This window comes from Bufo bufo, chromosome 2, assembly GCF_905171765.1.
Source record: "Bufo bufo chromosome 2, aBufBuf1.1, whole genome shotgun sequence".
Taxonomy (NCBI): Eukaryota; Metazoa; Chordata; class Amphibia; order Anura; family Bufonidae; genus Bufo; species Bufo bufo.
This window is the reverse complement of record NC_053390.1, coordinates 101,155,794-101,227,882: the sequence shown is the minus strand read 5'-3', so window position 1 is coordinate 101,227,882 and position 72,089 is coordinate 101,155,794.

Genomic DNA, 72,089 nt, shown 5'->3' with positions numbered 1-72,089 from the left:
TGATGTGGCTGAAGATGCTGGACCAGGAGGAGGATGGTGGCTTTGAGTTTGTGTGCTGATGGAATCATGTGTTGATCCCATAAGCGTTTGTGATGTGAGATCATGTGCCTTCGCAAAGCAGTTGTACCTAGGTGGGTGTTGGACTTCCCATGACTCAGTTTCTTTTGGCACAGGTTGCAAATGGCATCGCTGTTATCAGAGGCAGACACACAAAAAAAAGGCCACACTGCTGAGCTTTGCAATGACGGCATTCTGGTGGTGGCAACAGCATGTGTTGATTGGTGTGATGTCTGGCTGACCCCGGGTGCCGATACATGCTGTCTGACTGTGCCACTAGCTCCTTGCGACGACCTCCCCCTGCTTCCATCTCATCTCCTCCTCCTCTCTGTCTCCCCATCTGAACTTTCCCTCTGTTCTTCTTCTCTTCGAGCGGGCACCCACATCACATCCACGGACACATCGTCATCATCAACCGCTTCACTTGTTTCTGACAACTCAGCAAAGGAAACAGCAGCGGGTACAACATCATCATCATCACACCGTACGTCCATGTGTGTAATGCTGCCTGACTGAGACATATCCCTGTTATCTACATCCTCTGGCAATAATGGTTGCGCATCACTCATTTCTTCCAACTGATGTGTAAATAACTCCTTTGACAGATCAAGTGAAGCGGCTGTGGTGCTAGTGTTGGTGGTGGTGGCGGGCGGGCGAGTGGTAACTTGAGAGGTGCCCGAAGCTGAGCTGGAGGAGGATGGTGCGTCAAGGTTCCGAGCGGAAGCTGTAGAAGATTGGGTGTCCTGTGTAAGCCAGTCAACTATGTCCTCAGAATCTTTCGAGTTCAGGGTACGTGGCCTCTGAACACTGGGCATTATTCTAGGACCAAAGGAAATCACAGCACCACGACCATGACGGCCCTGCGGGGTGGCCTGCCTCTGCCTGTCATTTTTTTTTAGACTAGTGGTACTATGCGTGCAAGGTACTGTGCCACCCTATATGAGTGGTGGGCAGTGGGCACATTACAGTCAGTGGGCCTGATACTCACTGGCAGGAAACTTCAATTATATTACAGAGAAAAAATTAAATGACTTTTTTATCTGCAAGGTACTGTGCCACCCTATATGAGTGGTGGGCAGTGGGCACAGTACAGTCTGTGGGCCTGACACTCACTGGCAAGCAACTGCAATTATATTACAGAGGAAAAATTAAATTACTTTTTTATCCGCAAGGTACTGTGCCACCCTATATGAGGGGTGGGCAGTGGGCACAGTACAGTCTGTGGGCCTGACACACACTGGCAGGCAACTGCAATTATATTACAGAGAAAAAATTCAATGACTTTTTTATCTGCAAGGTACTGTGCCACCCTATATGAGTGGTGGGCAGTGGGCACAGTACAGTCTGTGGGCCTGACACTCACTGGCAGGCAACTGCAATTATATTACAGAGGAAAAATTCAATGACTTTTTTTTATCTGCAAGGTACTATGCCACCCTATATGAGTGGTGGGCAGTGGGCACAGTACAGTCTGTGGGCCTGACCCTCACTGGCAGGCAACTTCAATTATATTACAGAGGAAACAATTAAATGACTTTTTTTATCTGCAAGGTACTGTGCCACCCGATATGAGTGGTGGGCAGTGGGCACAGTACAGTCTGTGGGCCTGACACACACTGGCAGGCAACTGCAATTATATTACAGAGAAAAAATTAAATGACTTTTTTATCTGCAAGGTACTGTGCCACCCTATATGAGTGGTGGGCAGTGAGCACAGTACAGTCAGTGGGCCTGACACTCACTGGCAGGCAACTGCAATTATATTACAGAGAAAAAATTCAATGACTTTTTTATCTGCAAGGTACTGTGCCACCCTATATGAGTGGTGGGCAGTGGGCACAGTACAGTCTGTGGGCATGACACTCACTGGCAGGCAACTGCAATTATATTACAGAGAAAAAATTAAATGACTTTTTTATCTGCAAGGTACCCGATATGAGTGGTGTGCACACAGTACAGTCTGTGGGCCTGTGGCCTCTCACACACGGGCAGGCAACTGCAATTATATATATAAAAATTAAAAACAAGCAGACTGATGTACCAGCCCTAAAAAGGGCTTTTTGGGGTGCTGTCCCGACGCTGTCCTTACACCAGATGAGTCTTTGAGGACTGGAGTGGACACAGAACACTGGCCTAGCTAACGCTTTCCCTATTAATTCAGCAGCAGCTGCACTCTCCCTGCTCTAACTAACACTGCAGCTTCAGAATGAATCTAAGAGGGCTGCCGTCCGTGCTTTTTTATAGGAGGTGGGAGGTTCTGGGAGGGAGGGTATGCTGATTGGCTGGAATGTGTCTGCTGACTGTGAGGTACAGGGTCAAAGTTTGCTCAATGATGACGTATAGGGGGGGGACCGAACATCGCATATGTTCGCCCGCCGCGGCGAACACGAACAAGCGATGTTCGCCGGGAACTGTTCGCCGGCGAATAGTTCAGGACATCTCTACTAAGCACACTGCTTTCTGATGGCGTACTGTTAATCTCACTGATATCAAATCTTTCTGTCTTTTAAAAGCTTTTGGGTACTTAAAAAAGCGATTTTCCAGCCCTGCACTATCTGTCCCTTCCTGAAGACTCCTGTCCCTGATACTGCTGAATTTAACCCCTGGTAAAAAAAATAAAAATAAAATGGTGCTGCACTGCTGTCAAACACACACTGTAGTCCTTAAGAGGATTGTTTGGTCTTTCAATAGTTTTTTGAGAGTTAAATCTGTGAATAGCAAAACGATATCTGTCCCTGCCTACAGTCTGCTCTCCCTGACGCTGAATGATCCGAGCGCGGGACATCGGCTCCTATATAAACTGATATCACGTGTTCCGGCCAGCCAATCAGTGTAAGGCTAATAGCTAACATGGCTATGGCATTACACTGAAGGGAATTACTAACCTGAACGTTGATTGGCTGCTTAGGAGGCGCCAAATGTGCGGGGAGGAGACTCGAGCAATGCGACGAGCACACGTGGTATTCGGCCGAGTACCGCCACGTGCCGAGCATAGCGATACTCGCGTTGAACCGGTACTCGGCCGAGCATGCTCGCTCATCACTAACTATTATGTCTTATGAGCCAGTGTTCTGGGTGTGGCTCGTCGGTGTTGTATGTCCAAGCTGGAATAAAGAAGCATTCTCAAATCTAACCTGTAACCTGTGTCCATATGCTACACTACCCCCACATGTATGCATACCACAAGCTGAGGATATCATGTTCTGAAGTAGTCATAATATAAGAAAAAATAACCGTATAGCAATCAAATAAAACTCTAAAGCTTTGCACAACATGCCTCGGCCTTGATATATATGTACTTCTATTATAAAAATCCTCGTTATTACAGAACATACTGCTAATGGTTTGTGTCTAGTGCATTGGCAATGACCTTCATGTGAACAAATTAAATAAAATCTCTCTGTTTTGTTTGACCCATTTAAAATCAGACTTCTGTATGTACTGCAAAACAATAAGGCTAGGGCTACACGACGACATTCTGTCGCAACAATGTCACGCAATAATTTTTATAATGATGATCTATGGTGTCTCACTGCGACATGCGACAAGATGGATGTCGCGTCGCAGGTGCAGCATATCGCATGTTGCAGTGCGACACCATAGACTATCACTATAAAAATTGTCATTGTACATACGGTCGTGTGCATGAGCCTTTAGGGTTACGATTAATAATAGTGTCAGTATTACGGTTACCGTTATTGATAGGGTCGGTATTACAGTTAGGTGTCCGTAACGCCTGTGCTGAGTCTATATATTCCAGTACAATAAATGAAAACCTCACATATTTATTCAAATGTTCTTAACCCGTTAAAGATGCAGCTTTTAGTTTGGTACTTGGGACTGAGAAATTTGTTGCTTTTTTTTTTTTTTAAAGCATTGCATTTAAAAAGCACTAACTGTTTTGCTTTTCCATCAACATGGCTGTATGAGGGCTTGCTTTTTTGTGGGATTAGTTTTTTTATAAATCATTTTGAGGTACATCTAATATATTGTATAACTTTTAAATTGAGGGGGGGTAAATAAATGAAAAAAGCGATAACGCCATAGGTTATATTTTTATGGCGTTCATCGAGTGACATAGTAATAATATTCCATGGGTCAGAACAATTATGCAAATACCAAACTTATATTTTTTTAATGTGTTTCTAATTTTGCATATTCAAACCTTTTCCTTGAATTTTTTTGTTTTGCTTTGCCGTGTTCAAAAAGCCATAACATTTTATTTTTCTGTTGATGGAGCTGTGTGAGGGCTTGCTTTTTTTGCGGAAGTTTTCACTAGTGCCATTTAGGGATACAACTTTTTAATTGCTTTATACTGCATTTTATGAGAGGTGGGATAAACAAAAACAGCATTTTTGGACTTTTTTTAAACTGTTCATTTTACAGCATAAAAACTTTATCATTTTATTGTATGGGTTATTTGTGATTTTTTTTATTATTTTTTTCCAATACCTTTTTTTATTTTTTATGTCCCACAAGGAGACTTGAAATGTGCCTGTATTCCAGTGTATTATGTCAGTTACTGTAATAACTGACATGATGCTTATTTGTCCCTGCCAAAGAAGGGCCCTAATAAGAGTCTGTACACGGCAAACTAGGCAGTCTTTGTTAGTAGTGTTGAGCGAACCCAAACTGTAAAGTTCGGGTTTGTACCGAACTTTGCGAGTTCGGGTACCTGGACCCGAACCTGAACTTTGCTGGAAAAGTTTGGGTTTGAGTTCGGTGTTCGGGCCTTTAATAAAGCTTTTGAAAGGCTGCAGGGCAGCCAATCAACAAGCTTTTAAGCTGTGGGCACTTCATGGCAGTCTAGACAACTCACACATTTCTTGTCTACACTTCCTCCTGCGACTACGTATGTTCGAGACAAGACGGACTTTGAGTTTCTCTGTGAGCAGTCTGGAGTGACTAAATGTACCCTTTCCCGTACATATAGCTTGCTAATATCTCCCCCAGACCAACCTCCTCCCAACTTTGTCTCTCAATGGGAAACTGACTTGGATATCACACTTTCCTCGGACCAACGACTAAGACTATACACGTGCATTCACAAAACATCTATGGCCAGCAATATTCAAGAATCGGGTTTCAAACTCATGTCCCGTTGGTATAGGGTCCCAACTAGACTTAACTCCATATTCCCATCTACCTCGCCCTTATGCTGGAGATGTGGCTCTGAGAGGGGTACATTACTACATATATTCTGGTCCTGTCCCCTTCTATCGGCATTTTGGAACTCTGTATGGGGGATTTCATCTAAGTTCACTACATATACCCTCCCTAAGACACCTGCTTTTTTCCTGCTCCATCAGTGCGAGATTCCTCTGTCATCCTACAACAAGTCTGTGGTAAGGCACTTGGTAAATGCGGCAAGAGCCTGCATCCCATGCCTAGGGAGGCAATCATCTGCTCCCTCCATATCGATGTGGATCAATAGAGTTCAGGAGATTATGAGAATGGAAGATCTCACTTCATCAATGAGACATACTGAAAAAGGTTTCACCAAAACCTGGAGTCATTGGTTGACCTTCTTTGACTCGGCTGAAGGTAAAGCGCTCCTAGCATCTGAGTGAGAGTGTAGGTTCGTGTCTGATATCCCCCTTCCCTTTTCCCTTCCCTCCCCCCTTTTTTCTTCCCTTCTCTGTCCCCTCCTTTCCTTGTCTACCTTACTTCACAACATTGTATTTGGATTCAGTTTGCTTTTTATTGATCCACATATTATTGTGGTTTACCCGAGTAGGGCTTTATAATTATATGACTTGTAGTTTGCCATTTATTGTACTCATGCTTTATTACTGAGTTGTATTTAATATCAGTCCCATTGTCTATCATGCTTTGGGTTGTTGAAAAATTGAAAAATCTTAAATAAAGAATTTACAAAAAAAATAAAAAGAAGCCATCACAGCCATGCCTAGTAATGCCATGGCTGTGATTGGCTGGTGCATCATGTGCTGGATCACGTGTAGCACCGCCCATCAGCTCTGAGTAGTGCAGGGACAGGAAGAAAGCAGCTGAAGTGAGGGAGAGTGTTAGGAATCTGGCTCTTTGTTTTGTGGGTGACCTATAATGATTTTTTTGTGGGTGCAATACACCAGCTTTGCACCCCTGACACATAAATATAATAATACATCTGGCTGTTAACTCTGTGGGTGACCTATAGTGATTTTTGTGGGTGCAATGCAACATCTTTGTACCCCTGACACAAAAATATAATAGTTAATCCGTCTGTTAGCTTGATGGGTGATATATACCCATTTTTGGTGTGAGATACATGGGTACTTTATACGTGACAGGGAAATTAATATAGTTAATCTAACTGTTAGTTCAGTGGACGACATATACCCATTTTTGGTGTGAGATACACGTGCACTTTATACATGACAAGGAAATTAATATAGTTAATCCGTCTGTTTGTTCGGTGGGTGACATATACCCATTTTTAGTGTGAGGTATACCTGCACTGCATACGTGACAGGGAAATTAATATAGTTAATCTGTCTGTTAGTTCGATGGATGACCTCAAAGAATGAGGAGAGCATGAAATAAGGGACATGGCCCTGGTCGTGGTGCTGCTGGTGCTAATGGAGCTCCGGTTGCAGGAAGAGGACGTGGTCGATCTGTGCTAGCTACACGCCCAAATGAAACACCTTGGTCAGGTGCACGTAGGCGGCAGGACGTTCAGCGTAATTTTGTAGGCTCAAATACCGGTGTACGAATGGTGAGGCCAGAACAAGTAGAGGCAGTAGTAAATTGGATGGCTGGCAGTGCCTCCAGTTCCTTCACATTGTCTTCCACCCGGTCCCCTGCTGAAACTGCAGAGTTGGCACCTGCAGCCCATGGGCATCTGTCTTTCACCTCACCCCCTTGCAAACCAGCCAAGCAGTCTGAGCCCCAAGTCATGCAGCAGTCTGTTATGCTTTTTGATGACTCTGCTGGCGGGGTTTCTGTGGGCCATCTACCTAGCCCTGGCCCCAGAAGTGGAAGAGATTGAGTGCACTGATGCCCAACCACTTATGTTTCAGGATGTGGACATGGGAGGACCACCGCATCATGTCTCTGATGATGATGACGAAACACAGGTGCTTTCTGCTGTGTGCAGATCAGCAAGGAGTGCAGGGGTGAAGAGTGGGTGGAAGATGATGTGGAGGATGATGAGGTCCTGGACCCCACATGGAATCAAGGTCATGCAAATGATGTGTGCAGTTCGGAGGAAGAGGTGGTGGTCACACAGTGCCAGCCTCACAACAAAAGAGGGAGCAGGGTGCTAAAGCATAGTGGCTGTCCCCTAGACAGTATGCCTGCTACTGCCCACCGCACCCAGGGACTGAGCACGCCAAAGCCAGCTCCCTGGCGGGGCAGTTTTTCAGAAAAAGTGCTGACGACAAGATGCAAGTGGTTTGCACGCTGTGCAATCAAAGCCTGAAGCGAGGCATAAATGTTGTAAACCTGAGCACCACCTGCATGACCAGGCATCTAAATGCAAAGCACGAGCTGCAGTGGAGTACACTCCTCAAAAGCCTCGAAAGATCTCAGGCTCCTACTGCTCCCTCTTCTGCTGCAGTCCCAGCCTCTTCCTCCCCCTCTGGAGTGACAGTGGCACCTGCCACCCGCAAACAGAGGATGTGGCAGCAACACCACCACCTCCACCACCTTTACCCAGCATGTCCACACTGTCCCTTGGAAGTGTTCAGCTGTCCATCCCCCAAACACTGGAGAGAAAGAGGAAGTACCCCCTTACCTACCATGATCCCTGGCCCTGAATGCCAGCAGGGGCGTCGTTAGGTCAAAACATTCGGGGCTGGAGCCCCGAATGTTTTGTCCAGTGCCCCGAATGTTTATGCTGGTGGTGGGCATAGGTTCTGGCAGGGCCGTGAAGCGCTATACTCCCCCTTTCCTTCCTGGTCCTCGGCGCTCCACTGTGAAGGCTGTGCACAGTGTGAGGCCACGCTGTGACCTCACACTGTGCGCGCCCACACAGCAGACTATACCAGAGGATTACCGAGTGGTGAAGAGCGGCAGCATCTCGAGCAGGAACGGTAAGTGTTTTTTTTTTTGGGGGGGGGGCTGATGGAGCCACTGGGGGCTGAAGAGGGGCATTGAGGGCTGAAGAGGGGGTGCTGGGGGGCTGAAAAGAGGCTGCTGGGGGGCTGATATGAGGCAAGGGGGGCTGAAGAGAGGCACTGGGGGGCTGATATGAGGCACCGGGAGCTGATATGAGGAACTGGGGGCTGATATGAGGCATTGGGGGGCTGATATGAGGCACTGGGGGCTGCTATGAGGCACTGGGGGCTGAAGAGGGACACTGGGGGGCTGAAGAGAGGCACTAGGGGGCTTAAGAGAGGCACTGGAGGGCTGAAGAGAGGCACTGGGGGCTGATATCAGGCACTGGGGGGCTGATATCAGGCACTGGGGGGCTGATATGAGGCACTGGGGGCTGGAGAGAGGCTGCTGGGGGCCTGAAGAGGGGTACTAGGGGGATGATATGAGGCACTTGGGGCTGATATGAGGCACTGGGGGGGTGATGTGAGGCACTGGGGCTTTTATCTGAGGTCTGATTGGGGTCTTATTAACATTGGGGGTCTTATTGGGGCTGTCAGCTGAGGTCTGATTAACATTGGGGTTCTGATTGGTGGTCTGACCTCGGGTGTAATGAAAATTAATTTTTTCTTATTTTTTCTTATTGTCCCCCTCTAAAACCTAGGTGCCTCTTATGGGCCGGGGCGTCTTATAGGGCGAAAAATACGGGTAAGTTTAAAAATGATTTCTTCTCCCTTCATTACATTGATAGTGCGGGGTCTGTATGTATGTATGCAGAGTGTATTTGTGTATATATATATATATGTGTGTATGTGTATATAATATATACATACTGTGGCAATGTGAACATTGAGGTGTTGTTTGCACCAGGAACGTGTCGCCAAGGGGCCCGGCGTTGGTGGAGTAAAAGGTGTCAACTAAAGTAGTTGGGGGGACACCATATAGATAGTGTAGCTGGTTCAGCTATTTCAGGGCGGGCTTTTACTGGGAACAGGCAATGTGTTGGGTGGGTGCCTATTCCCCATGCTCCAGGCCAGGACTTAGGGCATGCTCACGTCCATGGTTTCCATTTAATCTGGTTTCTGCTTTTGGGTGTGTCTCACTCTGGAGAGTGTGCAGACAGAGACCTGGTGAGGTTCCGTCAGTGTGGTCTCAGCTAGGCAAGGCTGAGGGGCCACGAGGCTATGCAATAGCCTGAAGTTTGGGGGACCTAGCGACGTCTAGAGAACGAGGGTTGCACGGCCAACGTCTAGAGGACTACTGGGCCACACTCCCCCAAAAGGTACTGTAGTTGCCACAGCCTGGAGGCTGCTGTATTGATGTTGGCTGAAGAAAGCCGCATATAATGTCCATGTGTGACATTATAGGGACGTATTTTGTTTAGGTAGCGCCTAGAAGGGCAGGAGTTTATTTATGTTTTAAGTGTTGGCGGCGCGGGAACCTCACCCCACCCAGTGATGTATAACTGGACTATCCTTTATGAGAAGACTGTCAAAATAAATGCACAGTTTGGTCATGAAAATCCGTTTGATGCACATCCCTTGCCTGGCGCATGTGCAGAATTTGGTGGTGCAGAGGTTACCCCGATATGTCAGAGCTGCTACAGAAAGGGTGGGCCGTCTGTGCGCATGTCTGTGCGCATGTCTGTGCTGCAGCGTAATTTCGGCCTTCCCGCTCACTGCCTCATATGCGACGTACCCACAAGGTGGAACTCCACCTTGCACATGCTGGAGAGACTGTGTGATCAGCAGGTGATAGTGCGGCCACACTCCCCCAAAAGGTACTGGAGTTGCCACAGCCTGGAGGCTGCTGTATTGATGCTGGCTGAGGAAAGCCGCATATAATGTCCATGTGTGAATTGTGCTCTACGAGTGAGGTAGGGACGTATTTTGTTTAGGTAGCGCCTAGAAGGGCAGGAGTTTATTTATGTTTTAAGTGTTGGCGGCCCGGGAACCTCACCCCACCCAGTGATGTATAACTGGACTATCCTTTATGAGAAGACTGTCAAAATAAATGCACAGTTTGGTCATGAAAATCCGTTGTCTGGTGAGATATCTGTAAGTGTGACCCCCTGAAAAGAGACGATCCCTTACAATACATACATACACGCACGCGTGTGGCGTGTGTGTGTTTGTGCTTTAGGGTGCACACCCTAATGCAATAGGCTGCGCACGCCTATGCTGGTGGGATTTTTTTTTATTTGGCTATTCCTAGCCGTCTGGGCAATCCCACAGATCATCCCCCAACCCCTCTTGTACTTGTTCCGCTACTTGCAGGTTGCATGGGCATGAGTTCAGAACTTCAGTCACTTCGGTCTGAAGTTCTGAACTCATGCCCGCGCAGCCTGCAAGTAGCGGAACAAGTACAAGGGGGGGGGGGTTGATGGGTTCCAACTTCTGTGATTAGTTTATAGTTGGGGGGTTTTCTTCATTTTAAATTTGGCTGACCATAGGTTAAGATGATCTGTGGGGTTGCCCAGACGGCTAGGCCCTTCACTGTAGTTATTAAGCCCTTTCAGCAGTCCCCCATTCACTTAAGGGGTGACTGTTGAAAGGGGTTAATAACTAATATGAAGGCCCCCGATGCTGACGAGGGAGTGGCTTCCTGGGGTGGGGGTGTGGCTTCATGTGGGCTCGTGCCCCGGATGTCTTAGACCCTAGCAACGCCCCTGAATGCCAGTATTTCAAAATGTCTGGCATTTGAAATGCTGTCATTCCCTCTGGTGGAGACAGAGACTTTTAAAAACCTTGTGGTGGCTGTTCCCAGCCGCCACTACTTTTCCAGGCGAGCCATCCATGCCCTGCACAACCAAGTGGAAGACAACATTTATTTCTCCATCCCCTTCATCAACAACCCCCCTTTTCATTGCTTCGGAGCCAACGTCTAGGGTCCAGAGTATCCAGGTAGGAGGACTGTGACACGTGCACCAACATTAAGGGACATTTAGGCCACCCTACACCACTCTGGCATTCCTACACCTGGGTACCATCCACAGTATCACTAAAAGGGGCCTGTGCCCTTGTTGCTTCACTGCAACTGGTGTCACGAAAACAAGTACTTTTTCCCCTTAAAGGGCCCTGGGGGGAGGCGCCCACTGCACCTCCTCATCCGGTCAGCGTAACACCTTCACCAACAACTTCAGCACAGCCAAGGGGAAATGACAGCAGGCTGTTTTGAAACACATCTGTTTGGGGGGAAAACCCCACACCGCGCAGGAAACAGACCGATGAGTGGTTGGTGCCGCTGAGCCTCAAGCCCGGCCTGGTGGTGTGTGATAATGGGCAAAATCTCGTAGCAGCTCTGGGGATAGCCGGTTTGATGCACATCCCTTGCCTGGCGCATGTGCAGAATTTGGTGGTGCAGAGGTTCCTGAAAAATTACCCCGATATGTCAGAGCTGCTACAGAAATGGCGGGCCGTCTGTGCGCATGTCTGTGCTGCAGCGTAATTTCGGTCTTCCCGCTCACTGCCTCATATGCGACGTACCCACAAGGTGGAACTCCACCTTGCACATGCTGGAGAGACTGTGTGATCAGCAGGTGATAGTGCGGTACGCAGCCCTGCAGGGTATTGCAATGTAAGGTCACGGTTACTTAGGCAAACGAGGGTTGCTATGGGTTACTCACAGTTTCTGGGATGACCCTGGGCAGGCGTACAGCAGTGATGGAGAGGCTGGCACAGAAGTCCTCTGGGGCACTCTCTGTATATAGGGACCAGGCCTGATGGTGGATGAAGTGCCCTGGATGTTGCAGATGTTTAATGTGCCTAGGGAAAGGTCCCTTTAAGGTTCGTGACGCCAGTGCCTGTAACGGTGGCACACCGATTGGTAGCACCAATAAGTGAGGAACACGTTGTTGCGGTGAACCAAACTTTTCTTTACTGGGAACAGTTCAAACTTTGTACAATCTTTTCTAAGTTCAGTTCCACATAGCAGTATCACATCAATAGCAGGCTTTTACATCAATGGCAGGCAACAATGTTCTTTGCAAGGTACTCAGAGGGTAAAAACATCACTCACAGACCTGGCTGCACTATTCCTCAGATATCCTGGCTGTCTGTATCCCAAGGCCCCTATGCCCTAATGCTGGCTTTTATCCTTGGTAGCAATCCTCCTCAGGTATATATCCTTGCTTTAAAGTATAAATCCTTCTGCCCTTCAGCTTACTTGACTAGCTGGAACACTGGCTCTGCTCTGCTCTGGTTAGGGAACTGCAGGTTTCTCCCAGGAGGCAAACTCTTCTCTTGGGGTGAATCTTCTGAGCTAACAGAGGCTCAGGAACTTCAGGCAGGCTATACTCCTTCACTAGCCTCCTGGTGGCAACTAGAAGTCTGGACTGTCTAGCTGCATGTCAGGAGGAGGCCCTCAGCTTGTCTCTCCACAGACTCCTGACTACACAGACTGACCACTCCCTGTCTGGGTCTGAATATATATACTAGGGGCTCCCTAGCTCCCTCTAGTGCCTAGGATGCTGAACTACACCCTAACAGGCCTGCTGCACATATCACAGGAAAAATACATATCATATACACATTAAAATGCATTAAAATGTACTGTGAAATACACTGCCACTGTCCCTCAGGAGTAAGAGTACCACGTGGCCCAATTGACCCTTGTGTAGTGCCCACCTTTACCTAGTGGGACACTACAATAGTACAGTTTCAGCTTCAACACGCACGGGTGATTCGCTCAGCGGAATAGCACTACTTCACCACCAATGAGTGGGCCTCCATGCAGGACGTGTGTGCCGTGTTGCGCTGTTTCGAGTACTCCACCAACATGGCTACTGCCAATGATGCAGTCCTCAGCGTTACTATCCCACTTCTATGTCTCCTTGAAAAAACACTTTGGGCGATGATGGAAGAGGATGTGGCACAGGAGGAAGAGGAGGAGGAAGAGGGATAATTTCCACGGTTATCAGGCCAGTCATTCACAAGTGGTTCGGAGGGTGGGTTCCTGCACCAATAGAGGCCAGGTACACAACTGTCCAGGCAGGGCACAGTTCTGCAGGATGAGGAGGAGGAGGATGAGGAGAAGGAGGATGATGAGGAGGAGGATGATGAGGAGGAGGAACCGTGTTCACAGCAGGGTGGCACCCAAAGCAGCTTATGAACATCAATGGAGCATGGCTGGTGGGATACAGAGGACACAGGCAATACACCTCCCACAGAGGACAGCTTGTCGTTGCCTCTGGGCAGCCTGGCACACATGAGCGACTACATGCTGCAGTGCCTGCGCAATGACTGCCGAGTTTCCCACATTCTAACCAGTGCTGATTACTCTGTGGCCACCCTGCTGGATCCCCGCTACAAGTGTAAGGGTCAGCCCCTAGAAACACCAATTTACATTGCGCTGTATTGCTAATGATAAGGTTTCACACAGACTGTGATGTTTACCTCCAGCCAGAAGAGGCGGCTGTGTTGTTGAGTAAGAGAGAAATTAAGTTGTTTGTTCCAGAGGAAGTAGGAGGAGTTTCAAGTTCCCGTGCTCAGTCTGGTGTGTCTTCCTGGCTGGAGTGAACAGAGACTGTAAAGTGATTCTTCCAGGGTGCTGTGGAACAGAACAGAGACTGTAAAGTGATTCTTCGAGTCTGCTGTGGGACAGAACAACAGAGACTTTAAAGTGTGTCCGAGAGGAGTGATATTATTTAATTCAGAGACCAGTGATATGACAGGTACTCCTGTGGATGCCTGTACCTGCAAACTAGACACAGAGAGGAAAAGACCATGCTGGGACAAGCAAGCGACCAGATCAGGATCCAGACTACACCTGCCTCCACGTACTAGACCAAGACAAGCAGCTCCCCACAGAATTGTGAGTGTGCACCGGTGCTAATCTGTGATAGGTCATAGAGCAGGATACTGTAGTCAGTGAGTTGTAGCAACATGCCCTGAGTAGCAGGGTTCAGACAGGAAAATAGTAGAGGAGAGTAGCCTGTTTTTTAATGTATTTGCTGGTTGGGGTGCGATTTTTGGATGCAAAGTTCAGTTATCCTTTTTGTAAATTTATGTAAACTTGTTATTACTATTCCTGTCATTTGTCGTTTGCGCCTCTGGTGCATCGGCACAATACTGTTAATCCGATTTTCTGGCCCTTATATTTTGTTTTTTAATAAAGCCGGTATCTGCTTCAGCCTCCTTGTCTGCTGTACTGTGTTTGAACCCTGCCCTGCGGTCTCTTCCTCCTCTGACCGCTACACAGGGACAAAGTGCTGTCCTTAATTCCGTCAGTGGAGCCTGATCGGAAGATGCGCGAGTACAAGCGCATGCTGGTAGACGCGCTGCTGATAGCATTCACACCTGACAGCGGGGCTCAGTGGAAGCACAAGGCGAAGGCAGAGGAGGAGGAAGTCGCCAACGCAGCAGAGGCACCATCAGCACCTCAGAAGGGAGGGTTAGCATGGCCGAAATGTGGAATAGATTTGTCAGCACACCACAACAACCAGCATGTTGATACGGAATGTCTTGGCAGGAGGCAGCATTTCAGCAACACGGTGGAACAGTACGTGTGCACATGCCTACACAAACTGACTGATGGGTCTGCCCCATTCAACTTCTGGGTCTCCAAATTAGGCACATGGCCTGAGCTTTCCATTAACGCCTTGGAGGTGCTGTCCTGCCCTGCAGAAAGTGTATTGTCCGAATGTGTATTTAGCACGGCAGGGGGGTAATCACAGACAAGTGCAGCCGCCTGTCCACAGCCAATGTGGATAAGATGACGTTCATTAAAGTGAGCCAGCCATGGATCCCACAGGACTTGTCCGTACCTTGTGCTGAGTAGACAATTATACCGGCCGTACCCAGCCATTGTTACACTCCTACAAAATTTCTCTTTGCATTCTCTTTTCTATTTCCCAATGTTTTGGGGTCTTCCCAAATTTATAAAAAAATAAAATAAATAAATAAAGGAAAAAAAAACAAAAAAACTGTGTTGGCTACCTCCTCCTCCACTGCCGCTTCCACCTACACCGCCATGTCCACCGCCTCCTCAACCCCCTACTCTACTTTGACCTCCGCCTCCTAGTTCAAGATTATAATTTTTTATTTTTTTCTATTCTATGTTATTTTAAGTCATTTCCCTATGCACATTTGTTTGCAGGGCAACTGTTCTGCTCTTACCCCCGTTGTGCTTCCCTTTTCAGCCCTCTAGCCCTTACTACAATTATTTTACAGCCATTTTAGTGCATTAAAGTTCAGGTCCCCTTTGACTTCAACGGGGTTCGAGTTTGAGTTCAGGTCAAGTTCAGGTCCCGAACCCGAACTTTGACCCGAACCCGAACTTTGACCCGAAGTTCGGCCGAACCCTGCGAACCCGAACATCCACGGGTCCGCTCATCCCTATTTGTTAGGCCCCTGGCTGTCAAAGCAACCCCTCAGCACCCTGCAATCACATTATCGACACCCAGCAATTCCCCTCGCTCTCTCTAACGGCTTAGATGGTGTGGTCAACATTGAGCAAGCCTGCTAGTTCAAAGTACCCTTGTCACTGCCCCTCCAAATTAGTAGAATCACTAATGCTATAATCACAGGATCATATGAACTAAGGCTACTTTCACACTAGCGTTTTGACTTTCCGTTTGTGAGATCCGTTCAGGGCTCTCACAAGCGGTCCAAAACGGATCAGTTTTGCCCTAATGCATTCCGAATGGAAAAGGATCTGCTCGGAATGCATCAGTTTGCCTCAGTTCAGTCACCATTCCGCTCTGGAGGCGGACAACAAAACGCTGTCCACCTGACGATGCGGAGCCAAACGGATCCGTTTTCTCTGATACAATCTGGCACAATGGAAAACGGATCCGTCCCCCATTGACTTTTAATCATGTTCAAGACGGATCCGTCATGGCTATAGAAGACATAAACGTAATGCAACCGGATCCGTTCATGACGGATGCATGCGGTTGTATTATTGTAACGGAAGCGTTTTTGCAGATCCATGACGGATCCGCAAAAAACGCTAGTGTGAAAGTAGCCTAATAATGCGTTTCCTCTACCATCTCACAGTCAGTTTTTAATTTCCTGCAAATTCTTTTAGCAATATAACTCTCTCTATCTGCGTCTGCAGCTTAATTCAGCTCTAAGGAAGAAATTGACTTTCTCTTGCTTTACCTCATAATGAGATTAATGAAGTGTGCAAAAGTGACAGAAGCTACCAAACAGGATAGAGCGCTCAGTATTTAATCCTTGTATAAAAACATGAATTTACATGATGTGGAACATCAGTTTTTTTTTTTCTTCAGTGGATCAGTTGAATATAAAATATAAGATATTAAATCATCTTCATTATATCACTAATTGAAAATTCATTGGGAACAGAGGTTGTGCACTACTTTTTTCGGGAAGAATAAAAATACTCCTTTTATCATTTTTAAAGAATATTTTCAATTATGGAGTATGAAATAAGACACTGTGTATTTTTAGTGGCACCATCCTGGGATACTGTGAATATACAGTACAGACCAAAAGTTTGGACACACCTTCTCATTCAAAGAGTTTTCTTTATTTTCATGACTATGAAAATTGTAGATTCACACTGAAGGCATCAAAACTATGAATTAACACATGTGGAATTATATACATAACAAACAAGTGTGAAACAACTGAAAATATGTAATATTCTAGGCTCTTCAAAGTAGCCACCTTTTGCTTTGATTACTGCTTTGCACACTCTTGGCATTCTCTTGATGAGCTTCAAGAGGTAGTCCCCTGAAATGGTTTTCACTTCACAGGTGTGCCCTGTCAGGTTTAATAAGTGGGATTTCTTGCCTTATAAATGGAGTTGGGACCATCAGTTGCTTTGAGGAGAAGTCAGGTGGATACACAGCTGATAGTCCTACTGAATAGACTGTTAGAATTTGTATTATGGCAAGAAAAAAGCAGCTAAGTAAAGAAAAACGAGTGGCCATCATTACTTTAAGAAATGAAGGTCAGTCAGTCAGCCGAAAAATTGGGAAAACTTTGAAAGTAAGGGCTATTTGACCATGAAGGAGAGTGATGGGGGGCTGCGCCAGATGACCTGGCCTCCACAGTCACCGGACCTGAACCCAATCGAGATGGTTTGGGGTGAGCTAGACCGCAGAGTGAAGGCAAAAGGGCCAACAAGTGCTAAGCATCTCTGGGAACTCCTTCAAGACTGTTGGAAGACCATTTCAGGGGACTACCTCTTGAAGCTCATCAAGAGAATGCCAAGAGTGTGCAAAGCAGTAATCAAAGCAAAAGGTGGCTACTTTGAAGAACCTAGAATATGACATATTTTCAGTTGTTTCACACTTGTTTGTTATGTATATAATTCCACATGTGTTAATTCATAGTTTTGATGCCTTCATAGTCATGAAAATAAAGAAAACTCTTTGAATGAGAAGGTGTGTCCAAACTTTTGGTCTGTACTGTATATATATATATGTTGGTAAGGCTGATTAGTCAGCCTGCATTTGTGGGAGAGGCGGAGGCTCTTCATATACGAGCCACACCTTCACTTCCAGGCCTGTGTTTTCAGGTGCACATCTGCTGCTGCTGGGTGTCATTAGCAAACCAGCTTCTCTGGTGGTAGGATTCTTTCTTTGCAGCATGGAGCTTGTTATTTTGCTCTCTGCTACCGCTGTATGCACACGCCATACTATGTAAGTAGTTTGGACCGGGGCCGTCTCTCCTGGCCGGTCGGAACCGTCTTTGCCTCAGAATCTGCTACCTCAGGTTTGCTCGTTGGGCCTAAATACTTCTATTCCTATTTCTTTTCAACTTTGTTTGTTGGTAATAGGAGTTAGTTCCTATAAATCTTACAAGTTTCACTTTGCTTTGTATGTCTCGTATGAAAAGTTACTTCAGCCGGTTTGCTGTAAAGGATGAGTTACCCGGGCTGCACATGACGTCACGTTTGGAGATCGGACGCAGCTGTTGTTGTTTAGGCCTCTTGCTGTAGCTGTTCCTTGCCATGTGTCTCCCCCCCTCCCCCGCTACCACCATCTTTAGACTTCATGTATTTCACTGCTCCATGTACTTAAAAACCCTGCTGCACTATCTAAAAACCCTGCCGCACCACATTATCCTGAGCGGCATTTACACTTGGCTTTTATTTCATGTCTTATGCTGCATCCGCACGTCCTTACTGTCCTGCACTTTTCTACTCTTGGTTCGTATTCACTCAGATTGGTCTCACATTCAAGCTGCATTCACCTGTTGGCTGTTACATCTCATTCCGTCCCCAGCCGACAGCCGGATCCATATTACACGCCTGTTATTACATGTTGTATACTCGGCTTACAGCCATAGCTGCTACTGTTACTCCGTTTTCATGCTCTGGACGCACCACCCTGGTGTTCCCACCTTGCTCCACTCACAACCAGAGCTGCATTTATACCAAATTTCATGCTCTGCTTATACCCAAAGTTGTGTTCACACTTCTACTGCTACACCAGGTCGTATACCCCACTCACCAAAGCCGCTTTCCATGTCTGCTGTCACATCAAGTTAATATTCTGTTCACATCCAAAGCTGCGTCCGCATGTCTGCTTTCACATCTTGTCCTATACTCCTTTCACTACTAGAGCTGCGTCCACGTGTCTGCTTTCGCATCACGTCAATACTCTGCTCACTTTCAGGTTGCATTTATACGTCTGCTTTATACCATGCTTTTCATGCGCTACCCATACTCAGAGCTGCGCCCATACAATGTTTTTTTAGGTACCACTCACATCCAAAGCTGCATTCACCCATTTGTTGTTACATCATGTGTTGTACTCTGCTTACACTCAAAGCTGCATTCTCCTGTTCATTGCTACGTCATGGTTTTGCTCAATCTCATCGGGGCAGTCTGCACCCACCGCTCTGGTACCTCTCTCCCGACAAACATAACTGTGTTCTTTTCAGGCTTACGTTCCCTTCCTCGGTGGTCTGTTACATTCCATAGGCCTACTTTCTGTTTTAATCCTGGTTCATATTCACTCAGACTGGTCTCCTTTTACTTCTGGTTCGTATTCACTCAGATTGGTCTCCTGCCCCAGTTCATGAAACAGCTCCTCAGCAGAGGTCAGTGGGCCAGTAAGTTTCCTGCTATGTTTTCACAAGCTGTTTATTTGTTTGTCACGATAAGAGACTTCTCTTAGCAAACTTGCAATGCCTCAGGCTCTTGTTTTTTCTCCCATCTCTGTTTCAATTTCATGTTTACGTTTATGGTTCGCGGTGGTTAGTGTTTTATGTATGCACGTGCTTCGGATTACTAATGTCTATATTTTTAACGCCTGTTGGCAGTCATCTTCCTTAGGCCACCTTCTAGCCAATCCAATCATTCAAGTCGCTTCATATGCCATCAGGTCCGGCTTACGTTTTAATTACTTATCGTCACTGCAACGTCATCCCTCTGTCTTTGGGGGCCCTTTGACTGATCCGGCCTCATGGCTTCGGGGGCCCCATGACCGTTTTTTCATGTTTGGTTTGTTAGGGGTACGACATGGTTGTAGGCTGGTTAGTGTTCCAGGTTTGCTGTTGGAGGGGGTCATGGTTATGCGAGTCCCCAGGCATTCTGTGCTGCATAAGTGGTTTATTAAAAAAAATGTAAAAAAAATTCATAAGAGGCTCGCACGAGTGGCTCTTCGCTTATAGGACCTCACGACTGGCATCGTCATTCGTAGTTCGCACGGTCATCTGATACTTGTTCCGCCATAAGAGGCTCTCACGCATGGCTCCTGCCATAAGAGGCTCTCACGCATGGCTCCCGCCATAAGAGGCTCTCACGCATGGCTCCCGCCATGGGGGGCTCTCACGCATGGCTCCCGCCATGGGGGGCTCTCACGCATGGCTCCCGCCATGGGGGGCTCTCACGCATGGCTCCCGCCATGGGGGGCTCTCACGCATGGCTCCCGCCATGGGGGGCTCTCACGCATGGCTCCCGCCATGGGGGGCTCTCACGCATGGCTCTCTCCATGGGGGGCTCTCACGCATGGCTCCCGCCATGGGGGGCTCTCACGCATGGCTCCCGCCATGGGGGGGGCTCTCACGCATGGCTCCCGCCATGGGGGGGGGGGCTCTCACGCATGGCTCCCGCCATGGGGGACTCTCACGCATGGCTCCCGCCATGGGGGACTCTCACGCATGGCTCCCGCCATGGGGGACTCTCACGCATGGCTCCCGCCATGGGGGACTCTCACGCATGGCTCCCGCCATGGGGGACTCTCACGCATGGCTCTTGGCTTAGAGGATTTTACAATTGTCATTGACATTGGTAGGTCATACGGCCATCTGATACTATTTTCCATGGCACTCCTTTCAGAAGTTTTCTTTTGTTCATTTGTATTTTACAGATTAGTACTTGCGGTTCATTTCAGCCTCATTTCATTAAGAAGCTTTACCCCATGTCTTTGTCTTTCTAGGTTATCGAGTCCCGGTTGATTACTAAACCCGTTGGGTTAAACCCCAATCTTTTCCCCAGCCGTCCTTAATTCTAAGGTTCGCATCCCGGCCCCATGGGCCCCTGGTGGTTGCTTCCGCTCCATGGCTTCAGGGGTCCGACCAATGGTTGTCAGTCCTCCTGTGCAGCTATGCTTTTGAATGACATATCTTTACCTGCTTGCCAGCTTATTTTATTCAGGTTTAATTTTAGTTTATGTCTGTTATTATCTCAATTTTCTGTCACGTTTCCCTTCGTCTTTTCAGGTCATGCAGTTGAACTCATATTGGGGTCACCTTCCACGTCGGTCAGGTCTCGTTTCTAACGATAGTTCGCCTTGCATGTTATTCAGGCCACGTAGTTTATCTTAGGTGTCGCCTGCCACATCGGTCAGGCTCATGGTTTAATTTCACCTGCATCTTATTCAGGTCACTTTTTATAGTTATAATTATAAAAAAAAAAAAAAAAAAAAACTCGGCCCCATGGCTTCGGGGGCCCGATGACAGCTTCGGCCCCATGGCTTCGGGGGCCCGATGACCGCTTCGGCCCCATGGCTTCGGGGGCCCGATGACAGCTTCGGCCCCATGGCTTTGGGGGCCCGATGACAGCTTCGGCCCCATGGCTTCGGGGGCCCGATGACAGCTTCGGCCCCATGGCTTCGGGGGCCCGATGACAGCTTCGGCCCCATGGCTTCGGGGGCCCGATGACAGCTTCGGCCCCATGGCTTCGGGGGCCCGATGACAGCTTCGGCCCCATGGCTTTGGGGGCCCGATGACAGCTTCGGCCCCATGGCTTCGGGGGCCCGATGACAGCTTCGGCCCCATGGCTTCGGGGGCCCGATGACAGCTTCGGCCCCATGGCTTCGGGGGCCCGATGACTGTTTTCAGTACTGCTGGGCTGATTGTTGATTGCTCACTTATGTTTTGACCGCAAACTTGTCCGGTTCGCCCTACAGCATAATTGTCATGTCTTACGCAGATATTTCGTCTTTCTTTAATTGTTCATGCTTTCGTTCAGGTCCTGCCAGAGGAAGAACAAGTAGGGCAATCCCCTCTAACATTTCAGTCTCTGATCGTAGTCGATCATATCTTGTCAACCAGGTCCCCGCGCAAAGTCTTTGCCTTTTTACCACGACCAGGAATTCATTTTCAGATAGTAGGCCGGTCTTCACGTCTCAAGCGTAAAAACAATTCTCAGGGGCACACAGTAGAACAACGCGCGGACCACGGCTAGCAGATAGCTGTTGTCTGGGGAACTATTCAAGGATTCTCTTCCTATCTACATGGTTTTTTTTGGCCCTCATTCCTGCATAGTCTAGGCAGTTAGGTTTCGGTCCCACAATCTCCTGGGGCTAGGGTATTGCCAGTACTCGCACTAGAACCAAACTTTACAAGTTTCAGTTGGTTTTTATGATCCATTTCACAACGTATTCCCGGTCCTCCATTCCGCTTTGGGGCAGTAATCGCAATATTGAGCATCATGTCTCTTGCCTTGTCATCCACAAGATGGGTTGTAGGTCTCCTACTGGTCTTGTCTCGTATACCCCGAATTTTCGCTCTAGATCCCTGACGCCTTGCAGTTAGCTTGGGGATTAGTTTGCACATGTCATTCGAATTCCTTGTCTACCCTACTTGGCTTGTTTTTTGCCCACTTATAGGCCTACCCACGATCATGGCTTAGGGCACACAACAAGCCATTTAGTCACGTCTGCTAAGACACGCCTAGCTGGGTTAGGTTGTTCCCGCTGTTTCTCTCCCTAGGGTTCTTTGGATACCTCTTGGCCGTAGCCATGACCACAAGTTGGTAAGGCTGATTTGTCAGCCTGCATTTGTGGGAGGGGCGGAGGCTCTTCATATACGAGCCACACCTTCACTTCCAGGCGTGTGTTTTCAGGTGCCCCACCCTCCCTCCCTTATCTTCTCATTTCCACAGGGTATGCCCACTTATAGGCCTACCCACGATCATGGCTTAGGGCACACAACAAGCCATTTAGTCACGTCAGCTAAGACACGCCTAGCTGGGTTAGGTTGTTCCCGCTGTTTCTCTCCCTAGGGTTCTTCGGATACCTCTTGGCCGTAGCCATGACCACAAATATATATACATATTAACATATACATTTCTTGGCTTTTAATGGGAAAATAGCAGTTCTGCCATTGTTTTTGCATTTTAAATTTACAACTTTCATCATGCCACCTAACTAACATGTTACTTTTATTCTATGGGCCAGTATGATTATGGCTAGAGATTTTAAAAATTTGATTTGCAGAAGTCAACCAAGATATTCGATTTGTTACGAAATCAGGTATACCCAGGCCACACGGGCGGCCATGTTTCTGTGAAGAACCGTGCAGCCAATTAGCCCACAGCTGCCTTTCATTTAATAAAGAAGACCGCGCTGTATAATCCTTCTTCAATGTTAAAGGCCGTGCAGCACCTTTAAATAGAAGCAGTTGCTGGTATGGGGTTTTGCTGGTTAGGGGGGACAATATGCATATTATTGCTGTTCTGAAGACAAAAAAATGATGGCTTACCTAAATAAAAAATAGGGAAAAAAAATCTTGTGGTTGTCAATACCGCGCCCAAAGCCTTTTTGTCCTCCGCATTTTGGAGTTCACTTTGACCAGAAATGTCTTCTCGTTAATAAATAACTATACCACCAGCTCAGGGGCACTGGGATGGGGAGTCTGTGTGCCCCCGTCATATGCTAATTTGTTGCTGGGCTGGTGGGAGGAGACTATGGTCTTTGCGGAGGACAGGATGAAAATCACTGATTCTATAGGGCTGTGGGCGCGTTATATAGATGACATTTTTGGATTTGAGTGAGAATTGCATAGGCCTATGTTTTACCTGTGAACTGAATGAGGTGTCCTTACCCTTTCTTGATGTATTGATAACTAGGAATGAGGGAGGTGAGTTAGACACCTTAGTCTATAGGAAACCGAGCTCCACTAATTCCCTTCTGAGATGGGAGAGCAGTCACCCACTCCCACTCAGAAGAGGAATTCCCAAGGGACAGTACCTTTGTCTCCGAAGGAATTGTTCCACTAAACGGGAGTTAAGAATCTGTCAAGCCGCCGATCTACATGAGAGATTCTTACAGCACAGATATCCGGATAAAGTCCTTAGACCAGCGTTTAGGTCATCTTTACAGGAAGAAAGATCTAATCTCCTTTCCCCCAAAGCAGGGGTGAGTCAAGACGCGAAATTGATTCGCCCTATCACTACATAGAATAGGGCGGCGGTGCAAATACAGGAAGTTGTGAATCAACATTGGAAAATTCTTACCATGGACCCTGACCTGAAAGTGGTTGTAGCCAACTATCCACATATTACTTACCGTCGTGGTCAGAGCCTACAAGACAGATTGGTACACAGTGAATTTGCACCACTGATCCCTTCGGGTTGTTTGTGGTGCAAAAGCATGCTAAAGGCTGCTTCAGGTGCAGTGGCTGTGTAGCCTGTAAACACATCCAGACTGGTAAGACTTTCACAAGTAATATCACAGGGAGAGAGCATGCCATTCAGCACTACATCAATTGCAGATCTAGAGGGGTAATTTACCGCTTCTCTTGTGAATGCAGTAAGGAATACATTAGAAAAACCACTCATGAATTTCGCAGAAGAGTATATCAACGATATTACTAATATGCGGGACACACCAATAGCCCAACATGTTCATTGTCACCACAATGGCAGGGCTCGTGTATCGTTCATGGGCATCGACAAAGTTACACCATCTAGAAGGGGTGGCAATTGGGACCGAGCAATTCTCTAGCGAGAGGCTCGCTGGATTTATTATCTCAAAACTACTACCCCAATGGGTTTAAATGAACAACTGAACTTTGGTTCTTTTATTTGATGTCTATCTCCAATGTCCGGCCTCCCCTTGATATTAGTACCCCCGTTTACTCACGCGGGATGCGGCCTTTAAATGAGCTACACCATACGCCATACACGGCGCTTTGACATGCAGCACCTACCCATTGGCAAGACATTTATCCCTCAAGATAGCCCCATTTTCCACTGTAGGGCATTTACCTAGGGGAACCTTCTGATCTCCCTTTTTGGATCCATTGACTCAAGGGAGTGTTGCGGGATAACTTTTCTTATTTCCCTTCATATAATTTATTTATTTTTACCCCCTGTGTTTGGGCCCCTTTTTTGCAATTTGTGTATTCAGTACACCCTATATACCTTGTATTCAGCATACCCTATTACTGTCCATTTCCCCTGATGAGTTATCTAACGAAACGGGGCACGTCGGGAACTTTTATTTAAGTTTTTTTTAGGGATTTTGCCCGGGTTTAGGGTCGGGTATCCGGACGGGGTCGCCCCTTTCGGGGAGAGTGATCTGTATAGATAGGCAGGGCATTTCTAGTCCTTTCCCTTCACATAAGGTGACATAGGGGTAGTTGTTCCTGATGCTTTCTCTACGTAAGAAGACAAGAGTCACCCGCCCCCGTTTGCCTGTTCTGCATTCTAGAGTGCAAGAATCACCCGTTTGTATGCCGACATTGTACCCAAGTGAGCACATCACGGCACCATATCATTCTTCTGGGGTTCGTGAATGATCCACATCCCTCTGAGGACCCTACAGCGTCCAGATTGGTGAGATTATTCAAATTTTATTTTCCTCCATTGTATCTAACGGGCCCTGTGATATCTCATGGTTGTGTTACAATCTAGGTGATTTTCCAGTACATGTTTTACATAATTTTGTGTTTTGCATGTCTTTTTTAGTGCAGTCTTGTGAGTTCACTCCAGCACTAGTAAAAGTTAAGTTTTATCTCCCTATTGCCTCAATCCTGGCGTTTTTGCTGTCATAAATAAAAAAACTGTGTATAAATAAAAATTAGAATAATAATAATGGCCAGGTGCTCAAATCAAACATGTGCAGATGTGTTTTTAATAAAGAAATAAAAAAACTATTAATAAAATATTATTTAAATGGATGCATAGATCAGTGGCGGATCCAGAGCTTGTCTCGGGAGGGGCACTTCCAGATTATTTTCTGTCCGCCACCACAAAACAATGGTGCTTACAGAACAGACTACACAGTGTAGAGGTATACTGTATATTGTGTGGCACAGTGTAGAGGTATACTGTATTTTGTGGGGCACAGTGTATGCTATATGTGTATAACAAACATATATATCACATAAAAACTTAAAATTACTTGGCCCTTGGGGATCTCGGACACCGCTTCAACACTTTTGCCGGGGGGCTCGGCGGAGCTGATGTTGTGTTTTATCCTAATGAGAGAGATTTCATAATAAGGCTTTGGAGAAAGGGCAGTGGGGTCGCAGAGCAGGAAGAGGCTGGTGCTGCTACTAGGGGGCTTATAGAGAGGGAGTAATAAAGCCCACCATAATGCCCCCCCTAGTAGAAATAATTCTCCTTATAATGTGACAGTGCAAAAAATACCCCCTTGGGCAAGAAATACCCGTTCTTTGTGGCCTCAGTAGATGCCCCTATAGTGCCCACCAATAATGTGCCAGTAATAAGTGCCCCCAATAATGTGCCAATAAAATGTGCCCCCAATCATGTGCCAGTAAAATGTGCCCCCATAGATGCCCCCCAATCATGTGCCAGTAATAATAGCCTCCCCATCATGTGCCAGTAATAAGCACCCCCCCATCATGTGCCAGTAATAAGAGCCCCCATCATGTGCCAGTAATAAGAGCCCCCATTATGTGCCAGTAATAAGCACCCCCCATTATGTGCCAGTAATAAGCACCCCCCCTCATGTGCCAGTAATAAGCACCCCCCATCATGTGCCAGTAATAAGCACCCCCATCATGTGCCAGTAATAAGCACCCCCCCATCATGTGCCAGTAATAAGCACCCCCCATTCATGTGCCAGTGATAAGCAGCCCCCCATCATGTGCCAGTAATAAGCACCCCCATCATGTGCCAGTGACAAGAGCCCCTTCCAATGTGCCAGTGACAAGAGTGCCCCCCCTCAATGTGCCAGTAACCAGAGCTCCCCCAATGTGCCTGTGACAAGAGCCCCCTCCAATGTGCCAGTAACAAGAGTGCCCCCCCTCAATGTGCCAGTAACAAGAGGCTCCCCCAATTTGCCAGTAAAACTATTGTACACATATATAAAAAAAAAAAAAAAAACTTATACTAACCTCCATGTCAGCGATGCGATGCAGGTCTCTTCAGGCCTGTGTCCCGCGCTGTACGGCTCAGGCAGGGCGATGACGTCATCGCACCGCCTGCACTGGCCTCTGATAGGCTGCAGGCACTAGGCGGGCAGCCTATCAGGGTAAGGGACACGCCTCTCTCTCCCCTACCCCACAGCACAGGCATCTGTATCGCTGTTCTGAGCGATACAGATGACTATGGAGATGAGCTCTTCCACAATGGAAGCGCTCATCTCCCTGTGCCCTGCCCCCGCCGCCCCCCACTTCTAAGCAGCTCGGGGGGGGGGGGGTGGCAATAGCCCCGTTGCCCCCCCCCTGGATCCGCCAGTGGCATAGATACTGTGGGGATTCGCTCTGGTAGTTGGGATAAGCGGGTGCAGTACAGAGGCAAAGTACAAGTTTGTAATTCAAATGTCTGTGTTTATTCACACATAAGGTCAAACAAAAACACTCTTTTCAAGGTTGGTGTTTGTTCACACCGAGTAGAAAGTTTGTGCATAAAAAAAGTCACCTTGTCGGCGGTTCTGGCTCCAGCAGTCCAAATGCAGGTGTCACGGACATTCCCGTGGCAGGTACCAGGAGATCGGAGAGACTGGCAACTCGTGGGTTAAATTGGCAAGTTCCCTGTGGATCTTATTGTGTCTGTGTTTTGGTGAATGACACACCCCTTGCTTCATGTGTTGCTTATTGGTAATTTACCTTTCCCATAAGTAGCCGCTTCTTACTCTTGGAGGTGCGGTTTATAGATTTTCTTCCTGCTTTCTAACTAGCTGGTCAGTTGTACTCTGGTCAGAAGTGGTGCTTCTGGAGTTGCCAGTTTTCTACTTTCAGCTAAGTCTTGTCTTTTCTTATTGTTTTGTGTTTGTTATATTCCCTGTTGTTTGTATTTGGGCCTGAGGCAGAGACTTCCATTCGTCTATCTGGGGAGGAATGGGTTGTCTTCCAACATGACAATGATCCGAAGCACACAGCCAGGATAACCAAGGAGTGGCTCCGTAAGAAGCATATCAAGGTTCTGGAGTGGCCTAGCCAGTCTCCAGACCTAAATCCAATAGAACATCTTTGGAGGAAGCTGAAACTCCATGTTGCTCAGCGACCGCCCCAAAACCTGACAGATCTAGAGGACATCTGTGTGGAGGAGTGGGCCAAAATCCCTGTTGCGGTGTGTGCAAACCTGGTCAAGAACTACAGGAAACGTTTGACCTCTGTAATTGCAAACAAAGGCTTCAGTACCAAATGTTAACATTGATTTTCTCAGGTGTTCAAATACTTATGTACAGCAGTGCAAGACAAATAAATTCTTTAAAAATCATACAATGTGATTTCCTGAATTTTATTTTATTTTATTCTGTCTCTCAGAGTGGGGATGCACCTACAATCTGAATTTCAGACTCCTCCATGATTTCTAAGTGGGAGAACTTACAAAATCACAGGGTGTTCAAATACTTCTCTTCCTCACTGTAAGGGCCTAGGCATCCAGCATATGAATATTCCTACCTTCAAGGTCTATTCATATTGATAGGTAGTTAGGGCCCGGATTAAGGTTGTTTAGGAGGTGATCTGTTCCTTCCCTAGTTTCCGGACCCAGTTACTGTTCCCCTTCCTTCCTGTGTTTAGTGTGGAGTTTCCCTCCCACACTGATAGTGGCAGCAGGCTTTAGGTGGCCTGCACTCACAAGACACAGGTCTCATCTTTCCAGCCCAGCACAGTTTCAGTTCCCACACCAGCGATTGCCAGAGCTCTTCTGTCAGAGAGAGGTAATCACTTCTAGCTGACACTGCCGGCTGGGTTTTTTATAGGCCAGTCAAGACCCGACCTGGAACGTGGGGAGTAGTCATCCACCCAGCTATACAGCTATACTAAAATAGTAAAGTGTCAATCAGCATTAGCTGCCGCTGACACCTGAAAATACCGGCTCTTACTTCACCGAGGCCAGGAACCTCGGTGACACATACCTTTTGTCAATGACGGACCCTTGCGCCTTCCTACAATACATAAAAAACACAATAGGTGTAATTTCATAAAACCATACAAGTTCGTCTTTCAAACTTCAGGCCCTGCAGTTATTTACTCATGTGGATCCACATTTAATAAATAAATATAGCAGTGGCAAAGATACCAATAGAAATAAATATAAAAAGAAAAAGAAATAGAGGTCACAGATCAATTACATTACTATATCCTTTTCTATGGTGCTTATTAGTAAATAAAATAAAAAGTGTATACTGTGGGCCTCTATTACAATGTAAAAATAATCTGCAGCATGGTTACGTTCACACACTGTGATATTTATCTCAGATGTAGCATTTTCAAGATGCAATAACAAGGAACACCAGTATATGTACCAGTACTTAAAATAACAGCATAACCAAAGTTATTATTGTAGTAATATAGAACATAAATAATGGGTGGAGACAAAAATGTCACTTTGTTTCAGCTGGAAGATATCAGCATAGTCGTAGATCTGGGTTAGTTTTAAAATACACTTTCATTTCATTAATGTATCTGCCGATCACTGAGTCAATTGTAATTGTAGCTGTATCGCTCCAGCTTGCCCCTTCCTCACCAATATGTATGGTTATATTAGGGGAAATTTTCAAACTGATGACTTTTTAACACAACTTTTTATTAGCTGTTAAATTTCATGCCTGTGCACAAAACACATTGGGCTTGGTGCGGTGAGTTGTATAATTAACTCAGCAAATCAACTGCATATACAAAAAAACTGCAGTATGCACAGTGTTTAAAATTGTAGCTTACCGCCACCACTTGGTATCAGCTCTTAGGTCCCTTTCACACAAGCGAGTTTTCCGCGCAAGTGCAATGCGTGACGTGAACGTATAGCAGCCACACTGAATCCTGACCCATTCATTTCAATAAGTCTGTGTACATGAGTGTTGTTTTTCACGCATCAGTTCTGCGTTGCGTGAAAATTGCAGCATGTTCTATATTCTGCGCTGGCTCCATAGAAATGAATGGGGCTGCATGAATAACGCATTGCATCCGGATGCAATGCGTTGCGTTCCATTTTTAACGCATGTTAATTAGCAACAGTTGAAGGTAGATTCCACAGGAAATGAGCATTTTCTGTGTCTGGCTCCTACTACCTGTGCGGAGCTGCTTTCTTTGGACATATTGCTGCCCTTGCTGAGCCACAGCCAAGATGCCAAGGAAACCCAGCAAGCCTATGGATGTGGAAAAGCTCATCGTGATGGTCCAGGAGAGGCCCTGCATTTGGGACACCAGGTCAGGGGACTACCATGACCGATACAAAAAGGATGCCATCTGGGTGGAAGTAACACAGGAGGTGTTCTCAAGTGTTTGGTCAAAAACCCCAGAACAAAAGCGCATGACTTTAAATAAGTACACTGTCCATATATACAAACATATACAAGTTTCTGTTAAGTAGCATAGCACATGTCTAACGTTGTACTCCATTACATAGCACATGTTAAATGAGAACATTGTTTGACATCTGCTATGCTACAGACTACATAGTTTTATATGTGCTATGCTACAGACGACATAGTTTGCCCGACACCCCTAGGTTAGCACATGGTAGTGATACCGTATTTCATTTTTTCAAAAATTGTTGTTTTAAATTGTAGTTGAAGAAGTCAAGAATAGATGGAGTAGCTGCCGGGACCAATTTCGTAAAGAAATGACCCATCAAGGCCGCAGTGGGTCGGGCCCACTTAAGAAAAGGACCTATATGTTTAAGGAACAACTAATGTTCCTTCGTGACATATTGGACCTGCGCCCGTAAGTATATATATATATTATCATATAGCTTTGTAATGTATATTAAATTATCAGATTAACCAAAATCAAATGTGTAATTATTAATAAAAAAAAATTAAATGCTTTCTCTATTGAAGAACGGAGGACAACCTGGAAGAGGAGAGTGACCAGGCTACCCAGCATCATTCTTCCATTCTTCAAAGGCTATGGAAGATATGGCAGAAGCCATCTACCATCTCCAGGCCCCACATACCTCCTGCAGTGTTGTCGGCACCTTCACTTCAGCTGCCGGCACGTCGGAAACGGTCGTTGCCATCAGCTGAAGTGGAGGTGAATAGTTGGGTGCTCGACTACCTTGCACGAGCCTGCCATGAGGACCATTATGAGACATATGGTGGTTTTCTGAGCCCTCTTTTGAAGTGAGTGCCAGAGGATCTTTACATGGAGACCCAAGGCACACTTGGGATTGTTCTGGAGGCAGCCACTACTCCAAATGACCCCACTGTATTTCGTGCCCTTGAAAACTGGCGATTACATGGGAACATCAATGGGCCACCACCTAGGGCTCCTCCAATTATACCCATCAGGGCTCCCCACTAACCTCTTCCTCGCCAAACATTTGCCCCTCCACCCCAACAATATGAGCAGCAATACCTTGGTGACACATCCTATGTGCACCAAGGTACCTCCGCATCTCAGGCTGCCCCTCCCCAGCACTTAGTACCCTCTTCTCAGGGCACTTACCAGCCCTCTCAATGTGAAGTTCCCCCGGCCACACCAGGACGTTATTATAATTTGTAATTATGTTTTGTATATTGTAAGATATGTTATTTTCATTGTCAGATCAGACTCTAGTTTTTAATTTATTTTTCAAATAAAAAATATTACAGAAAGAAAATGTAATTGTTTTTTATTTTTAATTAAAGTAATATACACTGTAATTTTATTTAAAGAAAGGGATAAGTTTATATTTCACACACATTTCTACTTACATTATGCATGAAAAATATGTAAGCTCGCAACCCACGTCAAGGGTCCTCATTGTTTTGCGAGTCCCTAACTAAAAAAATGTAAATATACCAACTAAAAAAATTATCCATCCTGGATACATACACTGTATAGTCAGCTTGAGGGGACGGGAAAAAAATGTTTCTCCACGTGAAGAGTGCTGTTGCTGAAAAGGGAATGCACCAACTGGAGACATAAAATAGTCTGAAAATTATTGCCTCATGCTCAGTCCTGCAGAACCAGCTCTTCCAAGTTGAGAGGGGTCTCCAAGAGCTACTGCTGCTGTAAAGTCGTCCGCATCTTCATCAAGAGTGGCCTCATGCATGCGAATGCAGTTATGGAGAACTGCACAAGCTTTTATAACATTATTCACATTTTCCGGGGCCAGCCGGATAGGCGAAAGAAATATACGCCATTTGCTGGCTAAGATCCCGAAGGAAGATCCCGAAGGCACACTCCATAAACCTTCTGGCCCTGCTTAACCGATAGTTGAATGTGTGCCTTTTCCCATCCAATCCTTACCTGGGGAAAGGATGCATGAGGTTTGGCGATAGGGCAAACCCCTCATCGCCAACTATCACATATGGTGCAGGTGGGCCAGAGGAGCCAAGAAGAGGAGCTGGCTGGGGAATGTCCAGTTGGTTGGACTGAAGCCACCGACCCCTTCTGGAAGCCCTGAAGATGCGATCATCAGCCGAACTTCCATAGGCCCCAATATCTACAATTATAAACCTGTAGTTTGTGTCACCCAAGGACTAGTGATGAGCGGCAGGTCCCATATTCGAATTTGCGATATTTCGCGAATATGTGGTAGAATATTCGTCACATATTCGTGAATATTCGTATTCGAGATTATTTCGCGATTTTGAAAAATCTGCAATGTAAAAATCGGGTAATGCGAAGTGGGTCAAAAACGAATATATTTGTTTTTAGAATATTTGTCAATTTTAAAATCTGAAAACATGATTTCTCCCTGCTTCTTGCTTGTGGGTCAATTAGTCATTGGCCCACAAGCAACCTAATCAGAAGAGAATCATGACTTAAGAAGGAAAAAAAATTACGAATATTAAAAAAAAATTATATATAGCACTATATTGAATATAGTGCTATATATTCGCTATATCGAATATTTGTCATTTTCTAACATCTGAAAACATGATTCCTCCCTGCTTAAGTTGCTTGTGGGCCAATGACTCATTGGCCCACAAGCAAGAAGCAGGGAAGAATCATGTTTTCAGATATAAAAAAAATGACGAATATTCGGTATAGCGAATATATAGCACTATATTCAAAATATTTGCGAATTCTCGAAGTTGCGATATTTGAGATAAATATTCATAATTTGAATATTCGCGCTCAACACTACCAAGAACAACAAAACTACAGAGAAAAACAGTTTATAATTATAGAATCAGGACCCTGAGTTTGGTGGCTTCTTCATCCGTATGTGCTTCCCGTCAAGGGCACCAAAACAGTTGGGGAATTGTGCCCTCTCCAGGAAGCCATGGACAATCTGAAGCCACTGCTGGCTTGTTGGTTGTGATAGCAGCTCGCAGTTGCAACCAAATGGTGGCACAGGTTTCCCTCACTATCCCAGCAATTGTGGAGGTTCCCATTTGAAATTCAAAATGTAAGGAGGAAAAATAATTTCCTGTGGCCAAAAATCTGTGAATAAAAAAAAAACAACCATCAGGGAATGATCAAAACACTATCACCATCCACTTTATTTAGTTAATATGCAACTTTAAATCATCTATATATCAGTAATAAATTACATTTATTTGTTTATAAGTGCTCAAATATTTACATACCTCAGAGTTATAATTAGCCGTTTTCTCAGCTGAAACAAAACGCCGCATGTTGGTGTCCATGAAGGTCAAGCTAGGCCTCAACTCCACCAAAAGCAGATCAAACGTAGTGATCGACATTCGACAATTATAAAATTTTGCAGGGTGCTCACGTAGGTCTGCATACAGACTCGTAAACTGACTTTTGCAAGCCCTCTGCGAAATAATAGGATGAACCCACATCCTCTTCCTCCGCGGTTCCTCCTCAAGCATTTCTCTCCACTCTCCAAAGCATTGGTACACCAGCCAGTGCCAAAGCACATGGTAAGGATTTGATAAGGGGAAAGCTGACATCCTGCAAAGGAACAAATGCAAACACTCCACACACTAGATTATATCTACACAAAATGGAGCTTTCCCAAACAGATGAGCATGCTGTTTTTTTTTTATATGTGTTTCAAATGAACATGTGACTCTAGAGGATGGTTGCGTTTTTTCATGTGTGTTAAAAAACGCATGCCATTCGGATGTCATCACCGCGGGGAAAAAATGCAAACACTGAACGCAATCGCAGACAAAATGGACTCAATTTGCCACCAAAATTGTGCATTTTTAACTGAACACATCCTGAACGCATCCGGACCTAATCCGTCACACTCGTGTGAAAGAGGCCTTATAGTTTCCGCCAGTGTATACTGAAGTTAGTGCAGTCAACCGTAGATTGAAGTCGGCAGGCCAGCTGCATGTACAGTGTCCCACTCAAGTAACCGTGGGCCCCGCAAACGTGTTTTTACCATGTATTCATGTCATGTGATATGCCTGTATTTTGTATTTTATCTCCTGTCATATTCTCATGTCACAATGTGATTTTACATGCAAGTATCCTTTATACAGGCCTATTAAGGCAGGATGCAGCAGTGTCAGTGTGTATATATAGCTTATCTCTGACCAGACCTAAGTTAGGCTGTGCAGTCATGTGCCGTGTGTGCAGTCCTGTGCAGTCTTGTGCTGTGCAGTTGTGTGTCCTGTGCAGTGCAGTAATGTGTCCTGTGCAGTCTTGTGCTGTGCAGTCCTGTGCAGTCATGTGTCCTGTGCAGTGCAGTCATGTGCCCTGTGCAGTGCAGTCATGTGTCCTGTGCAGTGCAGTCATGTGTCCTGTGCAGTGCAGTCATGTGTGCTGTGCAGTTGTGTGCTGTGCTGTTGTGTGCTGTGCTGTTGTGTGCTGTGCAGAGCAGTTCGGTTCCTGGTTGAGGTGAATCCAAACCAGTGCAGATGAGCTCAGGTAAATCCAAGTGGGAGTTCAGTTGAATGCAGTTCTCTCATGAGCCTTCAAGAAAGCAACAGCCATGTAGCTGAATACCTGGAGGGAGGCCCCTTCCTAGCCTCTCTACTCTGTCCCTGTCGGTTCCATAACCGAGGGTTAAGGCCTGCAAGTATTCTTCCTAGATGTGAGCAATCCACTACTATAGATCGCTCTTCCAGGGTGACCAATGTCTAAACTGTATACAGCCGAGTATATAAGGAATTATCACGTTTATGCAAGACAAAGGATTAGCAGGATAGTCATTACCTGAGGACTTATTAGGCACCTTTGTAGTAGGTTTAGGAGACAGCTTGAAGCATCTACATCTCCAGCTTAAATCCTGAGGACAGTCAGGCCAACTATCAGAACAGCATTGGACTAGAGGTTTCTGGATTCAGAAAAGCACCTTTTTATTCAAGGATTAGGATCAGGCCGGAGTTGTGACCAGTGTAAGACTTTCATTATTACCAGCCTAGTCTGAGCAGTAGTTTCTTATGTATTACAAGAGCCTGTACTTCATTGAGGATTTGCATTTCCCTTTCCCCATATGTATGGGAGATTGTGCTTAATGCCGGATTGTATCAAGAGACTGTTTAATGCCTATGGATGTATTGTAATCAAGAGTCATCATCAGTAAAGTGCCATTTGGAGTTTCATCCTGCTTGCCTCAGACTCAATTCCTCTATTAACACTATAGTAAATGGTTGTACCTCCATACAAAAGGTACTGGCGTCACGATTACAAGGGACATTGCCACTGGCACATTAATACAGACCACCAAGGGCACCTCAAACCAACATCTGGCCAGTGTCCCTTACACCAGAGTGTGCCCCAGAGAATCCTTGTGCCATTCTCCTTTTCACTTATGCGAGCCTGCCCAGGGACGACAAATCGTGAGTAACCAGAACTGTATTTACCTCGGCCTACCTATTGTTCACACCGTGACCTCACACATAATTCCCCTGCGAGGTCTGGCATACCACAGATGCAAAAAGCTAGCTGGAGTTTGTGATCCTCCGATCCAGCTTCCCAAATAGATAGGTAAAAGTCTTTAAAATCTCCACCAGTGCACGTGGGCACACCAGGCTTGTTGCGATCAATTATGGAGACAGATCAGCAGGTCAGCTGAAGAAAAAACTGATTTGTTAACACCATCTGCGAGAAGATTCGGATTTGTTGTGAATCAAAGTTTTCCTTCGCTTTGCCCGATACTAATTATGACGATGCCAAAATGTATATTTTTATGTTATCTAGTAGTAAATGACTGGCACACTCAACATATGGGACATAATGGATAGGATCAAATCGCTAAATTTATTGTACATACAAAAAAAAATTATAATAATGGTAAAATACTAATAAAATAAAATAAAAAAATGCTTGGATATGCAAGTATTATACGGTGTGGCAGTAAGTATCCAATAGCTATCTCGATAAAATTTGCATCATAGAATGTAATACATCATTAATATTCACATCATAGAATATAATACACCGTATCATAGAATGTAATACACCGTTAATATCCTATAACTAGACTCAAATGGGTTCATAGGATATTAACGGTGTATTACATTCTATGATGTGAATATTAATGATGTATTACATTCTATGATGCGAATTTCCGTGATTGTGAGGAGGTGAGCTATTTCCCTGGCATTTTCCACTTGTATATTTTTATGTGTTTCTTTTTTTCTTCTTGCACAATAATAGCTTATTTCTTTATGTTGCCAAGAGCCATAACTCATTCATTATTGCTCTGATGTAGCTATATGGCTTGTTTTTTGTGAGGTGAGATGTAGTTTTCATTGATACCATTTTTTGGGATACATGGGACTTAGCGTTTAGGAACAGGGTGAATAGGAAAAAATATATATATATTTTAAATTGTTCGCAGGGAACTTTAAAGGGAACCTGTCACCGTGATTTTGGGTATAGAGCTGAGGACATGGGTTGCTAGATGGCTGCTAGCATATCCGCAATACCCAGTCCCCATAGCTCTGTGTGCTTTTATTGTGTGAAAAAAAACTATTTGATACATATGCAAATTAACCTGAGAGGAGTCCTGTCCCTGACTCATCTCACGTACAGGACTCATCTCAGATTAATTTGCATGTGTATCAAATCGGGTTTTTTACACAATAAAAGCACACAGAGCTATGGGGACTGGGTATTGCGGATGTGCTAGCGGCCATCTAGCAACCCATGTCCTCAGCTCTATACCCAAAATCACGGTGACAGGTTCCCTTTAAAGTTCCCTGCGAACAATTTAAAATATATATATTTTTTTTCCTATTCACCCTGTTCCTAAACGCTAAGTCCCATGTATCCCATGGGGACTGGGTATTGCGGATGTGCTAGCGGCCATCTAGCAACCCATGTCCTCAGCTCTATAGACAAAATCCCGGTGACAGGTTCCCTTTAAATAATATGCTGTTTATTATATAGGTTCTGGCAAGCACAGTGTGATAAAATATGTGTGCATGTGTTTTTATAACTGTAAAAAAAATAAAACCACTTTTTATGGAAAAAAAGTTTTTTTTTTTTTTTTAATTAGCTTTATTAACCCTTAATTATACTCTCACTTTATAATACATTAGTATACCTTGTATACCACTGCATTATAGCCTATCACTGTACCAGTGACAGGCAGTGTATTGTGCTGTGTCTGCTGCACAATCTCATAGACATATAGCCATGTCAGGACTGGGGGCCTTTGTGAGGCCCCTGGCTGCCATGGCCTATGGTGGCAGAGGGAGCACTGTTGTGGCGTGCCAGAACCGCAGGGGCTACACGTGAGGTACACGGTGGGCCGATGAGGGGCCAATAATGATACAGTTCACGGTTAGCAGAAAGCCTCCCTGGGCCAGCAGCACAGTGATGAGGAAGACAGCACGAAATCCTCCGGGGCACGCTCTGTGGTAGGGAAGCACTAGCCTAGATGGAGGTTGAGGTGCCCTTGGTGGCAGTGGTGTTTAGGGTGCTTGTGGCGGCTGGGTCCCTTGGTGGTATTTGTCGTGACACGAGTATCGTTTATGGTGGTACAACCAGTTATAGTAATATTTAAGAATGAAGTAGACAGTGGTAGGATACAACTCACAACTTTTACTGTGGCTGGTTTTAGTTGCGGCATATACATCCAGACAGAATACAGTCTTTTGTTCTTTAGAGGGATTCTGTTGATCCACTGTTAATAGGTTTGGCTGGGTTTTGACTCAGGCTGTGGTTCTGTAGAGGTATTTCTGGTATGCTTAGTCCTATTATTTCTGTATCTTCCAAGCCCTTGAACAGGTAGCTAATCTGTCTTCTATAATGTATGGTGAGGCTGCCTGTAGCTAGATTGTCCTCCACCATGTGCAAAGGTGCCCATTAAGCCTTAGGTAGTGGCTGTTATCACCGATGTCTCTCTTTTAGCTTGGATTTCTTCCAGGGACGCAACACTATCCTCTGGCTGTAGGATGTAAGGAACTAAGAGGATCACAGGAGGAAAACGCTCTCCTGCGCCTCATACCTTGGCTCTACCTCATTGCTGCTTCAGACTTCACCCACTACTCTGTGGTGTGTAGCCTCAGCTGAACTGAATCACTTCACTAGCAACCACAACAACAACAACAACAACAACCCTCCACACTAGGCCTGACTAAGGTATTTATATAAACTAAGTGCTATCCCCATCTAGTGGTGGGATGTATAAAGTGCATCTAACCAGCCTATGAACAGGGATACAACAGGTGATGTAATGCAGAATGACATGCAACACCGTAATGTAGTTTCACAGTAATTTTGCAGTTCCCTCGTGTCCTGAGTGGGACGCTGCACTGTCACTCTAACTTCCTAGATGGCTCGGTATCTATTGATCGCGGCAACTAGAGAATTAAGCAGCCGGCCTCAGAGTTGTCTCCGATGCTGGTCACTAGTGTTGAGCGAATCAAAGCATCCAAAGTGAAATTCAACAGAGTTGAAGTTTAGGAAAAATTTGATTGACCACGACTCTGAATTTCCCTGTCCTTCGTGGTAACAAATATTTTTTTCTAAAATGGCTGCTGCATATGTTACAAAGTGAAAATAAGAAAGTAAGGAATGCGATATGACTAGTGTTTATCGAGCACCATAGTGCTCGGGTGCTCCGGGGCTCGGGCCAAACACATCGGGATGCTCAGGTGCTCTACCGGTTGTAATGGAAGTCAATGGGAGAACCCGAGCATTAAACCAGGTACCCCTGCTCTGAAGAGGGGAGGGTGCCTGGCTCATAGTAAAAGGTCAGAAATTGATGGAAACACCACTGAAATGGTTTGGGAACAGCATGGGGAGGATGTCTGGATGGAATCTTGGACTTCCAGGTCACTGCTGGGAACGATGTTGTCCGAGTAGTACGCCACTTTTACAGACTGACAATAATACGCACAAAACTGAAGAGGATTTTATAGGAAAAATTGTTAGGAAACATTCTTTCCTGTATATTTACTTGTATATAAAGTGCAAGTGCTGCCAAAAATTACAAGTAAGAGGCACTCCGATACAACCTGTAGATCATATAAAGGAGGGCCTCATTCACATTGTGGTACAATTGTTCAGGTAGTGGGACTCCTACACTCATAAAGCCTATGCACTAACTGAAAGGGCTGCCAAAATGTACAAGGAACCGGCACTACAATACACCCTTTGTTACACATAAAGGAGGGCATAATACACAGCTTTGAAAAATTATGGCCTGCTGGTGACCCTCAAAAACATTTGGATCAAGGGCCTGTTGACCTGACCATCGAAAACATTATGGGCGAGGGCCTGCTGCCGCTTTGGTGACTCTAGATAACCTTGGTCTGATTGCACGTCCCCGTGATGGCAACGATCCATTCGGATGTCTGCCTTATCAACTTTCGATGTTATTTTCAGAGCAAACCACGGTGACCATGGGTAACGGGGAATCGGGGTTTGATTCCAGAGAGGGAGCCTGAGAAACAGCTACGGCTACCACTTTAAAGCAAGGCAGCATGCATGCAAATTACCTATTAGGTATAATTAGGTGAGGGCCTGCAGGTGAGCTGACCCTGTAAAAGATTGTAGGCGAGGGCCGGCTGGTCAGCTGACCCTCTAGAATATTGTAGGTGAGGGCCTGCAGGTGAGCTGACCCTGTAAAAGATTGTAGGTTCTGACCTGCTGGTGAGTTGACCCTGTAAAAGATTTTAGGTGCGGGCCTGCTGGTGAGCTGACCCTGTAAAACATTATATGCGAGGGCCTGCAGCTGAGCTGACCCTGTAAAACATTGCAGGTGAGGGCCTGCTGGTGAGCTGACCCTCTAAAAAATTATATGCGATGGCCTGCAGCTGAGCTGACCCTGTAAAACATTGTAGGTGAGGGCCTGCAGGTGAGCTGACCCTGTAAAAGATTGTAGGTGAGGGCCTGCTGGTGAGGTGACCCTCTAAAATATTGTAGGTAAGGGCCTGCAGGTGAGCTGACCTTGTAAAAGATTGTAGGTGCTGACCTGCTGGTGAGTTGACCCTGTAAAAGATTTTAGGTGCGGGCCTGCTGGTGAGCTGACCCTGTAAAAGATTGTAGGTGAAAGCCTGCTCGTGAGCTGACCCTGTAAAACATTGCAGGTGAGGGCCTGCTGGTGAGCTGACCCTCTAAAAAATTATATGCGATGGCCTGCAGCTGAGCTGACCCTGTAAAACATTGTAGGTGAGGGCCTGCTGGTGAGCTGACCCTCAAAAAAATTATATGCAAGGGTCTGCAGCTGAGCTGACCCTGTAAAACATTGTAGGTGAGGGACTACTGGTAAGCTGACCCTCTAAAAAATTATATGCGAGGGCATGCAGCTGAGCTGACCCTGTGAAACATTATATGCGAAGGGCATATTTGCGAGGGCATTATATGCAACGAATAAGCATGTTAATATGATGGAAGAGGAAGAGAAGGATGAGAAAAGGAAGATTCAACCATATACCCTTGTTTGTGGTGGAAGGGGTGCATGGGAATACAGTGTATTCAATACACCATAAAAGCCACATTTAAAGGGCTTCTGTCACCCCCCAAACAGAAATTTTCAGTATTGGACTTAATATAATTGCTAATGTACGCAGAGTCCATATATACCTCTTACCTCTGGGTGTGCTTTAAATTCTTTAAAAATAGTACTTTTGTGATATGCAAATTTCTTCACTACCAGCAAGTTGGGCGGTTACTTGCTGGTAGCCGCCGCATCCTCGGTCTAAAAAAAGCCCCCTCCTCCACTTGATTGAAAGGGCCAGCGAGCGCTCTCCTCCTCTCGCTGGCCCTCTCTGCCCATAAAATCCTGCGCCTGCGCCGTACCGGTCCTCATTCGATGCTTCTTTTCCGGGTGTAGACTAACGTCATCGGCGCAGACGCACTGAGGAAGGAGCGGCCGAGTGAGCGTCCTTCTCTCAGAGCGCCTGCGCCGAATGAGGCCCAGTACAGCGCAGGATTTTATAGGAAGAGAGGGCCAGCGAGAGGAGGAGAGCGCTCGCTGGCCCTGTCAATCAAGTGGAGGAGGGGGCTTTTTTTAGACCGAGGATGCGGCGGCTACCAGCAAGTAACCGCCCAACTTGCTGGTAGTGAAGAAATTTGTATTTCACAAAAGTACAATTTTTAAAGAATTTAAAGCACAGCCAGAGGTAAGAGGGGTATATATGGACTCTGCGTACATTAGCAATTATATTAAGTCCAATACTGAAAATTGCTGTTTGGGGGGTGACAGAAGCCCTTTAAAGTGCCTTTATGTTCAGCCGCTTTCCTCTGATGGATTAGATTTGGAGAAGTCATGGTCAATCCAGGCCTTGTTCATTTTTATAAGAGTCAACCTGTCAGCATTTTCAGTTGACAGGCGGATACGCTTATCTGTTATAATGCCACCAGCAGCACTAAATACCCACTCAGACAAAACGCTGGCGGCAGGGCAGGCCAGCACATCCAAGGTGTAGAGTGCCAGTTCGTGCCACCTGTCCAGATAGGACATCCAGTAGTTGTAAGGCACTGAGGGATCATTGAGGACGCTGACACGGTCTGCTATGTATTCCTTCACCATCTTCCCAAATGTTTCCCTCCTTGTAACACTAGGCGGCACATCAGGGTGAGGGTGCTGGCGGGGTGTCTTGAAACTGTCCCAGGCTTTGGAGAGTGTTGCCCTGCCTCTGTTGGAACTGCTGTGTGTTCCCTTTGTCTCCCCTCCTCGGTTGGCCAAGGAACTACGGACTCTGCCGCCAGCGTTGTCAGATGGAAATTTTTGGAGCAATTTTTCAATAATTGATCTTCTGATATTGCACCGTTTTGCTCGTCCTTTCCACCAGAGGAATGAGAGATGAGAAGTTCTCTTTGTAGCAGGGGTCGAGAAGGGTGAACAACCAGTAATCCGTGGAAATTGGCAAATGTCGTGCCCATTCACAAGAAAGGTAGTAGGGAGGAATCGAGCAACTATAGACCAGTGAGTCTGACATCAATAGTAGGCAAATTAATGGAAACCCTATTAAAGGATAGGATTGTGGAACATCTAAAATCCCATGGATTGCAAGATGAAAAACAACATGGGTTTACTTCAGGGAGATCATGTCAAACAAATCTTATAGATTTTTTTGACTGGGTGAATAAAATAATAGACGGTGGAGGTGCAGTAGACATCGCATATCTAGATTTTAGTAAGGCTTTTGACACTGTCCCACATAGAAGACTTATCAATAAACTGCAGTCATTGAGCATGGACTCCCATATTGTTGAGTGGATTAGGCAGTGGCTGAGTGACAGACAACAGAGGGTTGTAGTCAATGGAGAACATTCAAAACAAGGTAATGTTACCAGTGGGGTTCCACAGGGATCTGTACTGGGACCGATTTTGTTTAATATCTTCATAAGTGATATTGCAAAAGGCCTCGCTGGTAAGGTTTGTCTTTTTGCTGATGACACAAAGATATGTAACAGGGTTGATGTTCCTGGAGGGAAACGCCAAATGGAAAAGGATTTAGGAAAACTAGAAGAATGGTCAGAACTCTGGAAACTGAAATTTAATGTGGATAAGTGCAAGATAATGCACCTGGGGCGTAAAAACCCAAGGGCAGAATATAGAATATTTGACACAGTCCTGACCTCAGTATCTGAGGAAAGGGATTTAGGAGTAATTATTTCAGAAGACTTAAAGGTGGGAAGACAATGTAATAGAGCAGCACGAAATGCCAGCAGAATGCTTGGATGTATAGGGAGAGGTATAAGCAGTAGAAAGAGTGAAGTGCTTATGCCGCTGTACAGAACACTGGTGAGACCTCACTTGGAGTATTGTGCGCAGTACTGGAGGCCATATCTCCAGAAGGATATAGATACTCTAGAGAGAGTTCAGAGAAGAGCTACTAAACTAGTACATGGATTGCAGGATAAAACTTACCAGGAAAGGTTAAAGGACCTTAATATGTATAGCTTGGAAGAAAGAAGAGACAGAGGGGATATGATAGAAACTTTTAAATACATAAACTCGGTAAAGGAAGAGAGCATATTTAAAAGAAGAAAAACTACCACAAGAGGACACAGTTTTAAATTAGAGGGGCAAAGGTTTAAAAGTAATATAAGGAAGTATTACTTTACTGAGAGAGTAGTGGATGCATGGAATAGCCTTCCTGCAGAAGTGGTAGCTGCAAATACAGTGAAGGGGTTTAAGCATGCATGGGATAGGCATAAGGCCATCCTTCATATAAGATAGGGCCGGGGGCTATCCATAGTATTCAGTATATTGGGCAGACTAGATGGGCCAAATGGTTCTTATCTGCCGACACATTCTATGTTTCTATGTTTCTATGTTTCTAAATGCGTATAACGCGTGGGTCGCTGGAAAGGCAGCCTAACATGAAGTCAGCCATGTGTGCCAGAGTACCAACAGGCAAGACTTCTCTGTCGTCATCAGGAGGATTACTCTCAATCTCCTTATCCTCTTCCTCCTCTTCTGCCCACCCACGCTGAACAGATAGAATTAAACTTCCATGGGTACTACCCTCTGTTGCGGAGGCAACCATCTCTTGCTCCTCCTCCTCCTCCTCTTCATCGTCCAGTTCGCGCTGAGGGTGGTCTGGCTATCACCCTGTGTAATGTTCTCCCATTTACATATCTTCCACATGCAAAGCATCGTCCTTAATTGTGAGCAGCGAGTGTTTGAGTAGACACAGGAGTGGCATGGTTACGCTGATAATAGCGTTATCGCCGCTCACCATCTGTGTTGATTCCTCAAAGTTTCTTAAAACCTCACAGAGGTCAGACATCCATGCCCACTCCTCACTTGTGAATAGCAGAAGCTGACTGGAAAGGCGACAACCATGTTGCAGCTGGTATTCCACTACTGCCCTCTGCTGCACACAAAGCCTGGCCAACATGTGGAACGTGGAGTTCCAGTGCGTGCTCGCGTCCCACAACAGCTGGTGAGCTGGCAATTTCAAGCACTGCTGCCACGTTGACAGACTGGCTGAACCTATCAATGACTTGTGGAAATGTGCACACACACGGCACACCTTCACCAGTAGCTCAGGCAAATTGGGGTAGGTTTTGAGAAACTGCTAAACCACTAAGTTCAAGACGTGGGCTAGGCATGGGATGTGTCTGAGCTTGTCGAGCTCCAAAGCCACCACCAAGTTACGGCCTTTATGAGACACAACCATGCCTGGTTCTAGCTTGAGTAGCGAGAGCCACACAACAGTCTGGTCTCTTATCCCCTGCCGCAGCTCTGCGGCGGTGTGCTGTTTGTCCCCTAAGCATATCAGCTTCAGCACGGCCTGTTGCCACTTCCACACTGCAGTGCTACACTGCTTCCAGCTACCAACTGATGACTGACTGGTGCTGCACGCGGATAATTTGGAGGTGGAAGTGGAGAAGGCAGAGGAGGAGAAGTGGGGGTAGGAGTCACTAACGTAACTGCTGGTGGAAACCCTGAGTGATGTAGGGCCCGCAATCCTTGGCGTCGGTAGCACCTGTGCCATCCCAGGGTACGAGTCGCTTCCGGCCTCCACAACATTCAGCCAGTGTGCCGTCAGGGAAATGTAGCGTCCCTGGCCGAATGCACTTGTCCATGTGTCCGTGGTTAAGTGGAAATTCCCAGTAACTGCATTGGTCAGGGCACGTGTGATGTTACAGGACACACGTTGGTGTAAGGCGGGCATGGCACACCTTGAAAAATAGTGGCGGCTGGGGGACTGCCTAACGCAGGACGGACATCGACATCAGGCTGCGGAAGGCCTCGGTGTCCACAAGCCTAAATGGCAACATTTCCAGGGCAAGTAATTTGGCCTGAGTGGGTGGCTGGGCATTTGCGCTTGCTTTCAAATGCCTGGGGTAAGGACATTTGGATGCTGCGCTGGGACATGGAAGAGGATGTGGTCGCTGATGGTGCTTGCGAAGGTCCAGGTGCAGGGCGGGAGGCATCCGGGCCTGCGTCTTGGACAGGGGATTGGCCAGAAAGTAACACCGGGGAAGAGGAAGCAGTGGTGTGACCCGCAGACACAGATTGTGGACCCAGGCGTTCGGCCCACCTATTACGGTGCTTTGATGCCATGTGGCGGATCATGCTGGTGGTGGTGAGGTTGCTAGTGTTCACGCCCCTGCTTATTTTTGTATGGCACAGGTTGCAAATTACAATTCTTTTGTCGTCTGCACTTTTCTCAAAAAAGCGCCATACTGCTGAACACCTACCCCTTGGCAAGGGAGATTTCCGCAAGGGGGTGCTCCATGGAACAGTTGCAGGCCTGTTTGGTGTGGCCCACCTTCTCCCTTTTGCCACCCCACTGCCTCTGCCAGCCTGTTGCGGTGCAGAAGATCCCTCCCCCTCTGTACTGCTGTCCTCGCTCAGCTTTCAACCTTCCCAGGTTGGGTTAGTGAGTTCATCGTCCACCACCTCCTCTTCCACTTCCTCACTCTGCTCATCCTCCTGACTTGTTGACCCAACCACAGCCTCAGTGACTGATAACTGTGTCTCATCCTCTTCCTCATCCTCTTGAGACAGTAATTGCTGTTGACTTATTGGCAACTGTGTCTCATCATCATCCACCTCATTAAACAGTAATTGCCATTCCCCACAATCATCTTCTTGTGACTGGATGCTCAAGAGTTTGGGAATCAGGGCACAAGATATGTTCCTCTTCAAGCGTGCTTGGCGAGAGGGCCAAATCGAGAAATGGAGAGGAAAAGAATATCCGAGTGTGGGATCACTTGTTTGGCCAGACTTTCCATGGTGGGAGGCAGTAGTATCAAGACTAGACTTGGTGGAAGACAGGGTGGTGCTTAACTGACTGAAAGCATTATCTGCTGCAATCCAACCAACCACCTGGTCGGACTTCAAGAGTAGAGATGGTCTTTCGGTTCGCCCGGCGGTCGTTTCGCGGCGAACTTTGCGTGTTCACGATTTGCCGAACATGCACACATATGGAGAAATTCGCGCCTGACATATTTTTTTACATTATGAAGAACTTTGACCCATGACACATTGATCAGGTGGTACAGGACAGCCAATTGAGGCATTTCAGCACATGGACATACCCCCTACCTTATAAATAAACCTGATCTGGCCGCCATTTTACATTCAGTGTTTTGCCAGTGTAGGGAGAGGTTGCTGTGTGGAGCAGGGACAGGCTGTTAGGGACACCAAATGCTAACTAATAGGGCCACAAAAGTTATTTTAAGTACTAGTATAGGTGTGCTATCTACAGTATATGTGTGATACACAGAGGGGTGCGATATACTTATACTTTTATAATGAGTCAAAAACACATAGATCTATATAATGATCACCTGGAAGTCAGGGGCCTAGGGGCTAGGGGCTTACTAGGGCCATTTTTTATATAGGGTAAGGTTCCGAATGGGGTCGCTCTTATCAGGGCGGGTGGTCTGTGATTAGGCTATCAGGGCCAGAATAGCACCCCCCTGTAGGGCAATATCAGGGACAGTTCTTTGCCCACCCTGTCCTTTAATACCACATCATCATCTAGCCAAGGGATAGATGGTTTTTGCTTTCCCTCCGGGATTCATGGATGTGCACTGGAACCACCCGGATTGTGGTAGGACATATGGTTTTTGATTTGTTGCCGCCGAGCACCTGATTTAGTGCCGCCGAGCACTTGTTATTGCCTACCACATCTATGCTTTTTGCTTAAAGGGGTTCTGCACTTTGTTTTAACTGATGATCTATCCTCTGGATAAATCATCAGCATCTGATCGGCAGGGGTCTGACAGGCGGGGCCCCCGCCGATCAGCTGTTTGAGAAGGCAGCGGCGCTTCAGCAGCGCCGCCGCCTTCTCACTGTTTACCGCTGGCCCAGTGATGTCACGACTAGTATCAACTAGCATGGGCGGGGCTAAGCTCTGTTCACTTGAATGGAGCTTAGCCCCGCCAACGCTAGTTGATACTAGTCGTGACGTCACTAGGCCAGCGGTAAACAGTGAGAAGGCCGCGCTGCTGCTGGAGCGCCGCTGCCTTCTCAAACAGCTGATCAGATGCTGATGATCTATCCAGAGGACAGATCATCAGTTAAAACAGTTAAAAGTGCAGAACCCCTTTAACTTTTTTAATTTATTTTCATTTTGAGGGATATCTTTTCCATTAACACGTCCGCAAAATGGGTCCGCATCCATTCCGCAATTTTTCGGAACGGGTGCAGACCCATTCATGTTCAATGGGGCCGGAATGTGCTGTCCGCATCCGCATTTGCGGATCCGCACTTACGCATCTGTGCTTCCGTTTCCGCAAAAAAATAGAACATGTCCTATTCTTGTCCGCAATTGCAGACAAGATTAGGCATTTTCTATTATAGTGTCGGCGATGTGCGATCCACAAATTGCGGAATGCTCATTGCCGGTGTCCATGTTTTGCGGATCCGCAAAACACTTATGGACGTGTGAATGGACCCTAATAGTAAAATTATTAAAGGTTACGTTTTGTCTTTATGTACAGTATATTCTAATGGATTGCTTTCTTTGTACAATGTTATAATATACTTTCTATGTTAGAAAGTATATTATAGTGAATTTGTATTGTGCGGCAGTTGTGTGCGGTTCTGCTGCGATACTGCACGTATATAGAGGGACAAGCGTTATTGGAACAAATAATTTCTACTGGTGTGATATACCAGTCACCCCCCAAAAAAACTGATTGAAGTGGGGTGTTATATACCAATATACTATCTTTATAGTGCATTTGGCGACTGTATAGTGCATTTGCGCATGCGCGTATGCGAAAATTATATTGCCGATATTTCGCATTGAAAAAAATAATAAATGGAGATTGCAAATTCTAAAAATACATCTGGTATGTCACTGTCCATGTTGTGGGACTATTTGTGCACTTCTAGTAATTATTTATTGGCTGCAAATAGGAGCTGAAGGTTTTGCAGGTTCGCCTGCCATTAAAATGAGTGGGACCCGCCGCGAACTTGCGGTTCGCGAACATTTGATCGCGTTCGCGACCCGTCCCGGCAGATGTTCGTCTATCACTATTCAAGAGTGGTATCCTGCGCCGCCCTGCAAACTGGGACATGAAGCTAGGCATTGTGAATGACTGTTTTTCTTGTTCTGCTCTGGCAGCAGGCACAGTTTCAACGCACCCAGGGCCACGGCCTCTGCATGCACCATCATCATCACAGCCATTTCCCCGGCCCTTACTACTCGCCTTCTTCTTCTTCTTTTTAAATGTGATATATGCTTGAAAGTATGTCACACGTACAGTAGCATAGGATTTGAAAGTGTATGCACAAAAAAATTAAAAAAGATATTTGGGATGTGGAAACGTCACACAGGAGATATCCCGCAGATAATGTAGATGCTGTCACCAGCGGCTAATAAAAAAATTACAGAGAATGTCACAGGTATTTGGGATGAGGTACCACCAGTAATGTCACTGTCCGAAGCGTCTACGTAAAAAATACACTGTATGTCACAGATAAAATTTTTAGGCGCACACTTTACACTGGAGATGTGGCACTGGTAATGTCACTGTCCGCAGCAGACACCGTCTATTGAAAAAGTACCCTGAATGTCACAGATACAGTCAGGTCCATAAATATTGGGACATCAACACAATTCTAACATTTTTTGCTCTATACACCACCACAATGGATTTGAAATGAAACAAACAAGATGTGCTTTAACTGCAGACTGTCAGCTTTAATTTGAGGGTATTTACATCTAAATCAGGTGAACGGTGTAGGAATTACAACAGTTTGCAAATGTGCCTCCCACTTGTTAAGGTACCAAAAGTAATGGGACAGAATAATAATCATAAATCAAACATTCACTTTTTAATACTTGGTTGCAAATCCTTTGCAGTCAATTACAGCCTGAAGTCTGGAACGAATAGACATCACCAGACGCTGGGTTTCATCCCTGGTGACGCTCTTCCAGGGCTCTACTGCAACTGTCTTCAGTTCCTGCTTGTTCTTGGGGCATTTTCCCTTCAGTTTTGTCTTCAGCAAGTGAAATGCATGCTCAATCAGATTCAGGTCAGGTGATTGACTTGGCCATTGCATAACATTCCACTTCTTTTCCTTAAAAAACTCTTTTGGTTGCTTTTGCAGTATGCTTTGGGTCATTGTCCATCTGCACTGTGAAGCGCCGTCCAATGAGTTCTGGCTGAATATAAGTAGATAATATTGCCCGAAACACTTCAGAATTCATTCTGCTGCTTTTGTCAGCAGTGACATCATTAATAAATACAAGAGAACCAGTTCCATTGGCAGCCATACATGCTCACGCCATGACACTACCACCACCATGCTTCACTGATGAGGTGTATGCTTACGATCATGAGCAGTTCCTTTCCTTCTCCATACTCTTCTCTTCCCATCACTCTGGTACAAGTTGATCTTGGTCTCATCTGTCCATAGGATGTTGTTCCAGAACTGTAAAGGTTTTTTTAGATGTCGTTTGGCAAACTCTAATCTGGCCTTCCTGTTTTTGAGGCTCACCAATAATTTACATCTTGTGGTGAACCCTCTGTATTCACTCTGGTGAAGTCTTCTCTTGATTGTTGACTTTGACACACATACACCTACCTCCTGGAGAGTGTTCTTGATCTGGCCAACTGTTGTGAAGGGTGTTTTCTTCACCAGGGAAAGAATTCTTTGGTTATCCACCACAGTTGTTTTCCGTGCTCTTCTGGGTCTTTTGGTGTTGCTGAGCTCACCGGTGCGTTCCTTCTTTTTAAGAATGTTCCAAACAGTTGTTTTGGCCATGCCTAATGTTTTTGCTATCTCTCTGATGGGTTTGTTTTGTTTTTTCAGCCTAATGATGGCTTGCTTCACTGATAGTGACAGCTCTTTGGATCTCATCTTGAGAGTTGACAGCAACAGATTCCAAATGCAAATAGCACACTTGAAATGAACTCTGGACCTTTTATCTGCTCATTGTAATTGGGATAATGAAGGAATAACACAGACCTGGCCATGGAACAGCCGTGAAGCCAATTGTCCCATTACTTTTTGCTCCTTAACAAGTGGGAGGCACATATGCAAACTGTTGTAATTCCTAGACTTTTTACCTGATTTGGATGTAAATACCCTCAAATTAAAGCTGACAAATCCATTGTGGTGGTGTATAGAGCCAAAAATGTTAGAATTGTGTCGATGTCCCAATATTTATGGACCTGACTGTATTTTTTGGATGCGCACACTTTACACAAGACATGTGGTGCAGATATTTTAAATGTCCGCAGCAGACAGCGTCTACGGAAAAAGTACACTGGATGTCACTGATATTTTAGGGATGCGCACACTTTACACAGGAGATATGGCGCGGATAATTTAACTGTCCGCAGCGGACACAGTCTACAGAAAAACTACACTGGATGTCACAGAAATTTAGGAATACGCACTCTTTATACTGGAGATGTGGCACGGATTATTTAACTGTCCTCAGCGGACACCGTCTACGTAAAAAGTACACTGGATGTCACTGATATTTTAGCAATGCGCACCCTTTACACTTGAGATGTCGCGCAGCTAATCTCACTGTCTGCAGCAGACACCGTCTATAGAAAAAGTACACTGGATGTCACTGATATTTTGGGGATGCGCACACTTTACAGAGGATATGTGGCGCGGATAATTTAACTGTCCACAGCGGCCTATTAGACGCCATTTAGCGCAGGATGCACTAAAAATATATATTGCTGCTGTCACACACAAAAGTTCTTAATAGGACTTTTGTGTCTCTGAAAAGTTTTTCTAATAAAAAATCTTCCAATAACACTCCCTACACTATGTCCCTTCCTATGCACAGCTTTCCCTAAGACTGAGCAATTTAGCGCAGATTGCGCTACAAACATATATTGCTGCTGTCACACACAATAGTCCTTAAAAGGACTTTTGGGTCACTGAAAAGTTTTTGTAATAAAAAACTTCCAATAACACTCCCTACACTGTCTTTCCCTTCCTTATGCTCAGCTCTCCCTGACTAAGACTGAGCCGAACACGTTTCATCGGGTGCTTTATAGCACCCAATGACGTGTTCCGGCCAGCCAATCACTGTAATGACAATAGCCAACATGGCTACGGCATTACAGTGCATGCCAGTACCTCCCTGCACGTTTGTTGGCTGAGTAGTAGCCAAGAAACGTTCAGGGAGGAGACTCGAGCATTGTGCTCAAGCACATGCGGTTCTTGGCCGAGTACTGCCATTTGCCGAGCATCGAGATGCTCGAGCCGAACAGGTGTTCGACGGAGCATGCTCGATCATCACTAGATATGACCCATAAGGCTGTGCAGCCAGTCAATCCACAGATAGCCACCCCCTGTGATGTCACAGCCTTATAAAAGCCTTATCCCGCACGGTCTCTGCCATTTAAGCATGCACAGTGGACAGTGCAGGGTGATTGTATGGAGAGGTTTTTGAGACTGTAGGGAGAGCATAGGTTGACAGCAGGATGAGTATAATCGCCGTGTGCATCTTATGGAAATTTTGCCACATTCTCAGTTAATCTGTTAGTTTATACATATACTTACTGTGCTTCAGTAATGAAGGGCAGTCTAATATATTGCCGTGTGCATCTTATGGTACTGCTGCCACATTTACAGTTAATCTGTTAGTTTATACATATACTTACTGGTCCTTAGTAATAAAAGACAGTCTAATATATTGCCGTGTGCATCTTGTTCAACTGCTGCCACATTCACAGTTAATCTGTTAGCTTATACATAGACTTACTGTGCCTCAGTATTAAAGGGCGGTCTAATATATCGTTGTGTGAATCTTGTTCAACTGCTGAACTGCTGCCACGTTTACAGATAATCTGTTAGTTTATACGTATACTTACTGTGCCTCAGTATTAAAGGGAGGTCTAATATATCGCTGTGTGCATCTTGTTGAACTGCTGCCACATTTATAGTTAATACATTACTTTATAGATAGACCTACTGTGCCTCAGTATTAAAGGGTAGTCTAATATATTGCCGTGTGCATCTTGTTCAACTGATGCCACATTCACAGTTAATCTGTTAGTTTATACATAGACTTACTGTTCCCCAGTATTAAAGGACGGTCTAATATACAGATGTAGCTGAGGTAAAATTGACTCTGATAACACATGGCACAGTGTTATCTTGGTTATCATGTGAACAAAGCCATTGAAAACATAGTTATTTTTTTCTTGCTATTCTTTACTTAATGCGTTAACCATTAAGTTTAGTTCGGCTGCATCTGCATTGCTGTGTGTATTTTGTTGAACTGCTGCCAATTTCATTGTTATATGAAATAAACATTAATAAGGAAGGTGCACTACTGTGGATGCAAACAAACAAGTCTGACTAAACCCTCAAACTGGTGTTAAAATTGAGAATTTAGCCAAAATATCCTTATATGAAGGACATATCTGAGCCCGAGCACAGCGTCAAGGTATTTCAAGTAGCTCGGGACCTAACGCCTAATAGCTGTGCCATATGGGCAATACCAGGAGCCAGAGGGCGAATTACAGAAGCGTAAGGTCCGACTCACAGCAAACTCTAAGTTATCTCCAGCATGCAGCCATGCTTGCAATGGGAGGAGGGAGGAGGCTGTGATTGCAGGATCTGCTTACCTGGGTATAGATGCACAACTGCATATGGAGTTGAGCACTTCCTGCCTTTTAACACCACACCATTTTTTGCAATTTCATAGTTAATCTGTTAGTTTATACATAGACTTACTGTGCCTCGTTATTAAAGGGTGGTCTGATATATCGCCATGTGCATCTTATTCAACTGCTGCCAAATTGACAGTTAATCTGTTAGTTTATAGTGATGAGCGGCAGGTGCCATATTTAAATTCGCGATATTTCATGAAATTTCGCTAAATATTCATGATATATTCGCTAATTCGAGACTTCGTTATATTCGTACAATGCTATTCTATTGCGAAAAATCTGCATTGAAATATTCATGTGCGCATGCGCATTTTTGGCATAAGATAAACTATATTAAATAATGAACAATATTTAAATTCAGTACTGACAAAAATATTTTAGCCTTCTCACATTGGCCCATAAGTAATGGTCCATTACCGGCCTGCTTTTTGCTTGTGGGCCAATGTGAGAAGGCTAAAATATCTTAGTCAGTACTGAATTCGAATATTCTTCATTATTTAATATAGTTTATCTTATGTCAAAAATCGGTAATTAAATATGCGCATTAATAGAATAGCGTAAGGGTGTTAAGCAACTTTCCTATTGGGTTGGCTTTGTAGAATTGTCTAATATGTAGAATATAGCGCTATATTCGTAATACGAATATTATTATTCTTTTTTTTTTCATCTGAACCCATTACATTTACTATCACTAATGGGTTCAGATGAAAAAAAAAAAAAAAAGAATATTCGTTTTAACGAATATATCAATATATTCTAAATATTCGCGAATTATCGAAGTGCCGATATTTGCGATAAAAATTTGCTATTCGAATATTCGCGCTCAACACTTTTTGTTTATACATAAACTTACCGTGCCTTGTTATTAAAGGGCGGTCTGATATATCGCTATGCGCATCTTGTTCAACTGCTGCCACATTCACAGTTAATCTGTTAGTTTATACATAGAATTACTGTGCCTCAGTATTAAAAGGCGGTCTAATATATTGCCGCGTTTATCTTGCTCAACTACTGCCACATTCTTAGTTAATCTGTTACATTACTGATACAGTTAATGTACACTATGGCCAACAGATAGTTGCCTGGGCCCTCCAGATGGAACAGCCAATGGCAAAAATGTTGCTGTAGCCGGCACAAGTAGTAGCAGAAGAAGGGGGTTGGTAGCAGCCAGAGCTGCCAATGACATCCAGCAGTTGTGTTTTGACCAACAATTCAGCTGTACTGGAATGGTTGACTTGCTCTTCAACATCATCTCAAGTGACAACAGATACACACAGTGAAGAATCCATGGGTTCCTCTGACACCATGCTTAGTTGGCATGGCTCAGGAACTGCCTCTCTGCCCTCACCTGTCCTGAACCTACTTCTAGCTTTTGCTGCACCTTCTGCTAGCCAATTAATGATAGCCGCTGGCTCTGCTCACCTTTTCAGCGAGCTTTGTGAGGGCAGTTACAGGCCAGACAGACTTGCAGGAGAGGTCCGCTGCAAACTCCTCTAGGCGTGCAACTGCCGATGGTGACAGTTGGGTGGCAGTACATGTTGCGAGAGGTCAGGGACGTGCAAAAGAGACAGGTAAGTGTGACACAAGTGACGACTAAACAGATGTAGATGATGATGTAGCCGATCACATGTGGGAGCTTGGTGAAGAGGTAGCATTATCATCTTTAGGGGGTGGGGGTGGTAGCCGGTGAGGGTGTCACTCTGGGAATGCCCCATGACCATTTTTCTCTCCTCTTTTATCAGTTTGTTGGATCTAACTGCCATTCACCTGCTGTGCCACGAGGTACTCTTCACATGTAGTTTCACGCCACCGGGACGTACAGGTATACCTGATTTATCGTGATTCGTGAAAAATTAACGAATTTAATTTCTTGTCAAAGTTCGTCGAAGTGGCTGAATCAAATTTTTCTAAACTTCGCTCATGTCTACTGGCCACTACAGTGGGAACCTGGCTTCAGACAGTGATCCAGAGCACAGTACAGCCTATGAGGTCTCTTCAGTCTGTGACACCAGCACCAGCGCCAGGATTAATGGTGCAGGCAGCAGGGACTAAATAGACTAAACAGGTTGCGCTTATACAGTGCTCTGGCCCAAAGAAAGTCTCATTTGTAGAGATACACTTGACACTTTTTTCAGAGAGTAAGATTGCCTGTACAGGCGTCTATCATACTTGTACAGGTGTTATTGCGACCTCTGATTTGAAGTGTATGATATAACTAAAATATTCCAAATGGCTTGAGTGTACAGAACGGCCATGTAGTGTAAATCGGTATATGTCCTAGAGATCCTAGTAGGAGAATAATTTTTATAGTTCGGCCATCACTTCACAGGAGCCGTGTACTTCACATTCCCCCTTTACTTATTGTGGACAATAATTCTAACTTATAGATACATCCTGGTGACAACACAAGCAACATATATATATATATTTTTTTATCTTTGTTCCAAGTTAATTTCATCTATACATCAAAAGGAGGAGGCATGTTGTATGTCCAGTATTTTACACATGATTGATATAAGCTCTGGAAACCCGAAATGGTTTAATTTAATATAACAGATGTGTGAGTTGCGGCACAACTATATGTCTGTGCGATAACGCTTACATCTGCTTTGTTTAATCTACTTTTTTAATACATCCTTTTTTATCATATATTTTTTTTTCTGCGTCATATCATATACAAACCATCGTGTAACACAGCTGATTCACTAAAGGGGTTATCCAGTGGGATGAAAACTTTTCACCTCACTGATCGTCCACCACCAGGTTCCCGCTGGTATGCACTTTCTGCTCCCGGCTTTACACAAAGGAAATGTCTGATGCCTGCTCAAACAACCACTGGCCGGCCGCAGGGTGGACATGCCTCGGCCATTGATTGGCTGAGCGGGCATCTTCAGGCATTTCCTACCTGTTGATCGGGGACAAAGAAGTGGAGACCAAAGGGTAAGTGTCAGTAAGCATCAGACAAGTTGTCGGGGGTCGGTGAGATGAGCAATTCTTATTTTGTTTTTAAAACCCTTTCTGCCCCTTATATAAAATACTGTATGTAACTCCATCAGAAAACCCCTTTAACATGACTTATTTATTTACACTTTCTTCAAGCAATAACCCCAAATGCTGTTAATGATTAGTAATTTGGTACTGTTTATAAAAGAGTTTTCTGGCATTTTGGTGGTCTATCATTAAGATCCCTGTCCATTCCATTTTTTTGCAGTCCGTATGTGGAACTATTGATTTCAATGGGGCCGCAAAAAATGGAAATGTGTGCATTCCCCCTCAGCAAATTCGTTCCACAAAAAAATAGAACATGTCCTATTCTTGTTCGTTGCTATGGATCCGTGTTTTGTGGACTGCAAAATACATATGTTCGTGTGCATGAGAATGAGAAGGCAGCAACACTCACAGCAGTGCTGAAGAACCTTCACTACCTGATACAGAGTCTTGCATGTGCATATATCTGTGTGTGGTACTGCAGCTCGGGACATACAATAAATTGCACTGTTTGCGAGTACCAGACACAGAAACACTGAAGTATACACAGATTTTTTTTCTGTATACCTCAGTCAAGGGGCTGTGGAAATTTATGGATTTATTGAGACCCACTCTGATCTTACATTGAGGGCCTTTCCTAACTGTAAACCATGCAATGAAAACCCTACACTATATCAATATTACTTCAATGGCTGCCATATACAGTCAGGTCCATAAATATTGGGACATTGACACAATTCTAACATTTTTGGCTCTATACATCACCACAATGGATTTGAAATGAAACGAACAAGATGTGCTTTAACTGCAGACTGTCAGCTTTAATTTAAGGGTATTTACATCCAAATCAGGGGAACGGTGTAGGAATTACAACAGTTTCCATATGTGCCTCCCACTTGTTATGGAGGACCAAAAGTTATGGGACAGAATAATAATCATAAATCAAACTTTTACTTTTTAATACTTTGACACACATACACCTACCTCCTGGAGAGTGTTCTTGATCTGGCCAACTGTTGTGAAGGGTGTTTTCTTCACCAGGGAAAGAATTCTTTGGTCATCCACCACAGTTGTTTTCAGTGGTCTCCCGGGTCTTTTGGTGTTGCTGAGCTCACTGGTGCGTTCCTTCTTTTTAAGAATGTTCCAAACAGTTGTTTTGGCCACACCTAATGTTTTTGCTATCTCTCTGATGGGTTTGTTTTGTTTTTTCAGCCTAATGATGGCTTGCTTCACTGATAGTGACAGCTCTTTGGATCTCATCTTGAGAGTTGACAGCAACCGATTCCAAATGCAAATAGCACACTTGAAATGAACTCTGGACCTTTTATCTGCTCATTGTAATTGGGATAATGAGGGAATAACACACACCTGGCCATGGAACAGCTGAGAAGCCAATTGTCCCATTACTTTTGGTTCCTTAACAAGTGGGAGGCACATATGCAAACTGTTGTAATTCCTACACCGTTCACCTGATTTGGATGTAAATACCCTCAAATTAAAGCTGACAGTCTGCAGTTAAAGCACATCCATTTCATTTCAAATCCATTGTGGTGGTGTATAGAGCCAAAAATTTTAGAATTGTGTCGATGTCTCAATATTTATGGACCTGACTGTATGTGTGCACTGTTCCATCTAAACTGTGTTCCCGGGAATTGAAAATTGCATAAAGGCAGTTATAAGTGCGGCCAGACTAGGTGTATCTGCTGTGAGCATATGCAGATCAGTAAGTCTCTTTCTTCCACGGTAAGTGATAAAATATACAGCATTAAAACCTATTAAATCAATTGTAATTCAGATCATGCTGTGTACTTGATCACTTGTACTGCCTGCAGATTACAATATGTGGGTTGTACTATTAATTCCATTAAGACAATAATCCGCAAACACATATCTGATATACTGCATTATAAAACGTGGAATGTGTCTGCGGCTACATTGCATTTTGCGGTTGTTCATCAAGGAAATGTATCGAGCTTAACAACCCAAGGAATAGAGAGGGTCATCATGCCCAGTAGGGGGGGTCGATTATAAGAAAAAACTGCTTAGTCGTGAGACTTATTAGATGCATGAACTAAGAACGTGTTCCCCCTCAGGCTTAAATTGAAAATATGACCTGATCTTGCAGTACTAATTCTTCCACTCTGTTTAGTTTATCATTGGATGTTTATTAAATTTTTTATTTTTTTTTGTGTTTATATAGAGTTAAGTATGTGGTGGTGGCTGCAGTTGATTTCTTTTTAATTGCCTCAAGCCCATGTAGACCATGTGGCCTCCTCCTGTTTTTTGGTTGGGGGGACATGGCTTTATATGGAATGGCATTCCAGTGTATAGTTGTCATGAGTAAGGACCACTACGTTTTTTTAGGTCCGAAACGCGTAGAACCTGTCTGTTTTTTTCCTGTATGTGGAGATTTTAACGTTGGAATAAAGTGACACGTTTTTTAATAGCTGGATTTCTTTTATTTTCTGTCTGGAATTGAAAGGGTTAAAAGTTCTAACCTCTGCAGCTGGTAAAGCTGTTATTGGCCTCATTCCTCCTCATTATTATGCTGTTTTAACACTCTTCTTTCCAGAGCACACAGTTGGTTTCCCCAAAGTTCTTATACAGTCCCTCAAGATACAATATTAATTGGTTCCAGGACGACCATTGTATGTTGAAACCATTGTAACTTGAGTAATTTTGATAACTTATCTTCAGGATAGGTCATCAATATCACACTTGCGGAGGTTTGACTCCCAGCAACTCCACCGATCAGCTGTTTGAAGAGGTGGGGGCACCCCAGTGAGCGCTGCAGCCTCTTCCTAGGCCAGTGATGTCTCATTTATCGGTCGCATGATTAAGGCACAGCTTAGTCAGGTTCAAGTGAATGGGGCTGAGCTGCAATACCAAGAACAACCGCTATCCAGTGGAGGTGTTGTGCTTGGTAAGCTGAAAAGAGGCAGCAGCACTCAGCGGAGCGCCGCCGCCTCCTCAGTTGACCGAAGGTTTCGGGAGGATAAGGCATCAATATAAAACACCGGGAAAACCCTTAGAGCCTAAAAACGGACCTCTATGGGAAGCATTAATTTCTCCTTCCCCATCCATCTGCCTGTCAAAACATTTTTACACTTCACCAAAATACCTGATCAGAATGACAAGTAGGTATTTAGGCTCCTCAATTCTGCTGCACTAAATAAAGCTTCCCCGTAATACTATCCGTGTAATTATGAAGGGTATTTTAATGTGTACTTTTTGTTAGTTGTCATTATTCTTGTAGATGAAAACTGTACTATTACGGAAAAAGAGCAAGATGAAAATAAGTTTTAAAGTATCCAATAAAAAGTGCATAATATATAAAAAAATAATGTTTTCTATAGACTCATTTATCTTCCACCTAGGTAAACATGAATGTATTTCAGATTTCTAAGTTATTATACTGCTGTCACTCATAGCAGGTATGTTGTTGTGAGGGTGGACTCGCACCCCATTTTTGAATCTGTACAGATCCTTTAGGGTACGGCCACATGGTCAGGTTTCCTGATGCAGTTTTGGAAGCCAAAATCAGGAGTAGATCAGAAAAGGAGAGAAAGTAGAAAGGACAGATATGACCTTCTTTTTTTTTTAAACTCATTCCTGGTTTCGGCTTCTAGACTGCATGCAGAAACCTGACCGTGTGGTCGTACCCTTAATGTTCTAGAAGACGATGCTGAAAGTATCATATAAGTGAACACTGGGCGACACTAATGTTGGTCACTGAGTTGATATCTGGTCAAGACAAGAGCATATGGCTACCAAGACAATGGTCATTAGTCATGGAAGCCATCTGCTCCTGACGATCAGGGTAGTGCTCTAGAAAAACAAGACTAGTGTCAGTGTCTTGGTATGCACTGGTTGGTGCAGAAATTGCTTCGGCTGGCTCATCACTTGTGAACCATTTTATTAAAATCTAATAAAAGTTATGATTTAGATGACTTATTTCCATGGAAGTATAGAGCATTAAGCTATCATTTGCTGTACCATTTTGCTGATTCGGTGATATACTTTATATTTTAACATGTAAAGTATCCAATGAAAATAGATAGGAAAATATTTATTTCTCTGGATGTGTTGGTAAAGATGAAGCTGAAGGCACACAATAATGATATTGTTATTGCTCCTACTATTACTATTAGTCCCATTACTCTTGCTGCTAAAACTACTGCTAAAAAGAATAAGAATTCCATACTTTGTATTATTTAATTAAAAATGGTTACATTTGGAAACAAATGTCCCTTCTTCCAGGAAACAGAAACTTACATACAAATCAAATGTAGGAGATTCAACCTACCAATTACATCTTTTATGAATTATAGTTGCAAAAAAAAACACACATTAGGAGAATGTGACACATGTGACAAGCAGATGTCATCTACAAAGTCAATGTCGATCCCAGTCCATAAAACTCTCCAGGGCTTGGTAACAGCAATAAAATTAAAATATGACTGAATTACATTATTATATGGAGCGACTATATTGACCCCATAAAGCTTTAGTGTTTACTGAAGCATTGCCTAATAGGTTTCCATACCTTAGATTGCATTATCTTCTGATATAAGCAGTATATAAATGCACTTGTGTACTTGAGTGTGTGCTGAGAATATACTGTCTGCCAGCGTTATTCATTCCTGTGGAGCTGTGGCAGAACATCCAATTTAATCTTCTCACTATATAAAGTAATACCGCTCTGTGGTTAATAAATCATGAAGGTCTGATGTGAATCCAAACATGAATTTACAATCCCTCTCAGTGGGCTGCCATGTGCAGTGTTATTTATTCCTGGGCTGCCCAGATGTCACTACCTGTAATGTCTTTTGCTGTATTGTTGCGTGTGTCACGTCATGGAGATTGTGTGTTTTTCTTTTTAAAAATTGACATGAAAAAAATGATGAGTGTTTTGTTTTTTAAAAGTTTGAATCTGTCTAGCTCTAACACCCAGATAAGTTGCACTCATCCAGCATGCAGAGCCTACTGCAGGGTCTATGTGTCTATGTGTGTCAACAGTGTCTAGAAGAGGGAGGTGGAACCAAAGATCAGGAGACAGCTGGGAAAAGCTTTTGAGCCTTCATAGTGAAAGGTCCTACATTGTAGTAGAGAGGGAGTCTGTTGTGTATCCAGGGAAATGGCAGAAGCAGAGGTGTCTACAGACCTAGGTGAAGAAAGCTAGCCAACAAGTGTGTCCTGCTCAATACAGAGAGAAAAAACTGTTGAGAGGGTGGGAACTCGTCAGAAGACTGCAAACTGAAGTCACAATAAGGGCCAGGCCACAACCTGTGTATAAGCCTCATAATGGAAGAGTGGATTACATAGTAGCATAGTTTATAAGGCTGTCCATCCAGCCTGTTATCCTGCAAGTTGATCCAGAGGAATGCAAAAAAAATAAATAAATGTGAGCTAGAAGACAATTTTCCCCACTTTAGGGGGAAAAAAATCCTTTCCCACTCCAATCAGGCAATCAGAATAACTTCCGGGATTAACAACCCATCTCTAGTAACTATAACCTGGAATATTATTACACTCCCTAAATACATCCAGGCCCCTCTTGAACTCTTTTAGTGAACTCACCATCACCACCTCCTCAGGCAGAGAGTTCCATAGTCACACTGCTCTTACCGTAAAGAATCCTCTTCTATGATTGTAAGAGTGGAGTAGCGTAATATCAGAATAAATACCCAGAGCAAGTTCAATTTATTAAACTGTCAAATTGAATATGGTGTTTGAGCTGCAGGCAGCGTGTTATAGAGCAGGAGGAGCAGAGCAGATTGATATAAAGTTTTGGTGGAAAAGATTCAGTAAAACTTGTATTTCATTCAGTTAAAGGGGTTAGCCACTTCCTAGTTACTGTTAACCAATGTGTTTGTGAGAGGATTATATGACACTTACTAATATAACCGTTGTTGAAATTCTGCACCATTTTCTATATTTCATAAGGTATGCTCCCTTGATTGCCAAGTCTTTTGTGCTGTCCAAGACAGGTCATGTCCATAAAATGGCCACTGATGGAGGGTCATGTGACCAGGCAAATCACCTCCATGTGATGTTTCTTCAGTTCAAATACACTGCACCTGCCACCTGCACTAGTTCTGTTGAGAGCTTGGTGCAGGTGCAGTGTATTTGAATGCAGAGGACATCACATGGAGGTGATTTGCCTGGTCACATGACCCTCCATCAGCAGCCATCTTATGGACATGACCTCTGTATGGACAGAACAAAAGAATTGGCAAACAAGGGAGAATACCTTATAATATCTAGAAAGTGGTGCAGAATTTCAACAAAGACTATATTAGAAAAATGACATATAATCATGTTACAAACACATTGGGCACAAGTAGCCAGAAAGTGGCCAACCCCTTTAATGTCCCTGCTCATTCAGGCTTTGAAGTCAGGGAGGCGGTCCTATCAGTGATTGACATCCTGCCCTCTATGACTGTGCATGCACAAATACCTATCAGTAACTGATAGCTCCGTCTACTTCATTTCAAAGACCAGAAAAAGCAGAAATATAAAATCAGGTATATGTTATACTGAATATTTTCCATCAAAACTAGATATCAATCTGCTCAGCTCCTCCTGCTCTGCAATATGCTACCTGGAGATTACTTCACATTTTCATGGTGACAGATTCCCTTTAAAGGGGTTTTCCGGTTATAATGATTGTTAAGCGAGTGCCCCCAGCCTGCTCCCTGAAACAGAGGATTAATACTTACCTGCCCCATGCCACTCCAATTATCTGCACTGCCTCGGCTGTCTCCATCTTCTGGTCCTCGCCCTGTTTACATTCATTTTTACCTGCTCAATGCCGGCCCAGTCCTCCCCGCTGCCTCTGCTGTCTCCACCTTCCAGTTCCCACAATGTTTTTTTCTGGTGGTGCATGGACATGGTCATTCGCACAGCTCCAGACCATGACTGGCTTCAGCTGTGAGGTGTTGCTTGTGGCCACATCACTGCAAAAGCCAGTCATTGGCTGGAGTGGTGCATGCAACCATGCCTATGCACCACCAGAAGAAAACTGTGTGGGAGCTGGATTTTTCAGTGCTTTGACACTGCTCCTCCTTTTCCTCCTTGCGCAAAGGAGGAGGTAGCGGTCCTGCTGCTCACTTGTTGCCTTTCTACGGCCCCCTCCACATCTCCTGTTGTACTGGCCTGTCTCCTGGGATCTGCTCCATGCTCTGGACACTGTGCTGGCAGACACAGCTAACCTTATCGCCACAGCTCGCATTGATGTGCCATCCTGGATGATCTGCATTACCTGAGAAACTTCTGTGGGTTGTACACAAATGCAATGACAAAATGAAAAAATTACCAAAACATCAGACAAAAAGGATGAGAACAGAGAAATGCAGAACCACTCCTTTATAGGGGTTGTCTTTCTAATTGCCTATCATTTCTACCTGTTGTCTAATTTGCACAACAGCAGGAGAAATTGATTCACAATCAGTGTTGCTTCATAACTAGACACGTTGATTTCACAGAAGTGTGATTGACTTGGAGTTACATTGTGTTGTTTATGTGTTCCCTTTATATTTTTGAGCAGTGTATGTATCAAATATCCTATAACAGAAAAATAAACCTCAATATTGATTACCCTGATACTGCAGTTTACAGAAATACCCCATGTCTTAACTGTAATTACTATTGGATAGGAAAGTCTGTATTGCCCTCGATTACGGTTGCCTTACTGATGGACTCTTGTCGCTTAGTCAGGTGGTACCTCAGTACCTTATCCTTTCTCTCTTGCTGTAGATCTTGCATCAGTCAAACAGAGATCAGTTAGTACTGGAACACCCCATATTCTGTATGTGGGCACGCCACAGGGTTCAGAAGGGAAGAAGTGCTATGTGGCTTTTGGAGGGCTGGTTTTGCTGAAATGGATTACAGGCACTATGTAGCATTTGAAGAGATCCTTACATTGGAAACCCCCAAGAAGTTCCCCTATTTAGGAAACTACACCACTGAAGTACTTTAAACCCATCATGTGTATTAGAAAATTTAGAAATACTTGACCATTAAAATGAAAAATGACTTTTTTTTACAATAAAATGCTGCTTTAGCCCCAAATGTTTCATTTTCACCAGGGGTAACAGTAGAAAATGCACCCACAATTTGTTACCCATTTTCTTCTGAATATGGCAACTCCCAATATGTACCACGTCCACGCAGATTACATCTTTTATTTTTTAAAAGCCCATTTAAGACTGAACTAAAGAATCTGATTGGTGGCTATATGGACAACAGCTCCACTATTTTTTGCAACAGTTTTGATAAATCTCCCCCATTAGACTCCAAATTTCAGGATGAAAGCTAAAATAATCTTTTTAGAAGTGAATAATTGTTTGATAAAGTTGTAGACAAATTTCTTGTAAGCAGCTGTTAGGCGTCCTGCACATGAACGTGTGTGCCCCCTGGCCGTGCCGCCGCCCGCAAAATGCCGTGGGGCAGCCGCAGCGGATCGCGAAAAGATAGGACATGTTTTATCTTTTTGCGGAACGGAAGTACGGGACGAAACCTCATGGAAGCACTCCGTAGTTCTTCCGTAGGGTTACGTTCTGTGCTTCCGTTACGCATCAATCCGAATCTCCGGATTTGAGGACCCATTGAAGTAAATGGGTCCGCATCTGTTCGCAATACGGCCACGAGCACACACGTTCGTATGAAAGAAGCCTGAAAGAGGCCTTAATCATATCTGTCTCCAAAGGAACATGCAGAACAAGATAATGAATCAAGAAGTTCTTCTAATGACAGCTTTGCTCATTGCATTGTACTGTAATGAATTTCTAATATCACACTTGCTGTATTTAGCGGGTTTTAACTTTTTGATTGTGAATACCAAGGACTAATTTAACTGTTTTGCTTGAAATTATATACATATGCTGGTTTCAGCATGGAAAGCAAGCTATGCAATTTTTGCCTTGTTCATTTCAAGATGTCTGCAACCGTCAACTTGAGACCTTTAAAGTTATAAAAATCTGACCTGGTCGTGTGGTAAGGAAAATGAAATAATAAACACCTTGGATAAAAGGTTTGGGCAGGATGCGATTTAAAATAAGTAAGAAAAAAAAGTACAGTATAGCTACAAGCGCCTATGCACACGGCTATATTATGGATCTGTGTTAAATGGATCTATAAATTTGTACCCATGCACAGCTTTGGCCCATACTGCATCGCCACAGATTTCTTGGGGAATCAATTAAATGGAAATAATGGACTCAATGAAAAATACTCCAACACGTCTTATCATGGAGCCCTTTATTTGGATCAACACTGGCTACCATGTGTAGTACACTAAGGGGAGATTTATCAAACTGGTGTAAAGTAGAACTGGCTTAGTTGCCCATAGCAACCAATCAGATTCCACCTTTTATTTTCCACCTGTCAAAAATAAAAGGTAGAATCTGATTGGTTGCTATAGGCACCTAAGCCAGTTCTACTTTACACCAGTCTGATAAATCTCCCCCTAAGTACCTACAGGTCTGTAATACAAAACCATAGAAACTCTGTGTACGGCTATAGGGACTACAAGTACTGCAAGGTCCTTGCACTCAGATTTGTTGGCCTTTAATGGAGCTTTAATGATATAGAGTGAACAAGAGTTCTAAAAATCCCATTAACCACTATTTTTAAAATCTTCCCATGTGGAAATACTGTATAGTGGTTACAAACTAATTACTTCTACATTGCAGTTATTTAATATAAAAAAATCACAAGGATTGCAAGATGATTGTAATAAAAATATGAATGGTAGTTGTGTCCAGCCCATAATCTGCAAATTGTGAGCGCACGCCACAGTACAAAACCATGCTATGTCTATATAGATCTTTAAAAGGGTTATCTGCAACAACAAAAATGTCCCCGATATGCCTGGGCCCCTCACACTGAATATACTTACTGTCACGCTGGGTAGGATGCAAGATACAATAAACACACAGAAAACCTCAAAACAAGCGTCTAGGCCAGAAGCTGGGGATAAAGGTCACCTCCTGACAATTCCCTACCTGCTCTCCCTGGGCTTCTGTGCCCACGTTCACACCCTAAAGGTGGGAATCAACGTACCCCCGTGCCTAAGGCTGAAGATTCCCTAAAGTCTCTAAGATGGTGGAAAGGGGGAAAGAGGCAGCCTGCTTCCTCAGGATCTGGAGAAGGAAGGTGTCTCTCTAACAGCCTAGACAGAACACAAAAAGGAAACCAAAACCAACTTATCTTGTAGCAAAGCAGAAACAGCAAATCCACCTTTCCTCAGAGCAAGATAGAAGCTATAACCTGCACAGGACACTGGGAAGGGGTGTAATTTAAACTCCCACAAACTACCCCACCCAGTGCACCTAAAGGGAGGAGGATACAGCTCAACTCCAAACCCAAAACAAACAAAAAACTACACACGTGCTGCTAACCTGGCAGACCTCCGCACATAACCTGAGCAGGGTATGACACTTACCCTGCTCCCTGCGCCGCTCCTGGTCCCCGCACAGCCGCTTCTCCCCATGCGCGGATGAGAAAACAGGAGTGGAGCGGGGAGCCAGGAAAGTAGAGTGATCGTTACTGCTATCACTTTTCCACAATCACCTGCATTGTTTTAGATAGCACAATCTGCTGCCCAGAAACTATCATTTTCTTGTCTGTACGAACCACTGTTTCACCTGAATGGGCCAATTAATGGGAATAAGCATTTGTAGGAACGTTCGTCCCCCATAATCTGCCCGACAATCCAGCCGTGGAAACACAAGACTAGTATTTGTGCTGGCATGCATGGCCTTTGTTGTCTGTGATAGGGCATCATGTGATTTTTCAAAGTCATAGTACACTTGCGCAAGAGTGGAGCCAGATTACTTCCAAGTGGCACTGAGGCAAATTGGGGCCTTACAATACTGCCACATGACTCAGAATTTATAGTTTACAGGGATTCATACGGTAGCACACGGCATGCTGATGTAGTAATATGGAGCTACATGGACTCTGTAGACACACGTCTTTTGTGCTAATTCCTACATAACAGGGGCCACATACTAGTGGTAGCTTCCACGTCACATCTAATACTGCATGAATATAAACCATTTCCCAAAATATATTGGAAACATGTATACAGATTTCAATAAACCCTTTTTTTAGGGTTTCTATTATCATTACCAGTTATTATTAGAGCAAATTTCAGAAAATTCATTTCAGGTCTGATTTGGTTGAATCAGCCATCAGATTTGATTTGGTAATAATAAATTTGAAGTGAAAGTGCCAGAAATGCCCTGAAAAGTCATGTATGACACTCTGAGGTCCCCTGGGACTGTATCCAAACGATTTCAAGTTCTCGGTAATGCTAAATCAGCATGAGTAATGTCAAACTGACAGCGACATATAGGACTATAGGTAAACGGATGGTAGCTGGCGGTAACAAACAGACTGTTAAATAACTCACTGTACCATTTTTTAAGGGAAAATCCCTTCTTCTGTGTCTATTGAACTGCTGCCATTTTGTATGATTCATACGAGATGAATCCCAAAAATTTGGAGTCGTTAAAACTTGGAAGCCAAAGTTTTGGGGAATTTTTTAGAATTGATTCGCTCATCTCTATTAAATGTTGTTCTAAAAACTGTATTTAAAATTAAGTATATTAACATTTCTTAGTTTATCACAATAAAGGTCATCACTCAGTTCTTTGTGAACAACCAAACTTATTACAAATGTACGTTAGCCAAAGACTTGGAAAACAAACTTAGAGACAGGTTATATAATTTCTTGATTCATCTATATTACTTTTGACAATACAAGCCAGCCACTGTATATTTTATCATTATCATTAGTCATAAACATAAACAAAAAAACACAACTGAAATCAATACATGGAATAGTACATTCATTTTATTTATTATTAGAATATGTGCACTCTGTAAATGTAAACAGTTCAAAATAATCTTAATTAATGATTCTTTAAAAAATAAATCCACAATAGTAAATGCCAAATTGTCAAGTTTATCCAAGCTTAGGCTCATAGCGTATCTAGTGAGATATCTACTTCCTAAACATCATGCATCCCAGATCCAGCATGGCAGTTGTATATCCGGTAGAAGCTGATTATTTGACAAACCTCTATATAGTGCTGTTCTCTGACTGCAAACATTGGCAAAGCAGAGAAAAAAATCATCTGTGAGTGGATGGTAATTGTTTGCTGTTATATAATTTCCTCTTGGTGATTAGAAAGTAAAGGAGGAAAGGAAGCTTTTTGTAGTTATTATTATCCTATATAGAGCAGGGGGGTAGCAGGTAACCATGGAGCACTATAGCAAAACTTGTAATGGGATTCTATTTCACCATGACCACCTTTAGTTCAGGACATAAAAATATCATGATTACTTTGATCTAATAAACAATGAAAACTCACCATACAGAGATTATAATCGTAGTGATGTCACCATACAGAGATTATAATTGTAGTGATGTCACCATACAGAGATTATAATCGTAGTGATGTCACCATACAGAGATTATAATCGTAGTGATGTCACCATACAGAGATTATAATTGTAGTGATGTCACCATACAGAGATTATAATTGTAGTGATGTCACCATACAGAGATTATAATCGTAGTGATGTCACCATACAGAGATTATAATTGTAGTGATGTCACCATACAGAAATTATAAACACAGTGACGTCACAGTATAGAGATAATAAACACAGTGATGTCACAGTACAGGGATAATAACTAGAGATGAGTGAATTTCATATTTTGAAATTCGTTCACGCTTCGTTTACTGGTAAAAGGTGAATTGCATTATGGATTCTGTTACCACGGACCATAACGCAATTCTATGACGGAATGCATAACGGAATGCCTTTAGAGGCATTCCGTTATTCATTCCGTCATAATAGAAGTCTATGGGCTGTAAAACAGATCCGTTCCGTTTCTGTTATGCTGGAGAGGACTCCCCTGCATAACAGAAACGGAACTGATCCGTTTTGCATCCCATAAAATTCTATTATGACGGAATGAATAACAGAATGCCTCTAAAGGCATTCCGTTATGCATTCCATCATAGAATTGTGTTATGGTCCTTCCTGTTAACGGAATCCAATTTGCAATTCATCTTTTACCAGTAAACGAAGCGTGAACGAATTTCAAGATATGAATAATAATAATAACCACAGTGATATCACAGTACAGGGATAATAAACACAATGATTTCACAGTACAGAGATAATAAACATAGTTTCAGTAGAGGGATAGTGTACACAGTGATGTCACAGTACAGAGATAGTATGCTCAGCGATCTCACAATACAGGCATCTGAGCCTTTACACAGACATACACCGTGAAAGAAGTGGACAGAGCTGTAACACTACAGGAAAAGAGGGGTTAAGAATGAGAAGTAAAGAAAGAAAAGAACAAGGGAGAAAAGTGAGTGGGCGGAGTTGTCTATGGTACTTTTGTCTGCGGCACAATTTGGGACACTAGGGGGGTCATTTATCAAACTGGTGTAGTTGCCAATAGCAACTAATCAGATTTCACCCTTTATTTTGGACAGCTCCTTTGGAAAATGAAAGGAGGAATCTGATTGGTTGCTATAGGCAACTTACACAGTTCTACTTTACAGCAGTTTGATAAATGACGCCCAATATGTTTGTCTTTACTATTTTGGAGACACTATCTGGCATAGTTGTTTTGGGGTTTTGGGAGGGTGCTAGAATAGCAAGGAGTCAAAGACATCTGGACTGGAAACTCTGCAGATACAAGTTGTAGCTAGGAAAAGTCATCATAGCAGGCTGGGTCACACAGATCATAAAAGGGAAAGTGAATTTCTCAACTCAGTGAGGAAGTGAACTGTGAATCAAAACCCAAAAATGTTTCCAAAACAATTATCCCTAAATAGATATAAACATGTTTAATTGATTTTGCACAGATCAATTGATAATGAATAGTTTTTGGGTGGTGGGGGACAATCATTAAATCTGTCCTCCTTTGTACCCAAAATTAGTACAGCCAAACAATATTCCAAATTATACTGGCAAAAGTAGTACTTCATACAGTTATAGTGCCTACATGGTGCTTCACACAGTAAAAGTGCCCTCTTTTGGCTCCACACAACAATATTGTTCCCAAGATCCTTAAATTGGCTCCACTGTACCTTTGCTTCTGTTGGAAGTGATGACACCCTGCTATGCCACACCCAAGCCTATTATGCTACCAGGAGCCTCACTACAATGTCCCTTGCCTACAGAATGAGGTTCTGTGGCTAGCCACATGCCCCAGACCTCACTTGAGCTGGACTTCTTGCCCCAGTGCTCTGCTGCCACATAAACTGCCCATGATGGTTGGCAACAGCCATGGGAACCTCCTCCCACTCACTTTTCTCTCTTGTTCCTCCCCATCTTGTCATGCACTATTAAGTTCTGGCCACTTCTATCTCTCGTCCTCTCGCCGCACTGGTTGCTCACTCTCTGTGCCTTTCGTTAATTCTGTCCTCTCTTTGCATTTCACAGCCTCTTTTGTGTCCCTCCAGGTTCCACCTCACCAGCCACTTACCACACGGTCTGTCCACTGCTTATTATGTCAGCTTGGGATGGGGCCAGCTGGGGTTCCTCCATGTGCCAGTCCCCCATTGTATTATGTCTGCTCCAACATACTCATCAACTGTGTTTGGGTCCAGAGTTAAAAATGGTGGAACTGTCAGGGGGCCTTATGCCAAGAGCCCTGACAAGGCCATATTTACACAACTTTATATAAGCACTGCAGAGGCAGGGTATGCACACTTATTTTGGCACAGCTTTAGCTGGCACATCTGTAATAACAACACTTTGGCTCTTACAGTATAGACATCTCCACTGCAGCTGGTACATTTACATAGATACTCTTTTTGGATTGAATATTTGAACTGGCTAGCACATTTATTAAGAAACTGCTGTGGTTGGGACAGTATGTTTGAATAGGCATTTTCCTTCCTGGCACAGGTATATTTGTATGGTCAATTCTATAACTTACTGTATAACTACAAGGACACGACTGTGTGGCTGGTGTTTATACTATACTACTATAGTATTGGCAATTCATATGTCCTTGCGGTGACTATTGCATGGATGCTGTGATTGGAGCTGTTCCCAAATACCAATTATAGGCATTGAGGCAATTCAAAATGAGCCTCTACCATTCAAAAATTTAGTCTCCTCCAGCAGCAGATGCTCCCAGCAGCTAGAGAAAGTTTTAAACAATTTAAGAGACAACTTAATTCTGCTAGAATTGCATGTTTTGTGTATAGAAGCTGCTACTGAATGGCTCCTGTCCCAGGAGCATGCTTCAACTATGCTTGTCATCCCCTTTAGGGCTCATTCAGCCGAACGCATGGACGCCACGCCCGTGCTGCATACTGCTAATAGCGGGTCTGCAAGGCACCGGCTGAGGTGTGGACCCATTGATTTGAATGGGTCCGTAATATACAGCAAAAAAAGTTTGCGCTGCAGAGGCACGGACCCGAAAGACCACGGAAGAGCTTCAGAAATGCCGTACTGGGGGCGTTAGACTAAGGGGAGGCCGACATGATTGATTTTGGTGCGAGGGTCCAGTACACTAAGGGTTGATGATACAGGGTGTGGTGGGGTGTGTCATTAGGGGAGGGGCTGTGCCTTTATATAGGGAGGCAGTGAGAGGGACGGGTGCCATTTTGAGATTACCTTTAACAAGCTAGCAAGCGGCAGTAGCGTTACCTGATGGCTTTGGTGGAGGAGATGATTGGGCGGTTGAGGGCAGCAGCAGAGGCACATGGAACAGATGGCAGGGTTACTTCAGGGGGAGGCGGCGGGATCGGCAGGCCCGCTGTCATGTGCGATACGGCCGCGGCGGGTACATCCGCTGGCGCGTCTTAGCCCCAGCAAGACCCCTAGGGTTCGGCGCCAGTGCAGGAGCCCCTCTAGGGACCCTCCACAAAGGGGGGACAACAGGCAGCTATTATCAGTGTTCTCCTAGCGTGGGAGGAACCCATATGTGTGGCGGGACCCAGCAGGCATCGAGGGAGCAGGAGCGGGAACTGTGGGCTCTCCCCTCCCCCCCAGGACTACTGGGAGGCCCGCTCGGCAAGGGTTAAACGAGGCTGTGCTAGAGGTGGCCAGCAGGCGGTGCAGGCCTCAGGGAGCTGACAGGAAGAAAAAGTGCTTGGACATCAGGATGAAGATGAAGAATCAGGATTGATGCAGTGCGCACCCAGCATGGAGGAGGCTGGGGTGCTGTCTTCCTGCGACAGGTTAACGGCAAGAAGGGATGAAGATTCACCAGCGAGGGACGGACGTCAGATGACAGGATCATCGGCTGCGGGGTTCACAGCGCCCGGGCAGCCAGGTTAAACAATGTAGGGATCACTTCAGACATTGGTTAGCAGCCCGGGAGAATGTTGGGGCTGGGGGAGTCATGGGGAGCTAGTTGGGGGCCTGGGGCAACTATTAAGTGGCTTGGCAGGTTGGATTGGGGGTAGCGGGAGCATCTCCATTACCGGCCTCGGGGGTAACTACGGGATCTAGTGGGTCAGTGGGGGGTCCGCCGTCTAGGGTAGGGGAATCAGTGTCTGTCCAGACTCA